General features: G+C 40.3%; 1 long non-coding RNA gene and 1 pseudogene across 1 annotated transcript; one reads left to right on the plus strand and one right to left on the minus strand.

Annotated features, from left to right (window-relative positions):
• Positions 1-4,701: 4,701 nt before the first annotated feature.
• LOC150045604 (uncharacterized) lies at positions 4,702-46,353 on the plus strand. The gene is made up of 3 exons (XR_016532864.1): positions 4,702-4,796; positions 37,841-37,963; positions 46,049-46,353. It is a non-coding gene; the product is annotated as an uncharacterized LOC150045604 (long non-coding RNA).
• On the minus strand, positions 22,278-22,360 carry LOC150045605 (small nucleolar RNA U3; annotated as a pseudogene).
• Positions 46,354-72,089: the final 25,736 nt, after the last annotated feature.

Here is a 72,089-nt window from a genome sequence, read left to right on the forward strand (position 1 = left end):
GTCTAGGGTGAGTTCAGTGCATCTTGAACAGTGTTACCACTTGATTCTCTTGGGATTTTTTTCCTGTTCAGTTAGTTTTTGGAAATTTGTAAGATTATTTTTTGGGGGGGAGAAGAATAGGTTGTTTTTCCTCCTCCTCCTCCTCCTCCTCTTCTTCTTCTCCCTCCTCCTCCTCCTCCCCTTCCTCCTCCTCCTCCTCCTCCTCCTCCTCCTCCTCCTCCTCCTCCTTCTCCTTCTTCTCCTTCTTCTTGTTCTTCTGACACGATCTTGGCAAATAGCCCAGGGCTGGCTTCAAATGCATGATCTTCCTATCTCAGCCTCCTGCATGCTGGGATTGTAGGTGTGAATCATCATGCTAAGCTGTAGGAATTCTTTCAGACCAGATAGGTTTTCCTCCTCTTGTACTACAGCAAAGGTAAAATATCCCTGCATCAGAAATTTCTAGATACTCCAATTCTTAGTCCCTCTGAGGACAAACTATTCAGAGTTCTCTGAATTCCTGAGTACATAGAAATTCCCTTCCATGAACCAATTCTCCTAGCCCAAAATGTCTCCCCATTACTTGAAGTAATAACAGAATCTTTATTTCTTACAATTAAGAGAGATTCTAAGAAAACATCCTTGTGGATACTGTGGACCCTGAGCAGGTTAGAAATCCACAGAGAGAGAAGAAGAAGGACATAGAGAAAGAGGAGGAGAGAAGAGGAGGAGGAGGTAGAGGAAGAGGATGAGGAGGAAAGGAGGGAGAGGGGAAAGGAAAAGTAAGGGAAGGGACGTGGGAGTGCTTCACTAAACTCCATGCCCACAGCTAGTTGCGGACACCCAGTCAGATTCACCTGGCAATGCCAATTTCTGGATCCTGGCTCTGTGGAAGAAGAGCACATTTCTTCTACAAAGCCAGTAGAGGATTGCCCTTTACAAACGGCACCCCTGTTTGCTGAGCACGGTGTTTGGGTACTGGGTGATCTTTTTAACTATTGGTTTTTGGCTGTGGCTCAGGTTCTCCAGGTGAAAGCAGCTCCCTCGCTCGGCTGTCTGGAGTGCTCATGTCTTTGTGCGGTGATGCCAGGGCCCTTGGGCTCAGCTGGTTTATTGATCCAGCACTGCCTGAAGCCACGGTGTTTTGCTGGCCAGGAGAAGAGTCCAAGGCATCACACATTGCAAAGGCTGTGCTTTGCCTACTTATTCACAAATCAGAGGCTAGTGGTTTACAAACACTTTTGGTGCTTGTGGGTGTATTTTGACTCCATGTATAGAATTTCAAATGTTACCTGTGTATCAGCAGGATGTGTATCCTTGGGCATGCCTTGGAAGACATCCACAGGTATGTGCATATGAAAGGAAAGAGGAATTCAAAACAGATCTTGGCGGGGCACCGAAGTGGCTCATGCCTGTAATCCTAGCTGCTTAGGGTGCTGAAGTCTGAAGACCATAGTTTGAAGTCAGTCCAGGCAGAAAAGTGTGTATATTTCTTACGTCTATTTAACCAGCAAAAACCTGGAAGTGGAGCTATGGCTCAAGTGGAGAGTGATAAACTTGAGCAAAAACAAACCAACCCCCCCCCAAAAAAAACCCCAAAATAAACAAGAAAAGAAAAGAAAAACAAAAAACACAAAAGCAAAATCCTGGGACAGCCTTCAGATTCTGAATTCAAACCCCAAGATTGGCACAAACCCAAACAAAACCATTTTTTTTTTTTACTGTGATCACTATATCACTATATATACTATACATTTTTACCCATTTTAAGAGAAAACTTCAGGGATACTAATTACATTCACAATGTTGCAAATCCATAGATAATTAATTCCAATGTTTTGTTATTCCTAACAGAAGCGCTATATCTAATTCAAAAATTAAATGAAAAAAATGTTCCTGTTCTTCCATTCTCAGTCCTGATGTCTATTCTGCAATCTATCTCTATGAATTTACTTACCTGGGTATATCATATAAGTAAAATTATACAATATTTGATTTTTTTGCATTTGGCTGATTTCACTCGTCCATATGGCTATTTTTGGGGGGCCAAGTTTCTAAAGCTTTTGGAAATAATGACAAGATCAGATAATGCATGAAAAATGTGAATTGCAAACTATTTTACTCTATAGAAAACAGCGTGGTATCAGGAGCAAATAGATCTAGGTTCATAAGGAACCATGGCTGTGGGAATTTCTATACCCCAGGCCTGAGCACTGTGCCAAATCTTTCACATCTGTGTTGGTACCAAAGGGGAGAATATTTTGTTGGAGTGGAGAGAGGGTGGGTGGAATCTCATGCCAAGATGATCAATGAAGATATAGGGTCAGGACCACAATTCCAGACTCACCCTGACCCATGTTGTCCATTTCCTTCCTCACTGAGTCACCCAAGTCTTAGCCTACCACAAGACATGACTGGCACATATGTCCCTGAAAAGGCGCGCGCGCGCATGTCTGTGTGTGTGTGTGTGTGTGTGTGTGTGTGTGTGTGTGTGTGTATTATTTTATTTATTGCCAGTCCTGGGGCTTAAACTCAGGGCCTGAGCACTGTCCTTGGGCTTTATTCTCCAGGCTAGAGCTCTACCACTTGAACCACAGCACCACTTCTAGCTTTTTCTATGTATGTGGTACTGAGGAATCAAACTCTTGGTGCGTTTTCTCTCTCTCTCTCTCTCTCTCTCTCTCTCTCATATATATATGTACATATATATACATATATATATGTACATATATATATATGTATATATATAAATTGCCAGTAGAAATTCCTGCCTCTTATCTGCACACTGTCATTATTTCCTTCATGCTTTGTAATTCTTTCCTGATTTTTAAAAAAGGACTCTGAGTGTATTTCCAGGTTAACGCATACATGTGCAGCCATGTGAGTTATACCTAAAGAGATTAACCCATCTCTTGTTATTTGTATTGATTTTTCCATTGCCAACTAAAATTAGTTTCAAGGATACAGCCATTTGCAGGAAAACTCAAAACAGGACTGACAACAGTGGATCCGTTTCCAGGCTTTTCTGAGTAGCTGTCACTCTTAAAAGACAGCTTAGAATTCAGTTATGCAAGGCAATGTTAAAATGTCAGAATTGCATTAAAAATAAATGAGTGAAGATAGCAGTGATTTCAACAGAGTGAATATCAATGTATTTGTGAGAATGCCCCTAGAAATCTCAGAACCATGGATTGATCCATCTTTTCAGCCTCAGTGAAAGCACAGTGGGGAAGCCAAATCCCCAGTGGCTCATGCTGTTAACCCTAGCTACTGAGGGTGCTGCGATCAAAAGGTGATGGTTCAAAGCCAGCCCAGGCAGGAAAGTCTATGAGACTGATCTCCAGCCACAAGTGGAGCTGAGGTGCAAGTAATAAAGTGCCATCCTTGAGTGAAAGGGACAGCAAGCCCAGGCTCTGAGTTCAAGCCCCAATACACTCTCTCTCTCTCTCTCTCTCTCTCTCTCTCTCTCTCTCTCTCTCTCTCTCTCTCTCTCTCTCACACACACACACACACACACACACAGACAGACATGCACACACACATTATGACTATCATAGCAGTGACAATCATGAAGTTCTTAGAGGTAATCATGCCTATGAAGGAATTGTGCTTATTACAGCCATCGTGTAGGAAATGGGGGTAGGGGCGTGGGGGGAGAAAGAGAGAAGAGAGTGAGAGAGAAAATTCTTTTTTTCTGGTGCTAGTCCTTGGGCTTGAACTTAAGCCACAGCTTTACATCTGTCTCCCCACCCCCCCTCCTTTTGGTAGCTTTTTGATGATAACAGTCTCTCATTCTTTCCTGCCCAGGCTGGCATTGAACCATGACCTTTAGACCTCAGCTTCCTGACTAGCGAGGATTGTAGGCATGAGCCACTGGCACCTGTCTTGAGAGAGAAAATTTTAAGAGAGCTGCTCTATTCAGAACACTGGTGGCATGTCCCCTGCAGTGACACCAAACACGGTCTATTCTGTGACAGGGACACCAATTCATGACAATGCTATACCTTTGTTCATCAGCAAAGGTCATCCAACTTAAAATCTACTCTGGTCCTGGCCCGAAGTTTGGCCTAGTGGTAGAGTGCTTGCCTAGCATGCATGAAGACCTGAGTTTGATTCCTCAGTGCCACATACATAGAAAAAGCCGGAAATGGTGCTATGGCTTAAGTGGTAGAGCTCTAGCCTTGAGAAAGTCCAAGGATAGTGCTCAGACCCTGAGTTTAAGCCCCAGAACTGGCAAAATAAATAAATAAATAGCTAAATAAATAAATAAATATCTAGTCTGGTCCCTCTCCTGTCCTGTCTTGTCTCCTACTTTATTATTCTCCTTTGCATTAATCACACTTGCCATACATTTTTCTTATTGTATTTGTTGTCCATCTTCCCTGATAAAAGTGCAAAATTCACAGGGCACAGGGAGTTTGTATGCTGCTGTATGCCTGAGAGACTAGTACAGAGTGAATGAACAACTGTTTCCTAATTCCGCGAACCAGAAATCCACCCCTGATGCAGACTGCCTGAGGTCTTTGTCTTAGTCTTTGCCCCTGGTCCTCTATGGCTGGGGCTCATTTTAGCCTAGTCAGTGTTGCTCTCTCACCCCACCCAATGACAGGGTCCCTCCTCCTCTTCAGATCCCTCTGTGACTCGAGTCACAGTTCCCCCACTCCTGCCCCCAGGGAGCCTGGCCTCTGGGCTGTCACTAGGGCTTTCTAGATGCAGGCTGAGTACACCCTGTGCCCACAAATCCTTTTCTCTGTTGAAATGAGCTCATGGAGTCTTTCTCTCGTCTACTGTGAAGAGACATTTCATTCACCTCTCAGGTACTGTGTTCCAGGATGATAAGATCGCAGGGTCTTCACTGCTTTCCTAGCGAGTAGGTAATCCTGACAGTTGTCACTGCCACAGGGTGTCAGTGTTGAGACGTTGGTGTGGCCCTGGCCTGCTGTTCCCTGTGCAATTCTGGGGAGCTCACTGTCCATGAGCAAAGATACTTGGCTGGCAGGGTTAGGGTTGCCATGTGAGAGCTGGAGGAGGGAGGCTTAGCTCGGCGTGTGTGGGCCGGGCGCCCCATGTTACAGCTCTTTAGGTACCTGGTTTGTTAGCTCACACACACCCACAAAACTTACCAAAGGGTTAAGTTCCTAAGTGCTTTAACAATGCGACTCTGGACTGTATTCAAATGAACCAGCCTTTCCCTCCACCTTTGAGTTCGAATCCTTCTTTTTCCTTGATTTAAAGCTTGCTTCATTCAAGAAGAATGACTTTAGAGAGTAACCTGTCTTATTAGGCCAAGGTACTCATCTTATCCAATTGGATAGGAGTGCTTTTTCTGGTTCTACTACTCACTAGGATTACAAGCATGAGCCAGGAGCACCCAGCTTGATACGGGCACTTTTTACATTACCCTAGACGTCCCGTTCTGCCTGTGCTCTTTTTGTTATTGAATAAGTTAGAGGATAGGACAAAGTTTGCCTTTGGCCTAAAGGACCTGAGGAGATTACATTAACTCTGAGGCCAATGCCAGGGAATGACAAAGAAAGAGAAGGGAACTCATGTAGTCATTAACACTATAAATAATCATGATAATAATTTATTAGATCATTAACTGGCACTTTTAGATGCAAATATAGTAGGCAGACATGAAAGGCAAATAGGACAAGAAATCCAAGATGGAGAGAAGAAAAGCAGGTCAAAGCCCAAAGTCATATGTGGCACAGCTGGGATATAAACTTCGGTGTTTTGGGTCTCTGAGGCTTGGACTCTGTGCTTATTCAGCTCACTTTTACAGGGGAGTGTTTATTTGCTGGTGGGCCTTTCGTATTCCAGATAGAGGAAAGGAGCGGAGGGGAGCTTTCCCAAGGGGGTGATGCTATGGTCGCTGCTGGCAGCTCAGCCCTGCGCCTCCCATAAAGGCGAGAGTGATCTTGGAAAGAGGTGTTCTCTTTTGAAGTCTGATCAAAGCTCTGAGTTTAGGATTACTTAGCAAGGTGCCATTCTTCTTTTTCTGTTCTTCAAACTTTCAATAACACCAGCCCCCCCTCCCCCCCATAATTGGTGGGCATCGTAGTCATGAAATGAACTGAAGTAGAGAAGATTAAAAAGCTGCTACTTTGAAAAGCAGTGAGCCAGTCTCTGCTTTGGTGTTGCCTTCATCTTCTTACGTGATAATTCGGGAACTTTCTGACTTTCACCCTGTAGTAGCTTCCACAGGACTCAGAACAAGGCCCTCGGGTTCTTGCTAACCACTTTGAAGTCATTAAAATGCTTGGGTGAACGTCTAAGTTCCTGCCTGTTGAACAGAGAGGACCCTGGAGAGGGACTCAGGTAGGAAGTACGTGCAGGTCAGACACCAACATGAGACAGGCTTCACCTCAGAAGAACAATGACTGGCTTGCAATGCCTTCGAAGGGGCAGCAAGGTCTCAAATCCTCCTGTATGATGTCATCTTCTGTTCTGGATTCTCCTTTAATCGTTACAGGTAGGAGATACTTGATAATATGCTTGTGTTTTGATGTACCCCAGGGAGGTAGACAAATCTCCACGGTACTTGAACTAAACCAGATTTCTTATCCATTACAGTAGAATTCTTACTTCCCAAAAGAGTTTGATTTTGCTTTCTGAAAGGAAACTAGGACCAAAAAGGATGGCTGAAGTTCTTAATCCTGAAAGCTTCTTCCAGGAGGTTTTCTTCTAAAAAAAAAAATCACAGGGGGAAAACCAAGACGGGTGGGGGGTGTGGGGGGGGAGGGAAACGGGTACCAAGACATGTGAAAGGGTATCAATGTATGTGAATTAATGCACCTTCTATCTGGCAAATATCATGTAACCCTTTTACTAATTACAATAAAAAAATGGTAATAAAAAAAATCACAGCACGTTGACTGGGCCACAGATAGCATGCAGAGATCCTAACAGCCTCCATGTTGACTATGAGATTCCTATCCCTCTTTCTGACTTTACCAGTTCCTACCTTTGGGGATTATCACATTTTGAGGATAATGGTGTGGAGCAAAATCATTTTTCATTGGCTAAGTGGAATTTATTTGAAATGGGCAGTCCATTAATTCTCCCAGTAATGGATAGGTCAGGCTATTCATTTCTGACTGCCAGAGAATGTCTTGCTTTGGTGATAAACTAGGGACAATCAGATATTTATTGTCATTTCTCAAGAACTATTCTTCCAACTTGTCAATGAGCCAATATTAACTTCTTCATCTTGATTTGTACTGTAAGGAAGAGCAGAAACTTACGAGTCTGGTGATAGGAATTAGAATTGAAAGTGTCTGAATTCTCAAAATCACTTTCCATGGCATGCCCCAAGTAGACTAGATGGAACAAGGTAGTTCACTAAAACAAACCCGGACTGTCAGCCTCCCAACTTTTGGCGAAAATTCAAAGGACTGAAACATTTCAAAAGGCAATGGAGTCTACTCCAAAGTCATAAAAATCAATCCTTCCTCTACAGAATAAGAACATTAAGCATCTGCGATGCTTGCTGGAACTCTGGGTTGGGTATATAAGATTAAACCAGGGATCATAAACTCAATTGTCTTCAGGGCCAGTCTGGAGATATTAATTTTGGTGTGAGAGGCTGGAGGTGGGCTGGTGAATTCTTCCTTTCTCTAGAAGGTGCAGTTGCACTGCAGCTCTTTCAGGTTGTAGCCCTGGCCTTGTCAGAACTTTTATTATCTCTTCGGAAGCCATAAATCTTGCACTGTTGGCTTGGATTTTCCACAGGCTATTTTATCTTCAGGACAGTCTCTGCATCTCAAACACCTATTGCCAAGGGGACAATCAACAATCCAAACATTCTCTCAAGGTTAGCCAATGGAGAGGGCCTGGCTTAGTAGTCAATTGATTATTCCTGATGTCAGACACACTCTTTGAAAAGCAATTGGATACAATTGAAAAGCGATGAATAAATCTAAGTGTGTACACAATATGAAATCCAAGGAACCACTCATTGCTAATCCTTGATTAATATGTATAAGGGGTTATGTAATTTGGGGGCAGCTGCCAGGATCTAGACACAATTTCTTATCTAAATGTCACTGTAATTAATAATTACTCTAGGGAGGCAGAGACCTTGAACTTAACACAGACATGGAAGCAACATTGCTAAATCTCAGCCTTTGATTTTGCTACTTTTGGCTTCAAGGTCCTTTTCCATGATAAGAGACTGAAGTCTCTTTTGCTATTGATTGTAAGTCTCTTTTGTAAATAGGCCTGTTGACAAAATATTCTCACTGGCTTTTACAAACCCAGTTAAGTGCATTTGAATACATTTCTCAATTAATTTCAACCACAAGCTCCAAATTCCTAACTTAGAAAATCTTCACAAATCTTAACATCTTCATGCCCGAACATTGCAAGTTCTCTCAACCATTGTGGCCAATGCTTTATGGTTTTCAGGCTCCTGTTCTGGTTAGCATACAGTTCTTGTTCTTAATTAGTTTTAGTTTACATCTTCCTCTTCCTCCTCTGTATTCTCAATGCAGAGCTTACGCACACCAGTGTGTTAGTATTTAGCAGCCTATACAGTATGAATGTGTGTGTGTGTGTGTGTGTGTGTGTGTGTGTGTGTGTGTGTGTGTGAGAGAGAGAGAGAGAGAGAGAGAGAGAGAGAGAGAGAGAGAAAGAAAGAGAAAGAAAGAGGGTGTTTAGTTGTGCAATTGTTCAAAAAACAAGGACAGAACATTGTATTTCCAAACTCAGAACAAAGTACAGCTCTTAGTATGTGATAGGTGTGTAAAGAATAAAAAAATTCTCTAGTCTGATTTTTATCAAATTAATTTTTCTTCATAATTTAAAAACACATTAAAAAGCACTGCTTAATTTAGAAAAAAAAAACCCAAATTCTTCCGGAGACCAAAGATCTAAACTGCTCTGAACAAAGAATGCTGACATACTCATCAAGTGCTTTTCTCCACTTGATTTCCATATTACACACACACACACACACACACACACACACACACACACACACGCCATTCATATATCTCGCTCCATGTATACACACATACATTTCTTACATACTTCTGAATGGCTATGACAGTGACTTGGACAAAAATATGGAAGCCTACATTTATAGCTTTCACCTAAACTACTCAAACTTGGGCATGGGATCTAGGAGCAAAGCAAGAAATACTCCCTTATGCATGTTTCATTTCAGTGTGGTTCTTGTCCAGGGACTGTTATGGATGAGCAGAAGAGGCCTTAGCTATGGCAGATTAAGGCTATTATTGAAAATATTTAAGATGATCCCATTATAAGCACAGATAAAAGGTTCCTGCATACATGAAGATTGCTTCTGTTTGCTACAGGGCTATTAGACCATCTTAGATCAAACATCTTTACAAGCTTGGTTAAGAGATTCCTTAATTCATCACATGCAAAAAAAAAATCCTCTAACAGGAAAATTTGCACTATAGCTTTTAAGTTATTTAGCTCTGTGTGTTTAAAGAATGTAAATTTATGCTGTACACAGTACCCACTGAGATTCTATCAGTAGGTAAAAAATGTGTACCTTCAACATATAGCATAGGTTTATATTGCTAAGGACAGCTTTATTTAGTTATTTATTTATTTTAAACAGTGGCTTGATTTCTGCAATCCTCACATGGAACTGATTAGATTGTGTGTCTATTCTCAGGGTAATCTAGGTCCAGAACCCACATCTTGGCTTGCACTTGCTTGGTCCTTTTGACCAGAAGGCTGGGGTTATCACACTGAATACAAGTAGAAAGCTCTGAATCTGCAACTTACAATTTCAGGATCAGTGCCTTTGTCATACACAGTACTTTTATCATAGTCTCATCAGAAAAGATAACCAAGAAACAATGGTAGAAATGCTGTTTATTTTTTATTGTTTGTTTGATAAAAGAAGGCTTCAAAACGGATAGTTATATCTGGATTATGTATCCTCTCTTCTAAAGGACAGTCTTTTAGTGTGTTACTTTGATCTATCTATACAGTGTGTCATGGTCATGTGATAATAATTACATCCATTGCCTCAAACATTATTATTTCCTTGTTCTGGAACATTTCTTTTTAGCTATTTTGAAGTATGTAATAAACTACTGTTAAATGCATTAACCCTATAATACTGTAAAACATCGGATCTTGTGTCTTCTATCTGTGTGCTTTTAAAAGGCACACATCCTTTCCTCTAGGGGATATAGTTAGTGAAGCTCGAGCAGTTTTCATTACTGGAATGCTTCTTATGGTCTTATTGTTATTAATAATATTTTCAAAAGTCTATCCATAGGGATTATAATTTATCCTGTCCATCTAAGTGTCTAGCGATTCTGGATCCAATCTTCTCTTCCATCCTGCCAGCCCCTTCCCGCTGAGATTCATTTCACAATTTCTACTTCCTGTCTTCTCCCCACCCCTCCCCATACACCATTTTTTTCACACCATTTTTTTCCCCATCCATCTATTCACTGCCTACTAGCCACTGTCACCATTTTGTTTCAGCTTCTGCTATTCACTTTGTGAAGCCATCTGTTTGAAAGGTTTATTTCAAGGAGTTTCATTCCTGTGTGGGCTCTAGTTATCTAAGTCATGGCCATAATAAGCTTGTGTTTCCACATGTGTTTGCATGGGGGATCATATTTTGGGTCTTAAGATTCACACATGCTAACTTGGTTTTGTCATCAATACTGATTCTTCTCTATGCTTCTCTCCTTCCCAGCCTCTGAGAAACACTACTCTTTGGTTGTACATCATCAACTTATTTAGCTTCCTTCCACATGTAACTCAGAACACAAAGCATTTGTCTTCTAGAGTCTCGCAATGTGTCTTTACTATGCCAGCAGAGGGGCTGTTTAGCTGATGATTCTCAACCACTTGAGAAATCATTTATCATGCCAGAAAAGAAACAGATCCATCTTTCCCTGGACTGTTTCTCTACAAAATTGAAAGGTTCTGCCCAGAGCCTTTTTCTTTTTTTGGCATGTAGAGATGAAGTTTCTGGAAGGTCTAAGCTTCTGGAAGTTTGTTGGGTTTTTCTCCTATGTGGAGATGGCACAAAGTTGGGAAGAATTAAGTAGCATCTGGTGCGTGGCAGCCATGCTACGTCAGAGGGCCCTGAAGAGCTAAGGACAGACACGGGCTACTGGCACTAGTTTAGAGACTGGTCTGTCAAACAAGTTGGTAAAAAGATTGTCCTCTGAAGGCCTTACAGATAGGTAGTTCATAAGGAGCCTTGACAAAATATGGAAATCTGTAATTGTGTCCGTGAAAAGAAGCAAAACCTTCTGAATTCTACTACACTGAAGTCATTCCATTTAATTTAAATTCAAGCTATGCAAAGGCCACCTTTTCTCTCTAAGGCCTTTGCCTACAAAGATGAGCTCATAGGCTCAGAGTCTGTTATTGGAACATGTGTTCGGCATCTGTTGGTGATGCCCCCCCCCTGCCCCTTTATCTTAGCATGTCATTAATGGGATGAAGAAAGGGTTGTAACCAGCTAGGGTCACCATCATTATTCATTCTGTAGTGAGTCAGGTTCCATTTAATTTTAGGGTCAAGCCATTTCCTCTGATGAGGTAAATGAACTCTTTCTGGGTTTTCTTTCATATTATCTGGCAAGAGTTAAGTCACAGAAATTATAGTTGAAGTTTTAGGAGAAAAAAAGAAAAGCGCATCGTTGAGGAGTAATGTTTATTTCCAGAGGCATGGAGATCAGGGATGGGTGCTAAATGGAAGTTTTCTCATTGAAGCCAAACAAAGCAAAGACAGCTTTCTTCTCCCCGTGCCACATCTGCTTACTCAGAGGACATTTCTTTCCATTTCTGTTTGATTTGGGTTTATTTCACCTGGCCATGTGTCTTTACCTGGACTGCCCCTTTCTGAATCTGCTCAACTTATTTCAGACCCAGTATCTGCTATTTATTAAAACAATACATAAGGAATTCAGGTTATTCTCTTTGCCTAGAAGATTTCCTTTTTTGTGAAGAGAGATATAATCTTTCGGTAGTTATTCAAAGGGGTTTCAAATCAAGATGTCAATTTATGAGTAAAATGCCTCCTAATCAATGTTACCCTTCCATTGTCCTCCCCACCCCTGCCCACTCCACCCCTCTTCTCAAGTTGCCTGGTTCCATGTTCACACTTGTACACTGAAAATGATGACTGTATTTACCCAAGGGTTTATAGTCCTACCATCAGAACTGAGTTCAAATTCCAGTTCTTAACCTACCTCTTCTTAACCTTGTAGCAATATTTCTTTTTTCCATATATTTTTATTGTAATTAATAGAAGGGTTACATTATATTCACCAGATAGAAAGTACATTACTTCACATACATTGATACCCTTTCTCATGTCTTGGTCCCCATTTCCCTCCCCCCCACCCCACCCCTCATCTTCTTTTCCCCCCTTCCCTATCTTTTTTTTTATTGTAATTAGTAAAAGGGTTACATGATATTTGCCAGATAGAAGGTGCATTAATTCACATACATTGATACCCTTTCACATGTCTTGGCCCTATCTTATTTCAAATAACCAAATACACATATATACAATATATCAGATAACAAGGTAATATACTGTAACAATATGAGATAATCAAGAGACAGCAAATGAGATGAGAGATAACATGGTACACTAGGTCTTGTAGTAATATTTCTTATGTTTTGTTAGATTTTGTGTTTCTCCTATCACTCATTTCAATTAAATCAAATTAGGCATCCCAATCCTTAGAGTGGATCACATTTATCTCCTTACAAAGTTAGTTTTAAAAATAACCATTCTAAGCCTCTGAAACACATGGCTAACATGAATGTGTCCAATGATTGAATGAGTTGAGCCTATGGTGCTTAAGGAAGCACGTGGCAGGCAGGTTGTCAAGAACACTGATTTGAATGATGACCCACCTTTGTCTGATATTTTATTTATTTGCAAAGATTTAGCTGTTGCCACGCTGATGCCATCTATACCATCACCAGCTAATGCTGTCTGGTGCATTCCCCCCGGAAAACACGTACATAGGCTGATACAGGACACAGGGCTCAGGTTTGAGATTCTTGTGATCTGGGGTTGAGATTCTTGTGATCTGGAGTGGATTTCTGAGTACATCATGTCTAGCTGGATACTGAAGGAATCCTTTGGCTTTGAACCTTGGTTTTCTTTCTTTCTTTCTTTTTTTTTTTTGCCAGTCGTGGGACTTGAACTCTGGGCCTGGGTGGTGCCACTGAGCTCTTCAGCTCCAGGCTACCACCCTATCCCTGGAGCCACAGTGCCACTTCTGGTTTTCTGGTGGTTAACTGGAGATAAGAATCTCCCAGACTTTTTAGTGCCTGGGCTGGTTTTGAACCACGATCCTCAGCCAGCCTCCTGAATGGCTAGGATTACAGCTGTGTGCCAACGTACCCAGCTTGAACCTTGGTTTTCTTATCTATGACAAGAAACAAGATGTGCTCCCTGTACTGGTTTACCAACTAAATAAAGTATCTCTCACTGAGGGATCTGTGATAGGTCTTGTCCTAAATTCTTAGCATGTGTTCATGCCATTACATCACCCAACAACCCTCAGTGAAATCACTTATTATCTCTGCTGTGGTGCGGAAGCTCGGAGAGTCTGAGCTCCTGGCAATATGGAGTTAGGACTTGAAGTTCAGTGAGCCTGACACCAAAGCAGGTGCTGGTCACCCACCCAGGGGTTTGCGCTCTCTGTGTGGCTCTGTGAAGGGCTCACAGAGGGGTCCAGACTTGGCACTGCTGAACTGTTTCATGTGTCTGCTTCATTTCCCCAGTGCAACTGGGAATGTCTTCAGAGCAGATGGCAGGCTTTTGCTTTTGATCTTCCCCTCCTCCCCACATATCTCACCCAGCATTGAATTGTAATAGGCATTTCACAAGTTTCCTTTTGATTGAAATATGTCCTCTAGCTCTCTTTCCTCCTCAGGGTTTTTTTTCCCCCCTTTTCTCTTTTCTTTTGGTACTATACCATGGCTTGGATTCAGGGCCTTGGCTTTTTCAGTGAAGGCTGGTATGTTATGACTTGAGCCATAGTTCCACATTTTGGCTCTCTGCTCGTTAATTGGAGATAAGACTCTCATAGATTTTCTTGCTCTGGCTGGCTTTGAACATCCATCCTTAGATCTCAGTCTTCCAAATAGCTAGGTTTGCAGGAGTGAGCCACTGCACTGTGCCTGAGGGCATTCTTTTTTTTTTTTTGAGTGGGAAAAACATGTATATTTATAATTAGCCAGCTGGATGCAGTTTAGATGATTCCAATTTTGTTGGCAACATCTAGAGCATCATAGTCAGGAGCCAGTGGAACATATGCCTTCTTCTCTCCATCAGGCCTGATCAGGGTATTGACCTTAGCCACATCAATGTCATAGAGCCTCTTCACAGCCTGTTTGATTTGATGCTTGTTGGCTTTGACATCCCCAATGAACACAAGCGTGGTGTTGTCTTCTGTCTTCTTCATGGCTGACTCAGTGGTCAGGGGGAACTTGATAATCGCCTTGTGGTCAAGCTTGTTTCTCCTCGGGGCACTCTTGCGTGGATATTTGGGCTGTCTCCGGAGCTGCAGGGTCTTGGGCCGCTGGAAGGTGGGTGAAGTGTATGTCTTCTTCTTTTTGTGGCTGTGGATGTCTTTCAGCACTGCTTTCTTGGCAGGAGCTCCCTTCTTAGCTTTTGGTGCCATCTTGGTGAAAAGGGTTTCCCCTGAGGGCATTCTTAAGCCTTTCATGTTAGTACTTAGTAGTCATTTCTGAATTTAGTTGCCAAAAATAATGATAATATAACAGTGAAAACGACTTTGTAGCTAAAAGCTACCATGTGTGTACTTGGTAGCTGACTTATGTGTGACAGCTGACCATGCCCTGTGGTCATCTCCACTCTTCAATTCCCTTCTGATGCCATCAGATCCAGGGTCAGAAAAGTCTTGGGTGACACATGACCTGACCTGTCTGATTTAGGCCTTTCTATATGTCGTCCATCTTCATGGCTTATTTAGTTGTCTTCTGTTGCAGCCACCACGCTGTTTATGAGGACCGTGGTTGTGTGTGGAAAAAGAAGGAAGGCTTACTTTGGGCATTTTTGTTTACAAAGAATAGAACCATTAAACCCGCTTAACTGTGCTCTTAAAAAGCACATGTATGTGCTTGGAACGTGACTGAACTTGGAGATGAGAAAGGTGGCAAATGTCAGCAAGAGAAGATCTGTTATGATCCCAGAGAGAGAATTCAGATAGACAGAATGAAGGAGAGTTCACTTACCCATCATATTTTGTCTAAAGAGATGTGATTATTCCACAGATGGCACTGTTTTGAGTGTTGGCTGAGAAGGGTAGAGAGTTGGGTCTTATATTTCCACTACAGTGGTGATCAAATGACCCGAGCTTCTTAAGGACACATCGCAGACTTCTGTCTTTCTATAGATGCATGCTGCCACTGTTCTACTTGAGATTTAAATCACCACTGAGTGCAGGGCCCATTCTAGTAGAGGATTATCAAAAGTGACTGGACAACCTGTGGATTTGCAGAGCCATGTCTCCACCTGGTGGGAGGGACTAGAATGACAATAAGTTCACAGCGATGACTTGAGTAGATGAAATCAAATCATTTTAGTTCATTAGGGAAAGGGATTGTGAAGGCATATCACAACTACTGTCTTTATACCTCCTACAGTTGTGCAGTGACTCTGGGCTTCAGTGCCTCTGTGATTAAGTCTTCACAGCTTCTCCTCTCCTTCCGGGACAGGCCTAACTGGGTGATGGGATCCCTGCCACCGGTGAGGCTGAAGGGATCCATATATGAAAATCACAGCTACATACTTTTCTGCTTGGGTTTCAACCCCAAGATGATTGTGCTGTGACTGTTTTCGCTTTCCACCCAGCAATACTGTTTTCTCCCTTTGCTCTTTCTAGCAACCACTGTCTATTTCTAAAACATATGCTTATACACCTGCGTTGGAGCTGTCAATTTTAGACAAGGATATATCTATCTACCCACTAGCTGTGTAGTCTTTCACTCCTTGCTATCCAATGAGTTTTCAAATAAACTCATCAAATCATGATCATTTAAAAAAATCATTCACTTCAATCACCACCACCTCCAAGAGACATAGTATTCTGAAGCTATCTTTCGTTATGATGGTAAGTTGTTAATACATACTACTTTCTTCTTCATGAGAACTAGATTGTTTTCCTGTATGAACTATTATGGTCATTGAGTAACAAGTAACAGTACTGTGACATTTAGGCCTCTTTTCACATTTCAAAAAGTACTGCTATACTTTCTGGAATGTCATAAAAAAATGACAAAATTCTTCCATGCATATAGTTCCTTCATACACACAATTCATACATCAAAAAAACAGTATTGATTACATGTTAAATATTCATTGCAACGAATATCTATTAGCCTTTGTGGCTTTTATGAATCACCTTCTTCTAATCCTCGGTAAAAGCGGGATTAACAATTTATCAGGCTCTTGGTTTAGAAACAGAGAGGTGGTGGGGTGGGGGAGGGGAAGGAGAGATTTATCTCAGAATTACCAAGGTCTCCTTGGTAATTTCTAACCTGGGGTTAGAAATAGGCTGCATTCTCTTTTTACTCCACTAGTTATTTATGGTAACACCCAAAACAAATTAGTTGCTGTCAAAGGACACTTTCTTCTGGGTACAGGATAAGGAAAACCAAGATCAAGTCACAGGAGGCTTGCAAATTCCATCATTCCTGTCATTCATTCTTTTTAGGGTGTATTAACAGCAAAGAGGTTTCACTATGGTATTTCAAACATGCACATATAATGCTTTGTTCAAAATAATGCTCAGTGTTTCTTGGGCTGGTGGGCTGGGCTCCGAGGCGAGTGGGGAGGCTAAGAGGGTAGATGGCGAGAAACACAATCAACATGGTTTCTTTGCATGTATGAAAACAGAACAAGAAAACCGACTGGATTTGTTTTAAGATGGGTGATTGGAATGGAGCTAAGGTTGATTTGGGTACACGGTCTTCTGTTTGTTATCCTCATATGTATAAATGGTCTTCTGTGTTCTTCTGACTGGTATTTCGTTTGTGACTTACAGCAATTTCAAAAGGAAGACAGAGTCAGTGATTAAAAAAAAGTCAGGGGACCATACATGAAGAAGTTCCTTGCCTAAAACCACTGCCTTCATTTTGATGTGTGATTTCTGCAGGCCCCGAAGGAGAAGGAAATAATCACACCAGTAATTTCCTCTCCAATCACCACCATTCCTTTGTCCTCACAGGCTTTCTGTGGTGGGTACAAGGCAGGGGAGCAATGCAGAGGACTAGATGGATTTTCCTCCGGGCATTTTACTAATTCTTGTCCCAGAACTTCAAGGCCGAACACAGAAAGACACATTACTTCCTAATGCAACACGTGTGGTGTCTTCTCTTCTTTTTTCTTCTGGGAGTACTGGAGTCTCACCTCTGGCCTTATGATTGTCAGGCAGATGTTCTTTCTCTGAGCTTTAGCTACTGTCCTTTTCTATACTGATTATTTTGAGAGAAGGCTTTGGTGTGTGTGTGTGTGTGTGTGTGTGTGTGTGTGTGTGTGTGTGTGTGTGTGTGTAGCAGGAGAAGGGGTGAGGGATGACTTAGGGCTTGAACTCAGGGCTTGGGCGCTGTCTCTGAGCTGTTTTGCTCAAGGCTAGCACTCTGCCACTTGTGTCACAGCTCTACTTCCAGATTTTCAGTGATTAATTATTAGAAAAGTCAAAGGCTAGGAGCATATGGTCATATAAAACAGTATTTCATGAAATGAGCTCCAAGAAAAGGAAAGAAGAAACTTTTAAAAGTTGCCGCTCTTGTTCTTTTTAATTTCCTTTTGTTTGTTAGTCTTTGGGAGGGTGAGGGGCACAGAAAAGGTGGAACAGAGGGTGAACAAACACATCAGTGGTACTCACTACACACTACATGGAAATTGAACTGTACATCTCAAGGGTGAGGACAGGAGGGAGAGAGCTAAGGAAGAGCAGACATGCTTCAGAAAGAATTGTACCTACTAGCTGACTTGTGTAACTGTAACCCTCTGTATACCAACTTTACAATAATATATGTATATATTTTAAAGTATCTCACAGTTTCTCCTTTCTGGGCTGGCTTTGAACTGTAATCCTCAGATCTTAGCCTCCTGAGTAGACAATGTTACAGTAATGAGTCACTGGTGCCTGGCAACCATCCATCTCGCTTTTTATCTGGACAGACCCCTAGAAGATCATGTTATTTCTGCATCCTGCCATGGCTGGCATGACAGGTATCTTCCACTGAGATGGAGTCTAGTGAACTGTTTTGGCTAGACTGGTCTGGAATTGTGACTTAAATTCCTCCAGATACATGACTAAGAGTAGTAGAGCGGGATCATATAGCAGATTTATTTTTAGTTTAGTTTTTCTTTCGGTCTTGGGGCTTGACTCTGGGCCAGGGCACTGTCCCTGAGCTCTTTAGCTAGCTCAAGGCTAGTGCCTTACCACTTGAGCCACTGCGTCACTTCTGGTTTTCTAGTGGTTAATTGGAGATAAGAGTCTTATGGACTTTGGTGCCAGGGCTGGCTTTGAACTGAGATCCTCAGACCTCAGCCTCCTGAGTAGCTAGGATTATAGGCCTGAGCCACCAGTGCCCAATGTCTTGTTTTGTTTTGTTTTGTTTTTAATGGAACCTCCTTACTGATTTCCATAGTGGCTATATTAACTTACATTGCCATTAACAGCATATTAAAGTTCTTTTTTCCCTATATTCTCAAAACTCTTGGTCCTTGTTTGTTTTGCTGATTATTGTTTTCATTCTGACTGGGGGAAAACAGAATCTCAATAAAGTTTGTTTGGCATTTCCTTTATGGCTAAGGATCCAAATATATTTTTGAATCCTCATTCTATTCTGAGATCCATGGATTCAATAAATACTGCTCTGATTCAAAAAGCCTCTGTAGTACTAAGTGGAGTGCATGATGTAATAGAGGGGGCAGACTCGTCACGTAATAGCTCAGGATGCATCTTCTCTCCTCATCCCTTCTCTTTACAATTGTTTGTGCCAGCCTAGGGGTTTGAATTCAGCACCCAGATATTGTCTCGCTGCTCTTTTGCTCAAGGCTAGGGCTCTACCACTTTGATTACAGCTCCACTTCTTGTTTTTGAAGTGGTTTATTGGAGTTAAGAGTCCATGGGGAATTTTCTGCTGGGGCTAGCTTTGAACTTTCAGATCTCAGCATCCTGAGTAGCTGGGAGTGAATCACCAGCACCTGACAGAGAATTTTATTTCAAAGGAGGAACAAAATCATTACGCTTAAAATCAGTGAAAAGGCTATTTAAGCATATCTCTACTGTAGCAACATGTAGGCATAATCCAGTGGCTTATTCCAGTTCTTAAGGAAATGATACTTTCTGAAAGGGGTGACATTTATTGAGATGTATTTTACTTATAAACTGCTTTGTTAAATGACAACTCCTTTGTACATACAACTAAGTTTTTTTTTAAATACTGAATTTTACTATTCCTAATGGACAGAAAATTAAGTTGGGAGGCAAAAGGAGTCCTAGCTGAATTATATAGCATCTTGATGACTCTGAGGAAGCGCTGGGAAGGTTTTTAAAGTTCAGTGTCTTCCTCAATGAAATGGGGTCATCTCTCTTCCATAGTGCTTCTCTACGTGGCTCCCCAAAGGAGTTGGTTTCTGAATGGGAAAGGACCATCCTGTTCTCCCTTTCCACCTCATTGTGATACAACCACTTCCAGGGTATCCAGGCCAGGCAATGGAGCCTTTCACAGCATGGTCTGAATCTCAGATCCAGGGGACACTTCATAGTCCCATACAAGTGGGCAGTGACTTTGAATTGCTATGTTCCCTCCTGGAGATGACAATTGTCCCATCCTATCAGCAGCATTTAAAGCCACTGCTAGGGATGGACTTGGCCTGGGATTGGATGGTTTGACCTCAGTGTCCTGCTAGGGTCAGTGCTGATCTGGTCATTGTTCAAGAGAGTTGGTGCTCCTATGATATCCAGGACAATCTTTCAGTCTCTGGAATTGACAGTCTAGATTGAATTAGCTTTGATTCTTCCGTGACTAAATAGATGCCACAGCAGGCTCGCCTCAGGACACAAAGCTTCAGTAATAAGTCTAATGAAGTGCCTTCACTATGTTTCAAGATGCCAATTCTCTGCAAATGGTCACAAAATGTAAAGCTCAGGAAATACTGGAACAAGGCAATCAATTTACAGGCACCATGAGGAGACAAGAAAAGTTTTCCATTGATATTTTCAAGGGTAAGCTTACATTTTGTTTTCTGCCAGTCTTGGTTTGAAAGTGACCCTAAAATACCTGAATGCTTATCCTTCAGCTCCCATGGTGGATTCTAATGGAGCTATTCTAATGCTTAATTTCAAAGTGGTGCAAGTGCCATAACTGTTTTGTAACACATCACAGCTACCTAACAATTTTTGCTATCCATTATTATGAAATATGACTTTTATTTATAATTGAATAGCATTCACTTGCTGAATATTACCCTCCATGCAAGATACTTTTATTGTAGGTTGATAACCAGGTATTGAGAAATAAAAGGAAATGAATGAGGTGCTATGCAGGCCTCACTATAAACTTGCATTTATATAGTGTTATATATTTTACAGAGCCTTTTCATGTCTAGCTTGTCAGAAGAGAGAATTTGTAGTAAAGTTCAAGGACCTGGAACAATGGACAGAAGAAAAAACATTAGGAAGGTAAAAAGGGCAGACAGCATCTTAGAGGTGAAGGAAATTTCAATGTGTGTGTGTGTGTGTGTGTGTGTGTGTGTGTGTGTGTGTGTGTGTGTTGGGGCTTGAAGCTAGGCTCTGAGTACTTTCCTTGAGCTTCTTTTTGTTCAAGGCTAGCACTTTACCACTTGAGCCACAGAGCCAGTTTTTTCTATATATGTGATACGGAGGAAGCCAACCTAGGGCTTCATGCATGCTAGGCAAGCACTCTACCACTAAGCTAGATTCCCAGCCTGGAATCTCAACCTCTGTTGCAACTATTCTCCCTCCTCCATAGAAATCTTCTTTTAGTTTTTATTTTTTCATGCCTAACAGGTCAACGACCAGCTCCTGCTTAAACACATCTGATGCAGAACGGGTGCGAGGCAGGACTGTTAGTGACTGAAAGCTCCATCTGCCCGGCTGTATTTGGTTATATTTAGCCCCAAGATGCCTCTTGTAACTCAATGTGTGCGTTTGCATTTAATGGGAAGACCACAAGTGTGTTCTTGACTCGCATGACAGTTCTTCAAAGTTTAAAGGCTGAAAAAAATATGGCTCCACCATGCAAATGTTCTCCATGTTCAACAGTACAACATTTTCAGCAATGATCATGGTTTGATTTTCAGGCTCCAGACACGGACCTGTGTCAGGACTGACTCTAGTTTCTTGCTGTTGAAGACAAATGAACAAACAAAAGTCAAATTTGCCCTGTGTCCCAATAACACCAGCCTAATTTAGGAGCTTGCTAGAAATATAAATGCAGATTCTCAGGCCTGTGTCCCTACAGGCAACAAGATGATTTGCATGAACGTAAAGTTTGAGAAGTGTTGCTCTAGTTTGTTCATTATCTCTTCAAATAACTGAAACTGTGAAAATCCTACTGGTGTGGTTACAGGAGCATAAAATAGATTTGATTATCCTTGCTCTGTACATTATGAATGTCATACTTACCATTAAATATCCTATCATTGACTTATTTTTGTTTCTTTATATTTCAACAGATGCTTGATGGCTAAGATCTACTAAGATTATGAACAAGAATAAGATCTAATGTATCTTATAGGATGATGCTAAGTGAAATGAACACCAAGACAGGGAAACAAGGTTTATCTTTGTGGTTAGTGTTTTGAAAGTACCATGAGAAGTTATTCTTTTCCTCTTTTCTTTTTTTAATTCTTTTTTCTATACATTTTTATTGTAATTAATAGAAGGGATACATTACATTCACCAGATAGAGGGTGCATTACTTCACATACATTGATACCCTTTCTCATGTCTTGTTTTCCTCCCTTCCCTATCCGATTTCAAATAACCAAATATGCATATATACAATATATCCGATAACAAGATGAAATACTATAACAATACGAGATAACCAAGGGACAGCAAAAGAGATAAGAGATTACATAGTACATTAAGGACAACAATCACTCATTATATGGCTTTTGTTTCTATATCCTGGAGGTCTTTCATTTAGCATCATCCTATATGGCCTTATGTATCTAGGTTTTGTTCTATTGTAAATCTCTGCTAGGAGAGCCCAAGGTTTCTACTGAAATGACAAATGAGGGAAACCATTGAGCCTATGTTCCTTTGAAGGCACTCTATACAATTAGTGGAGTTTCTCTAGTAACATATTATAGAAATGATCCCTGAAAGTATAGTCTTTCCTCTTTTGTTTTATTTTCTCTTATGGCTTATCCCCTATGGTTTATCCCCTGCTGTTACTGTATCTGACTTTGGTACCTGGTGTATTGTGTATATATTATTTGTTTGTTAATTTGACTTAGGGAAGGGAAGGGATGAGACAAAGGGCAATAGTGATATTCACAATATGTTGGAAGTGAACTTTACAACATGGGAGGGGATGGGGGAGGGAAAGTGGGAAGGGGTAACAATGTTCTAGAAGTAATGTACTCATTACCTTACAAATATAACTGTAAACTCTCTATACATCACCCTGACAATAAAATAAAATTTTAAGAAAAATAAGATCTAGATATCTTCATATAAGCTATGGCTACTCAGGCAGCCTTCTCAGGATTTTGCCATTAGCATTCCTCACCTCTCTCTATAGGATTATCCTCATACCACATCATTATTGAACTTCATTCTGCAAGGGCGAGTCAATCTTTCTACTCCGATGGAATAATTTTGACACTGTGTTTCGTCCATTACCATTAGTTATCTCTCTCATCTTTTATCCTCTTGCATGAGCCTGTCTCTAATTTAGACACTGGTCAAAACAGCACTCAAAACAGGGTTCAGGGCTGACAGATTCTGTATATTGTTAAAATAATATACTTCTAGAAATTTCCTACCTAGAATCACAGTAAATGGGGCAAGTGTTTTCTGGATGCAAATGTTTCCTTGGATGCTGTCTTGTTTTATACACCTGGAATACAAGAGAATGAGGCAACCTGCTGCCTATGAGAAGTCCCCTGTCTACTGAGATTCTAGATCTTGGATTCTGAATTGAGGATCACACAAGGCCGCCTCTTGCCAGTATTTCATTCCTTTCAGCATGCTAATTAGGGGATAGAATCTGTGTCTGTGTGCTATAGGCAGGTCTGCTTTGCCACCTAATTAGTGATAAAAGAACCCATGCTAATTCAATCGTGTCTGTCATACTCGAGACTGAAGAATTAGCCAGAACATTGTGAGAATACAAGCTTTCTCTTGATACTATCAGAAAGGACAGCCAATGCTACAAGACTGATTCTTTTGCCTTGAGAGGTCAGTGAGTCAAAGAGCAAATAAATGTGACATATTAAGATGGCACATTGGAAGGAGAAGATAACCTTCTCAGGTATAAGGCACACAGAAAGACCTCAGACCAGCGGTATGTGATGAGACTTTGATTTTTGCATTAGTTGGCAGCTGTCTGGTAATTGATCTATTACTGATTTAAATTAACCAAGTGCATGGACTAACACTCTGAGCCATCACAGTAGATCATGCCTATAACCCTAACTACTCAGGAGACTGGGACGGGGAAGATTGCAGTTCAAGACCAGTCAGGGGACCAAGTTGTGAGATCGATGTCAGCCAATGAAAAGTAGGCATGCTGATATATACCTGATACCTCAGCTGTATGGGAAGCATAAATAGGAAGATTGAGGTCTGGTCTGCTCAAGAAGCAAGATCCTATCTGAAAAATAACTAGAGCAAAAGAAGTTGGAGAAATGGTTCAAGTGGTAGAGCACCTACCTGACAAGTACAAGGCCCTGAGTTCAAACCTCACATTACCTACCTCCAAAAAAACCCCTCAAAATAAAAATTTAAAAAACCCAGCTCTGTATAGGAACATAGAATAAACATGTCTGAAATGGTCAATTAAATAAAATGAGCTTTTGAGCATCTCCTTTAATTTTCAAGACCTTGGGAGTCTGCTTTGACCTATAAACCCCTATACCAGCCTTCTGCATTTCCATACCCCCTGGCACAGCCTTGCCTCCCCCTGGGCTCTGACTCTCAATCCCCAAACCATTCAACTGATGCTTCTCAGGTGCCTTTTACACATCAGGCTTCACAAGGCTTGCATTTGGGCTGCAGAAGTAGGTCAGTAAATCAAGAAGGTAATTAGATTTCTGATGAATGCTAGCAAGAAAGTAAAATTCTAATGAGTGATGAGAGGGCATGCTCCTTGTATAGAACCTATCCAAGAAGCTAAAGGAAGAACAAAATATTCCTAGGAATCTAAGTATTTCAAGACGGAGTCTCTCAGTGCTGTTGCCAGATGCCCCTGCTAAGTCCTTCACATGACTTTGAACCTCAGCGGCATGTCTGCTCTAACTCCCATTCAAGTGACATCCTAATGTCTTGCACTTGGCCTGGATATTTTATTAATGCTATTTGCAAATTCTCTCTTTTCCAGTTCAGGCTTTCGGGTTTAATTCTTGGCCTAAGGACTCTTTTAGAACTCCTCCCTCTCTCAGAAAAACACACCCTGGTTGTCCCTCAGATTAGCTGTGTGTGTCTGGAGCTCCCTGTACTTTCCTCTCTCCTACAGATCAACACGGCACCTTGTCATTTATGTCCCTGTTTCCGCTGTCATGCAGTAGCCCCGTGAGGGCGAAGACTAAATCTCTAGGGCACACTTTCAGCAGAACGTCTACAGGCCCATGCTAGGTTGTGTGCGGGATATGAGAAGTTTCTAATGGCTTCAGATTCTTTTTTGGTGGGGTGGTGGTGGTACTAGAGTTTGTTTTGCTTTTTTTTTGTGTCAGTCATAGGCCTTGAACTTAGGTCCTGGGTGTCATCCCTGAGCTCTTTTGCTCAACCTAGTGCTCTACTACTTTGAGCCATAGCTCCACTTTTGGTTTTCTGATGGTTGATTGGAGATTAGAGTCTCATGGACTTTTCTACTTGGGCTGACTTTGAACCACAATCCTCAGATCTCAGCTTCTTGTGAACGACAGGTGCCCAGCTGATGTTTTGCTTTTTTTTTTTTTTTGCCAGTCCTGGGCTTGGGCTCAGGGCCTGAGCACTGTCCCTGGATTTTTCTCAAGGCTAGGGCTCTACCACTTGAGCCACAGCACCACTTCTGGCTTTTTGCTACATATGTGGTACCGAGGAATCAAACACGGGTCTTCCTGCATGCTAGTCAAGCACTCTACCACTAGGACAAACTCCCGGCCCCAGATGTTTTGCTTTTTAAGCAACATTTGTCAATAAAGCTTTGATGCTACTATTAGAAAAATACCTGTGTGATTGCTGTTTTTATCTTCAATTAACCACTAGAAAGCCAGAAGTGGTGCTGTGACTCAGAGTGGCAGAGCATTCATCTTAAGGTGGGGGAAAAAAAAAAGTTCAGGGACAGTGCCCAGGACCTGAGTTCAAACACCATACCTAACGAAAAAAAAATCAACTGGAAGCAGATTGATCTTGCTAAAACAATTTTTTTTCTTTTTTTCATCTTTTTTTAATTGTAATTAGTAAAAGGGTTATATGATATTTGCCAGATAGAAGGTGCATTAATTCACACATATAGATACCCTTTCACATGTCTTGGTACTCATCACCCCTACACCCCCCCACCCATCTTGGTTTTCCCCCCTTCCCTATCAAATTTCAAATAACCAAATACAAATAAATTCAATATATCAGATAACAAAGTGAGATACTGTAACAATATGAGATAACCAAGGGACAGCAAAGGAGATGAGAGACAACATAGTACATTAAGGACAACAATCATTCGTTATATGGCTTTTGGCTAAAACAATTTTTTAAAATACAAAATATTTAGAACCACAGAGAGGATGTAACCCGAGATACATTATCCCAACAATAAAAATATTATTTAATATCAATAGTTTCCTATGATTTATATTCACTTCTTCACCAAGAAACCTCCTGAGTCTTTCTCAATCACTCTTGTTGGTACAAGGAGAAAGCAAAAATTTCTTATTTTTTTGTCAGTCGTGGGATTTGAACTCTAGGTCTGGGTGCTGTCCCCGAGCTCTTCAGCTCAAGGCTACCACCCTATCCACAGCCTGGGTATTGTCCCTGAGCTCTTCAGCTCAAGTCTACTGCTCTACCCCTTGAACCACAGACCCACTTCCCGTTTTTTAGTTATTAAAAAGAGTCTCACGTTCTGTAGTGCCCAGGCTGGCTTTGAACCTTGATTCTCAGATCTCAAACTCCTAAGTAGCTAGGATTATAGGTGTGAGCCACCGTGCCTGGCAGAAGCAAAAATTTCCAAGGAAATAAATCTGTGTGACAGAGCATATTCAGCTTGGCTGAAAACTCATGAACAAGTGACAACCTTGTGAGGGTGATAGGAGAAATCATGTGATTTGGAGAAAGAAAGGGAGTCTTATTGACTCTTCCCAAATGATTTTTTAGCCAAGGAGTCATTTATATTTTACATTTTTCCTGTTAAAATCCAAATTCCCTTAGGAGTGGTTAGACATTAAGTTTTTGTTCACCTCAAAATTTAAGTGGCCTAGTATTAAATTCTTACCACCACCACCACCATCTCTCTCCCCTCCCTGCAGCCCAGGCCAAGTTAATAACTTATATACTTCTGAATTCTGGAGGGTGAAGGAAAGAACTACAGATAGAAGGAAACACATGAAGAAGAGACGCTGTGACCCCCTAAAGTTAAACTAGTAGATTTCACACTTCCATAAAGGTTCATTTTCCCAGCTGGGAATCCAGGCTAAGCCTGCAAGTAGCTCTGCCACTGTTCATAACAGTTCCCAGACTCAGTACTGCTAAATCCTTTGCTAATTTCCTGATGGCAAAGCACAAAGCATGAGGAAATAAATCCCCTTTTCAATTTCAGCATTCAGGGTGAAATATCCTCAGTCTGTTGATTTTTGAGTATGCAATTGATTCTGGACTGTCATTCATTAGTAATGGGTAAAATGATTTTTAAATATTCAATCACCATACTATGCCCAACTGTGTATTTACACATTTCTTCACAAGAATTACCCAGGGTAATTTTATATTTATCTATTCAAGCCCTGGCCAGTGTGGAGTTTAGTATTCAATTACTCACAGGAAATTTTTATCTGACAGCAGATTAGGATTCAAAGTTCTATGTGTTTGTCAAATACTAAATAATTCAGGGGATTTGAACTAGTTCTGGCTGACTGAGGTGTGTAGTAGCATCACAGAGCCCAACAGGGAAAAAAGTAAAGACATCCATGATTACAAGTGGCTAATAAAGTACCTGATGAAGTAGAGAGATAGATAAGGAGCCTTCCCTCTTTTTGTGGTTAGATGCTTGGAGAAGGGCTTACTTATTACTTGAGATGTCTGTCCTCCCCACAGTTCTGTAGGATTCTCACAAGGCTCCTCTCTAGACATGCAGCCACTCTGTGTGGCTCTCACCCCCAGCTCTTTGGTTTGAGAACTCCCAGCTTTGGTCTTTGCAGGCTGTCAACTTCCATTTCTCAGACTGCAGATTCTGCAGGGCCCTGCTTGACCTCTCTGCTCTACATGGCTGCCTACAAACCCACTTGAGGAAGTCAGGCTGGGAAGTCGCCAGTATCCATTTCTGATCTCACCTCCATCATTGCCTGATAGATAGCATCCTCTCTGTGGTTCTAAATATTTTGTATTTTAAAAAATTGTTTTAACAAGGTCAATCTGCTTCCAGTTGATTTTTTTTGTTAGGTATGGTGTTTGAACTCAGGTCCTGGGCACTGTCCCTGAACTTTTTTTTTTTTCCCCACCTTAAGATGAATGCTCTGCCACTCTGAGTCACAGCACCACTTCTGGCTTTCTGGTGGTTAATTGGAGATAAAAATTTGCTGCCCAGGCTGACTTTGAACCACTATCCTCAGATCTCAGTCTCCTAAATAAGTAGGCTTACAGATGTGAGCAACCAGTGCTGGGCCCAGTTAATTTTTCGTTAAACATTGAACATTGGTTAGTCAGACAGCGTCTTTTCTACACCTCAAGACTAGTGCCCCAAATCAACCACTCTAAACTTCCTGTCTTGTTTATTCTGAAATTATCTTCATATTTCTACTTCTATATATTGATTGGCTTGTTTTTCTTTTACATTTTTTTCAGGGGGAGGGGTTGTGGGGCTTGAACTCTGGGCCTGGGCACTGTCCCTGAGCTCTTCAGCTCAAGGCTACCGCCCTACCCTTGAGCCACAGCCCCGCTTCCCGTTTTCTAGTGATTAATTGGAGATAAGAGTCTCAGGGCTTTGGCTTTGTAGGGCCCAGGACTGGCCTTGAACCTTGATCGGCAGATCTCAGCCTCCTGAGTAACTAGGATTACAGGTGTGAGCCACCACGTTTGGCTTCCTTTGCAGTTTTGGCCTTTGGCTACCTTGCCTATTCTTCTGCCAATATTCTCATGACCACAAACTTTTCTTCCTCATTCCCAATTTCCAATTATGTATATAATAATTTGGGGCTAATTATCAAGTGCTCTATGTTATTATAACTCCATGAATACTGCTTATAATCAAGACAGAATGTAAAGCATGTTAAGACTTCTTTTGAAAATAATGTTCGTGTTTTTCTTCTTGGACTTCAAATCAAACTTGCATAAGCCTCAGGTGACCCAGAAAGCTTTCTAAGAAAATATACTTCTTGGTTTTAACTTGGGTCTACTGAATTTGAACCTCTAGGCTGGAACCTTAGAGAATATATTTTTTAAAAATGCTCTGTGGGTAGCTCTGGTTTACCTGGTCCTCTACAGTTTAAGTACTACGGTCTGCAAGTACATCTCATTTAAGAAGCAATGCCTAGGTCTTGTAGCCAGAATGTAACATTGTCATCATTACTGGCCTGTCAGACGACACCAATCATAATCTGCTGTGGGCTCATCTGTCCCCCAGGATCAAGCCACTGACCTGTGCATTGTTAACAATGGGACTATAATTGGACCTGAATCTGGGGGCCTCCTTAGTGCTATTTGTATTGCTGGGGTCACTGAAGAGGAGACTGAACTTCATGCAGAATTCACTTGATTGTTTATGTGAACTTGTTAGTGGCATTAACTTGCTGTTTGGTTTTGGATAAAGGTAGGCTTGGATATAGTAATTTTATATAAATCATGAATTCCTCCTTTCTTCCCCTTAGCTTCTATAGCCTAATTGGATTTCTGCATATAGAGCAGTATCCAGAGGGTGGGAAATGGCAGGCTGTCATTGTTTAGCCATTCACTGCGAGCTAAGGTATGGCAAAGCAAATGAATTATTTGTCCTTGAAAAAATCTAGGAAGTGTTTTGCGGCGATAGAGATGAAGTTAGAATTATACTAAGATATTCATACCATGTCCTTTGTAGATGACATTGCAAAGTTCCTTGGTAATCACCAAGGTCCGTGGCAGATGTATTATGAACAAAGCATATGCTCAGGTTGGAGACTTTAGTACGGTAAATTTTGGCTAATAACTAGGCAGACTCAAATATATGAGCAGCTGTCTCTAAACAGCAGTGTTCTTCTACTTTCACCTCACCGTGGTGAAAGCAAGCATCATCACCTTAGAATAGAGACGTGAATGATCCCATCGGTTTCAAAGCCAAAGTCTCCTATCTAGCTTCTGCCCGGGTGGGGGCAGAAGTGTCTCCCTCACTTTATTGGTGAAACAGATCTAAGACATTTGATTTGTTAAAGTGCTATAAAACCTCACATATGAATATCACTTCTTCAGAAATAACTTGAAAGTGAATTCTGCTCTCAAAAGTGATTCTTTGAGAAAGCCTATTAGAGCACCTTAGGACATGATAACATTCTCAGAGTCCCAGGGGACAAGGTAAACTGTCCATCACAACCATATCCACATCTGCACTCCCTTAGTGGTCTATTTATTTGAGGACTATTTAATAAGTTCCTTCTACAGGCTGTGTGCTCCTTTACAATGGTGACGTGGGTGAAAGGAGGAACAACCAGGGAATGTGTCCCAGCAGAAGAAAAGAACAGAGGCAGATATCCTGGGGTTGGCAAGTAGTTGTATTATTTGACAAATAACAAAGGAGGATAGAAGTAGGAAAGGAGGTGGCATCGGAGAGACAGGAAGTAGCTAGGCCTTGCTCTGGGACTAATTTGTCATTTAGCAAACCTAAAGATAATGAGCAGGGGAGCAGCATGGTCTGATGTAGAGGGCTCTAGAGGTTTTCTTTGACTGTATAGATATGGTGAGGTCAGGGTTAGAGGACACCTCGAGGGAAGAGTGGAAGCAGGGATGTGTAGCTAGGATCCTTATGCCAGTGTTATAAATACACCAATAAAGCAGAAACAGCAGATCTTCAGAGACAGGTTATATATTATTGATTTACTGCTACAGCTGTGTTATCCTCAGAGAAACTCTGCATTGCTATAATTCAGTTGTGTAAGTTAGTGCTAAAATAAAATGTACCGAGTGCTAAAAAACCAGATTCCCTGCCCTCCTCAAATAGGAAGGCAGAACAGTAAATGAAATCCTCCTTTTATTTATTTATTTTTTTACTGCACACTGGGCACAGATAGTTACTTATTCAGATTGAATGGGAGGGTTGTTATTTATAAGGCAGAGAAGACTTTCAATGTTGGCATGTGTTTTTTTTTAAGAGATCTTTAAAGACAATTCTTAGATGAAGAAGATAATTCTGAGAAAGAAATAATTCTGTTAAAGACAAAATAATCAGCCAGGCGAGGTGGCTCAAGCCTGTAATCCTAGCTGCTCAGGAGGCTAAGATCTGAGGATCAAGGTTCAAAGCCAGCCAGGGCACAAAAGGACCTGAAACACTTATCTCCAATTAACCTCTAGAAAATGGGAAATGGGGGTTGGCTCAAGGGTAGGGTGGTAGCCTTGAGCTGAAGAGCTCAGGGACAGTGTCCAGGCTCAGTTCAACCTCCATGACCCACAAAAATGATAAAGTAAACCTTATACACATGTATTTATTGTGTTAAATTGGCTTTTTTTTTTTGCTCAAGGTCGGAACGCTACCACTTGAGCCATACCTCCAGTTCTGGCTTCTTTTTCTGTTTACTGGAGGTAAGAGTCACAAAGATTTGCCTTCCTGGACTAGTTTAGAACCTCAGTCCTCAGACCTCCACCTCCTGAGTGGCATGTACCACCAGCGCTAGGTTTAGACTCTAGTTGTATAATGCAAATCAGGGACCCAATATTTGGACAGCTGAAATCATTACTGTAGAGACAAGGAAAAGATTTTAAGAATAACTCGAACAACATTTAAAAGTTTATGAAAAGATTAAGATCAGTTGAAGTAAGTCATAAAAAGGTATTAAATAGCATGAAATAAAAATTAACATTGAAGGGTAAGAAATGGCAAAGGGGATTAAAGTAGAAGAAATGAAAAAGGAGATTTTTCACCAGGCACTAGCGGCTCACATCAATAATCCTAGAAACACAGGAGGCTAAGATCTAAGGATCATGGTTCAAAGCTAGCTGAGGCAGTGAAGTCCATGTGAGTCCTACTTCCACTTACCCAGCAAAAACCTGGCAGTAAAGGTAAGGCTTAAGTGGTAGAGTGCCAACTTTGAGAAAAAAAGCTTAGGGTGAGCAATCTTTACCCTGAGTTCAAACCCCAATACAAAGTCAAATCTAAAATAATGTAAATAAGCTAAGGTATTTTGTGAATAATCAAAAGCAGTACCATACTTGAAAGCTTTCTGGATCCCAGTCTTTAGCTCGGAGCCCCTCCTAATAAAAAAACAACATAACATCTTTGGTCATTCACTCAACTAATTCCTGTGTCTTCTTTGTCTTTCCATCCTTGCATCTGGCACATTATAGACACAAGGGCTTAGTATTTGTAGAACAAACAAACAAATGTCGAGGCTTGTTTTCTGTTCTATAAAAAAAAGACAGATTTATGTAAATCAGCTCATTTAATTCTCATAACCTTATGATTTATTTTAATCTACAACTTATCACAGAGTAGCTGACATTAAGAAAAAAAGTTAAATGACTTTGTCCAAGATCACACATTTCATCATCGACTGGTGGCCAAAGTATTTGAGTATCTTTTGTTCACACACTTATGTGCCCTCTCTCTCTCTCTTTCACACACATACACACACTCACAAATTCAATGCCCACTTAAACAAGTAGACATAAGGCTATGGTCTCTATCGGGGTGTATGTGCGTCTTATTTGAACTATACAAACCAGCCTCTAAACAGTACTATAGTCAGCTATTTTCAGATTCAAGACATGAAGGACTGTACACAATCACAGATGGCGTCTCAGAGGCTGATGTAAGTGACAAAGCAGTTGAGCTTTGGTGTTGTACAGGTGCAAGCTGGGCACACAGAGCCCTCTGTGCTTTGTCTGAGAGGCTGCACAGATATTACTAGTGTGTCAATGGGATGTTGCAAGAAAATTGGATTTAGCTGAACCTGAATCAAGATGAAGGATATTTCCTTATATAGCACTGTGAAGATTGATCCTTCTGTGGCCAAGTGGCCATGAGAGCGAATAAGATCACGGTTCAGAAGATAGTATTCAAGGTAGAAGATGCAGAGTCAGAGATGTGAAATGGAATCCTGGCGTTGCTGGTGTTATGATCATGGCAATTTAATTAAACTTTCTGGCCAAAGACTTAGCTTTTCATTTCCAGATGGGGACACCAAAGATCAAATAGGTTAGGGCATATATTTGTCATCCACACACACACACACACACACATACACACACACACACACACACACACATACACACACACACACACACACACAAAGGTAAGTGAAGCAATACTTTGAAAACAAGCTAGGGAAGGAGGGAGGAGTGTTGAAGACTCCAGTGTTTCTCACCTGACACACAGGACCCGGGGAACCTCAGGGAATGTGTGGGATGAACTAAGGAGAATATCACTGGAATAAAATAGGGGTCTCAGGTGATGATTGCTTCATCTATCAAGGTTTTGCCAAATGCACAGGGAGCTTCATGGAGGAATAGGTGGCGTCTTATAATTTCCTCCATCCCCTGAGGTACCTTGCATGGTGAATAATTGCAGACATATCTGTGAATCCCTGACTTTATTTCTCATAGGCTCGAGGCACTTGCCAAGGCCTCCATTTTTCATAGTTCTGGTCTACCCTTTGCCATCTTTTGAGCAATGTGCATTAGGTAAATAGGCAGCCCCTAAAGTGGTCTTATTTTTTTAAAGTCCTACACACACATGCACACACACACACACACACACACACACACACACACACACGAATAAAAAGCATTATGTTGCTTAGAAATGGCTTCAATTTTTTTCTCTCCTCTGCATTTCCTCGCCAACCTCTAAGACGACTTAGGTGGTAGGAGTCTAAGAGGGAAATTATTATTTTTGAAATATTTTATTGTTATAGAGGTTGCAGTTACATGACTCAGGCAATGAGTACATTTTTTATAAAAACCATGTCTCCCCCTTCCTTAAGAGGGAAATTATGTTCCGTCTCTATTTGAATGTCACAGCTGCGCCAGAGGGTCTTGAATTGCCTGTTCTAGCCAATACAACTTTGTCTATGGAGCAAGAACATTACTCTGTGAAATAATGTAGAAGATTTACTTTGCTTATGGACATTGTATCTGTCAGTCAGGCTTTGGAAAGGAGCTGGAGATGAGTCAGTTCAAGGTTAAAGTCTCTGGCAAGAATAGTACACTTTGGGACTGGCTGTCCCAAAAGAAACCTCATCTGTTTTCATCTTATTAGGAATAGTCTTGGGAGGATAAAACATATTTCTCTACAGAGAAGGGGATTTTTTTCATGTTTGTCAAAGCAAAACAGTATGTATTTACTTAATCCAAGAAATACACTGAGCTATAGAGATATTGGAGGAAAATGTGTTATCCTTTGCAAATCAAGTTAACAAAATTAATGTACACTAAATCAGATTAGCCATTTTAAGAAGAAGTCTTTTGTAAAGGTATAAAAAGTTTGGGTTTTAATTCACTAAGTAGAATCCTAATTAACCACATTTTAATCTTAGAGAAAGACTTTGACAAGATACATTCATATGCACACATGCACATCTACATGTTTGCATACAGGTACCTACACACATTGGCAATACTAATGCACATGCATACAATTTAGTTGGCTATGGATCCATTTTTCATAAAACAACAAAATATGCCTTTACATGATTCTTGATAAATGGTATCTTATAAGAGCTTTGCCAGGAAATAACTGGTTTTTATCTCCCAATCATTTATATTACATGCTATAATACTTGAAATTTCAATAGCACTAAAAAGACTGAGGTTATAATTCTAAGTCCTAGGAACTGGGGCAAGAAAATAATAAATCATAAGTTTGTGGATGCACATTTTGATTCTGGCAGAGCTTTCAGGATCAAGTGCTGGTGACAGCCTTTAAATGCTTAAAAATTATCTTTATTAACATTATAGTGATGCTTCTATGTTTATATTGAAGGGTAATCTATGGACACATCATAAACTTCAGTTTATTAAGAAAAATATGGTGTTCATTTTTGATGGAGTATCTGAAAATCTAATGAGCTTCTTGCTACTTTACTCATGTAGAAGGATCTAGACTTAAGAATCAATGACAGCTCATAATTTCACAAAAAAAATAGAGCTCATGATCCAGTACAGAAGAGCAAAACACCTCACCCTGTAATGTACCAGGAGCACAAATTGCTTATAGTGAAAGGAATAGTACCCTCTAGAAAATGATAGAAACTAAAAAAAAGCCCTCAGATACATTGTTCTGAATCATGATATAAAGCTTTTTTATATATTGGTGAGAACTTACATGGCACATTTTAAAGAGAAATGAATTTGCATGCACTAATTATAGTATAATCAAGTTTGAGGTTATCCATTAAGATCTACCACAATCTGGATTTTCTAAAGAAATGGAAAATGAATCATGTTAATTTTGCTGTTTTCAGGATGCTTTCTTCCATGTCTTATTTGGGAAACCAAATAAAAGAAAAATCTACATTTCTCAGGAATGTTGCCTACTTATTCCACCTCTCTGATATGAATATCTATTTTATAAATTTAATTTTATTGTCAAGGTGATGTACAGACGAGTGACAGTTACATAGGTAAATCAAGGAGTACATTCCTTGTTGAACACTGTTATTCCCACACTCATTTTCCTCCCACTTTCCTTCCTTACCCGCACTCTATCACCAAGTTGTTGTTGATTTGCCACATAATGTCTTGTGAGTATGGCTGTTGTATTAGTTCCCCTTCCATCTTTGTATATATAAGATATAGGATATCAAAATAAAAAACAGTGACAACAGGAGATAAACCAAAGAAACAAACAATGAAAGATAAAAGAAACAACTTTACATTTACATTCCAAACAACAACAACGAAAAACCTCTTGTTTCCATATCTTGGAGTTCATTTTGCTTAGCATCATTTTGTAGAGTCATATGTACATAGTTATTGAGCTACAGTGATCCTCTGCTAGGATTATCCAAGACATATACTAGTTATTACAAATGAGGGAAACTATGGAGCCTATGTTTCTTTGGGTCTGGCTTATTCCACTTAGTATGATCCTTCTTAAGTCTTTCCATTTCCTTGTGAATGGAGTGATGTCATTCTTTTTGATGGAAACATAGAATTCTATTATGTAAGACCCAGAAACACAAAAATAATGAAAGAAAGGTTGGGATTGCATTAAACTGTAGAACTTCTTCATGGCAAAGGACATAGCCAGCCAGATAAATAGCCCACAGAGTGCGAGAAGATCTTCACTAGCCATCCAACAAACAAGTGTCTCCTATCTAAAATATACTTAGAACTCAAAAAATTAAATGCCCCCAAAGCAAATCCTCAAAGAAACAGCCACCCCATTAACAAGTGGGCTAAAACAGACTTCTCTGAAGAGGAAATAAAGAAATGCTTAAGGCCTTTGGCCATCAAAGAAATCCAAAGTAAAATAACATTGAGATTCCACCTTGCTCCAGTTAGAATGGCCATTGTTAATAAATCTGAACATATGTTTATAGCGTATATGATTCTGCTCATTGATCTCAGCACATTTCTAAAACACCCTAATGGATTACACGGATTGCTTAACCAAGTCATTATTTCCTCTGACAAGGGGTAATGCAGAGAAGTAAATTCCAACGCATGAATCTGCTACACCTACTAAAAATAATACTCTTGGGCTGGGAATGTGGCTGAATGGAAGAGTGCTTGCCTAGTGTGCATCAAGCCCTGGGTTCAATTTCTCAGTACTACATAAAAAAACCTGGGAGTGGCACTGTGGCTCAAGTGGTAGAGTGCTAGCTTTGAGCAAACAAAGCTCAGGGACAGGGCCCAGGCCCAGAGTTCATGCCCCAGGACTGGTAAAAAAAAAAAAAAAAAGCACTCTTAGTTCAGTAGCACTTTCCAGGTGAACTAAGATGCCCTCAAAACCTGCCTTAGAGGGAGACACTCCCACCTGCCACCGTCAATTGATTGGCATTTGGATGGGCAGGTTGAAATGCATCTGCCCTCTCTGGGAAAAGCACACCATGTTCTTGCATTTTTATTTAAGATAAGGTTGCTCGAATATTTAATTATTTATGAGATAATTGTGAGCAGATGGCAGCCTACAAATTATCCACTTATCCTGTGCGAGAGGAAGTAAGATTTTTGCAAATCTCTCCTCGTGGGACAATCAATGCCAAGACACTTTCCATTTTTCAATTTTATGAATGGCTTCCCTGCAGAATGCCAGCACTGTGCTTATGTGCCATGGGAAGAGGTGGGGATGGGGTGGGGGAAGTGCCAAGTCAAGTGAAATAAGTCAAAGAGATTTGTGAACAGGCACTAATGTGACATTTTAGTGAGGACAAAACAGCTGACTTAAATTTAATAACTGTCACCGACCAAATACTTCCCTCCCTCGTTGAAAAAACAAAAATTTTGTATTGCTCATTCCTCCAAAATGACAAACTCGGGGAGGTGGGTCCCCAGGATTCTGGAAGGCTTTCTTAGAAGCATTTCAAAAAGTACTGTGCAGCTAGGCAGCCATATTTAATTATATGCACTTTAATTCCTTTGTAAAGCTTGGAATGCTTGGAAAACTACTGGGTTAGATGTAAGGCCAACCAGGGGGCAGGCCTGAAGTTTTGCTTCTGCTCAATTGCTATAGCAATTACCTAGGGGTCATACAGAGAGGCTCACTTGAAATTCACATGGCTCGTATGTGTTTATTGACCCTTATTGGAGACAACAAATTAATACAGTCATTACCAGACAAAGTAACATTGCCCATGAAGTAGAGATTGTGTGGCTACATGCCAGGATTGGCACCATGTCTATTAAAATAATGTAATTACTGATCATGTTCAATTCTTCCTTCATTTTTAATATTCATCTGGCGAGTGTTCATCTTTCTGTCCTGTGCTGGCAAATCTATGCACTTAGTCCTTAGCAAGGACTCATTCCTCCATGCATAATACCCTCAATGTCACTCGTTCATTTATCCTTCCAGCAATGTTAGCTTCCCTCTTTTTTTTTTTTGCCAGTCCTGGGCTTAAGCTCAGGGCCTGAGCACTGTCCTTGGACTTTCTCAAGACTAGAGGTCTACCACTTGAGTCTCAGCACCACTTCTAGCTTTTTTCTATGTATGTGGTACCAAGGAATCAAACCCGGGTCTTCATGCATGCTAGGCAAGCACTTTATCCACTAGGCCAAACTCCCGGCCCTTCCCTCTTTTCTTATTTCCACTAATGTTCTTAAAACCTGTCTCCACAGGTTTGTACATGTTGTATACAAGGAGATGGTTATGAGAACAATACGAAGGAATAAAGCCAGACTTCTTGGTCACATTATTCTGAAGGAGTCAAAAACGGAATCTACTGACTATCTGCAAAACATGTATGTGCATGTACATATGTACTTAAGGGAAAAAAATAAACATAACATAAATAAGCTAAGTGAGTATACATAGCTAGGTATGAAGGTCAGGTCTTTGTTTTTAGATGCCAGAATTAGGTCTTCAAGTATTGTACATGTATACACACACACACACACACACCACACAACACACACACACACTCAAAGGCAAATAGCCTGACAAGCCTCCCCCACTCTTTCAAATTATAAGGATTAAGCTGCTAGCTACCACAGTGCGAGCTATCATTACAATTATTTCATTAATTGTACATGATTCTAACAGCAAGTTTATCTGTGCACTGTTAAGTATTTTTGTAATTAAAACTCCATCACACTTGTCAGGGCAAATAATTACTGCTCATTCTCCCTTATGTAAGACCCTTTGTTTTTAATCTTGTTTTCAAATTGAATATTCATTAAAATACAAACTCACAACCTAAAGTGAAGATGGTCCAGCTTTGTTTTGGATCCAGAATTGACTCTTGATTAAAATTTTTGTTGAATTCAAGTGCACTGGATAAACAAAAATAATCCCAGATCCCTGGTGTCCTGTTGATGCTTCTGGATAAAATCTTGTGCTTTACAGTCTTCATTCCTTTGAGTTCTCCTTATGCCAACTAACAGTTGGAGGAAGAAATTGGGGAAATAAGCATCCCCAAACTACTGAAAATCCTAAAAATGGAAAGGGATAACCAGAGAAATGAATGCAAAACATGACTTTTCTAGCTTTTTGGAGATAGATGTGTTGGTAAATTCTATAGGTACAGAGGCCAGAGTGCACTGTAAGGCTAGCCACAGCTCCCGTCCATCACAAAGGCATAATACAGGAATGAAAACACCAGTGTTAAATTACAGTGACCTGGAACGTGTACTACTTGTCTTACTTTAATTAGATTTACAGTTTCCAAACTATTCAAAAGCTGTTTGTGTTTTACTACTGAAATCTAATTTGTCACAAAAAGTAAGGTTTCCCTCCCTCCTTCCCTCCTTCCACCTTCTCTCCTTTCTTCCCTCTTCCCCCACCCTCTCCTTTCTTCCCTCCCTCAGTGTCTGAAGGCTGTGGATTGACAGAAGGAAAAAGCAATACCAACTGGCATTCTTGAAGCGCTGTGGTCAGGGAAAGAAGTGCCTAAGTTCAAACTCATATACTGCCATTAATTAGCCAGAGATTCTGAGTAAATTTATCCTCCCTAGTTTCCTTACTCTTTTTCATCGTATCAGCTCCTTTTTATTTTTCACAGAAATATTCTTGTGCCAGGTATGGGTGGCTTATATCTATAATCCTAGCTAGGCAGGAGGCTGAGAGCTGAGGGAAAAAAGCTCAGGGAGAGCACCCAGGCTCTGAGTTCAAGCCTCATGACTGACCTCAAAAAAGGTTCTTCTTTTGGTTATCCCTTCTTGCAAACAAAACCAATCTCTCTGACTGTGCAGTCATTCCTCCAGCTGATCATATTCACATATATCTCTAGCAAGTTACATTTCTAGGAAAAACTGTCTATATCATTTTCCCCTGTCTTTCTAATCTAGTCTTGTTTTTAATCATTTCACCACCACACTCTTCCATTTTCCTCAAACCCACAGCCAACAGGAAAGCGTTCCAAAGTGGGAGGCTGTTTGTTAGCCCAGAAAAGCACGCTTTGCTCTTGGCAACTTAAAAACTGCAGTGATGTTCATTATATAGTCATTTTGGTGGAATGAGAAAGACAGAGTTCTAAACAAACAATACCACGTTATACATGATATATTTGTATTAATCACGAACCATTGAGTAATACACAGAAGAAAATTTCCCTGGAGAAACAGAGTGGAGAGGACTGAGGCATGTTACACACAGAGACACGCATATATACATAGACACAAACACATATTCATACATGTATTTATGAAAATAGTATAATAAAACCCACCAAATGCTATTTGAGAAAAGGGGGAAGAGGAGGAGGAGGAGGGGAGGAATGAGACTATGACAGAGGGGGTAAATTGGTTGCAAAGACGGAATTATCACAATGAAATCCCCTTATATTTCAAATGTGGGTTAACACAAACCTAAAAAATTAGTTGATGCTCCATCTACGTTAAATTATTTTGGAAGACTTTATTCTTTCGAGGTGATGAGAAAAACAACTCTATGACTTCAAAGGAGCATGTGGTTTCTAGGACAGTAGAGAAATTTGAGATTTATTAAGCAAATACATCTTTGATTTTTAAATGCAGAGAATAGAAGTAGAGAGTCTGCCAAGCCAGTGCTATTTTTCAAAGAAAAATATCTGTTTTCATCTGCAGAAGGTAATGGTAAATGCTACATTTAACCCCCAAGGCATTGAGAAATGTTGTATGGAATTATAACACTCTCTAGTTTCACCTTTATGCTCGCTGAAATGGACATCTACCACGAGTTTTCTTCATTCCCCTTTAGAACGGATGGAGAATTCTTCAAGGGTCTGAGGAACTGTGTCCCAGGGGGATGAACAGACACCTATATATAGATGGATACCTGTTGGTCCAGGGTGGTGATTTGCTTTGGTATCTGTGAGAATGGCAGTTGCTGAGGAAGTGCAAGCTGATATTATGACACGACACTGAGATATCTGATTTCACGCTCAGCATTTGGCATCAGGAGAGTATGATCTGAAGTGTGGGTAGACTTTTTTAGACAAGTGGTTATTTTGACTGTGACTAGGATTCAATGAGCCTTAGGAGGAGGAGAATTTAAGACATTCTATCCCAGTGGTCGTAAGTGAATATGGGAGGGTTTCTGGGAACAGAAATTGTTAGGTGACATCTACCTGGCAAATATCATGTAACCCTTGTATTAATTACAATAATAAATATAAGAAAAAAAAGAAATTGCTAGGTGACAATGTCAGATTTGTTGATGAGGAACCAGGGGACAAAGATCTCTCATAAAAATCATCCAAGTGGGAGAGGGCAGAGCAAAGATCAGAGGTGGGGAAAGATCAAAGAGGGGAGAAAGATTGTTCTGAGTTCAAGTTCTAGCTCTACCTATACAATCTTTAAAAGTGAATAAAGATTCCAGCTTCTGTGCACAATGCCCACATTTTAAAACATCTTGTTGCCACCCAAAGGGCTATCAGGAATATTGTGTAGCCCCGTGCCGACCCAGTGAGAATTTGTATTTAAAGAGTTGCCTCAAAGAGTAGCATCTGTCCATCTAATGGTTTACTTTTAGCTACTCAAAATACTAATCTTTGACTTCTGTCTGAAATCCCCATGATCCTGTTTCTCCTTGGATTCTCTGGAATTCCATCTTTTCTTGCATTATGCTGATGCACAGGAGATTCGGATTGCATTTAAATGAGAGAATGTACCAGACACACAGAAGATGATCCATAGGCTGAGGTTAAGTTGGTAGATTGGCTCTTGTCATTTCCATTCATTCTGCATCCATTTGGAGATGCAGTTACCTGACTCCTCCCTGCTACATCCTTGCAGACAACTGTCCACACAGCTCTTCCAATTCTCTTCCAAGGTCCTTAGACTACTCCTGAAGGATCAAGGAGGAGCCTTCACTCTACTTGTCCCTTTTCCATGGCTTGTCTCTTTCTGGTCACTAAGCAGTAATCTGTTTCCTTCCAGTCATTCTACTTGTATATAAATAACTATATATACATATATATTTACATGAAGCCTTTCAGAGTTCCATTGTCTTGAACTTCAGTAAGCAGACCTAGCACTCAGTTCCCAGATTCTGATTCTGACTACCATGTTTGATTCTGGAAGCTTCAGTCTCGAAAATACTGCCATGAGTCAAACTGAGCCTAAAACTAGGAACCTTATGCTATAGCTGCAGATACTCATTTTAATAATTCCAGTCATATCTGGCACAAGAAGACAAACGCTCCCAGGAGAGGAAATGTACCCCCAGTAGAATTATAATTCCCTAAAGCAGGCATCAGCCAGTCCATGCACATAAAAATCGTCTAATCTTTAGAGATCCTCATTCTGTTCTTCAGTGAGAACAAATTCAGAGAAGCTTAAAGCTCTCATTCACACACACAACCGTGAAAATGCAACATGGCATTTAAAAAGAACAGTAAAGGCGCACGTCTTCTATGCATCTTGACAAGACTCAGAAATGTGAGCTATGCACAACGTGGGATGTTCATGGCAGAAGATATGAAGAGAAGTGAAGAGGGTACAGAACTTCAGCAGCTGGGGAGGGACGAGTCCAGGGTTGTGAGAGCAAGGGCTGAGGGAGAAGAGGTAAGGAGGAAGGAAGGAAGGAAGGAAGGAAGGAAGGAAGGAAGGAAGGAAGGAAGGAAGGAAGGAAGGAAGGAAGGAAGGAAGGAAAAGGGGAGAGAAGAAAGAGAGGAGGGAGAGGAGTTCAGGGAGATAAGGAGATAGAGGGGAAGGAGGGAGATAGGGAGAAAGGGAGAGAGAAAGAGAGAAAGAAGACAGGAAAGAGGAGAGAAAGAGAGAGAGATGGGGGAGAAACAGGGCAGTAGCTGAAGCCTTTGAATATTTTATTAACAATAGAAGTATTTCATGCATGTGTGTGCTTTGCTCATGGTTGTCAAATATCAGATTTAAAGCCAATTTTTTATACTTAATTTAATGAGAGGAGGAGTACAGAATAAAGGCAAGGTTACAAGGAGCTGTAGGAGTTAGTGAGTTTAAATTGGGCTTCATGATTATGGATGTGTGCTGTTATTTCTAGTCTTTTCAGAAAACATATGCAATGAAAATTCCCATGCAGTGCTTTTGCAGACTGTGCCTTCCCTCTCCCCACCTCCTGTGTGTATCGCTCCCTCCTCCTTGTTTTTAATTGTGTTTACACAAAGTAGGCTCTAATTTCTGCCTAGGGGAACACAATTCTCTCCTTCAGCTATATTTTGCAAAATGTAAACTAGTGTGGGAGAGGAAAGTTCAGGTGCTCACCTTGAAATTCCAAACAGTACATCCAACCTCCTAACTCAACTGGAAAAAGGAACAGGGAAAGGACTCCAGAGGCATATTTAGAACCACAAAAGGTCCTCATTCTCTTCTGTCCCAGTCACAAGGCAAGGTTGAGAAGACAGTACTGTGTGTGTCACATATTTGTCAGTGTCAAATGTTATGGTCTTACGGTTCAGATTTTTGTAGGCAGGTAAATGAAAGGAAGCTTAAAATGAAAGGATATACCTTATTGTTTATATATTCATTGGGTCATTGCAATCATTTTTTATGTTTATTTTTTTGTAGGTAATGGGGTTTGAACTCAGGTTCTGGGTGCTGTCCCTGAGCTTTTTCACTGAAGGCTAGCGCTCTACCACTTTCTGCCACAGCTCCACTTCTGGTTTCTTGGTGGTTAATTGGAGAAAAGAGTCACACAGACTTTTCTGCCAGGGCTAGCTTTGAACCAGGATCCTCAGATCTTAGCCTCTTGAGTAGCTAGGATAATAGGTATGAGCTGCTAGAGCGTGGCTTACCATCATCTTATGAGGTCTGCAGTTGAGAAAAAGAGAAGAGACTCAATGTTAAGATCCCAGGAAACGTGTCCACATCCCAGAAAGAAACTTACTTTAAATTCTGCATTCTACTTTCAAATATGCTGTGATCAGAAAGAAATATGGGAGAGGTATCAGAAAGGGCAAGGCTCAGAAATCACTGCTGACTTTTTGCCCTGTAAATTTAATGAGGATGAAAGAGGGGTAGGTCATTATTTGCAGGAACTCTTGGAGTAAGCAGCCTGAGTTTGAAAGATAGGGCTTGGTATGTATTTTGTTAATGACAGCTCATTATTTAAACTAGAAAATTTGAAAAAAAAGTTGAAAAGCACAAGTGTAAGAATAATTGGTAAGCCCATCTTATTAGAGCCCCTATTATACCTATTATAGGTACAGTAAGAGTCATCTGTCATTGAATGAGTTTAAAGATTATAAAGATCAATTTTCCTTTCACATATGAATTCTAAGGACGCTTCAGGTGGATTGAGTAGACAGATGTGTTGTCTTTAATGCGATTACTACATTACCCTCACCTTTACCATCCCAGCCAGCAGGAAGAGAGGAAGAAACTCTGGAACAATTTGTTACCAGACATGTCTCCTATTCATTTCTATTGCCAATACTTGAATTACACGGTGCATCTCAGTTACAGGGAAGGGTAGTGTCTTAGATCATTCAAGTTGCTGTAAGAAAATAGCTTAGCCAGAGTACTTTATAAATAATGAAGTTGTTTCTCACAGTTTTGGAAACTGGAATGGTCAAAATCAAGGCAGCAGCAAAGTCAGTGTGTGGTGAAAGCCTAAGCTAGGCTTCCACGATGGCAACGTCTTGCTGCATTTTCCACATGGATGAAGGGCCCAGGAGCTCCCGCCATTATTTCCTAAATGAACACCAAGCCATTTCTGAGAGCAGATGATTTGATCAGCTCACCTCTTCCTATAATTATGCTAAAAATTAGGTTCTAGACTGACACACAATGCATTGGAAACCATCAACATTCAGACCATAATATAGAATGGTGCTGAATAATGCAAATTATTATTAATTGGTCTTATTTTATATTCCCCCTAGGCTTTAACATGAATAACTATACCTCGATGATTTAAATACAGAATTAGGATAACATTATATCTGCTGTCTTGTAACATGTTTTGTTTTACATTAATCAAGTATATTGGCAATATCGTTCCTCATCACTTTTCTACTACTACATCATCTGGATGTGACCTACTTTGTTCAACGTATTGCCTGTGACTTCGTAGTATTTTCACTAACATAAATGTGAGATGAATGATGTTTCATACATATAGGCATGCAGGGGGTGCATATAATGCCTATAATCCCAGCTACTTGGGAGGCAGTGGTTAGGAGAATCAAAGTTTAAGGTTATCCCAGGCCAAAAAAAAAAAAAAAAAAAAAGAGTCTGTGAAAATCCCAACTCAACAAACAAGTTGAGTGTGGTGATACACATCTGTAATCCCAGCACTGGTGAGATGTTCATAGTGTAGGCCAGTTAAGATCCTGCCTAGAAAGATAACAAAGTAGAAATAGACCAGAGATATGGCTCAAACAATAGAGCACTTGCCTAATGAACACAAGAGTTTAAGCCTTAGTACCACTCTCAAAAATCCAGAAAACAACAACAACAAAAATAGATTGGACAAACTTTCTTTCTTCAGTTCTTTGATCATGGGTCTTGAACTCAGGGCCTGGTCTCTGTCTCTGAGCTCTTTTGTTCAAGGATAGCACTGTACTTCTTTGTGCTATAGCACTACTTCCAGTTTTCTGGAAATGAGAGTCTTATAGACTTTCCTCTCCAGGCTGGATTTGATCCTTAGATCTCAGCCTCCTGAGTAGCTAGGATTACCGGTGTGAACCACTAGTGCCTGGCTTCAAACAAATTTCCTAAAGTCAATAGGTGAGAATTCGATAATATATTTGAGTCCTAGGCAGTTAATATTAATGCATTGACCTATCATCAAGGTATAAGGACCTAGAAATAGGAGGCTCACCTAACTTTTTCTTCTTAGTACAATTATCTCCCTTCCTTCGGAAGTGCATCAGACTGGGGAGCTTTCTGTAGCTGTTTGTCGTCCTGAAATATTTATTTCCTCTTCTGCCCCTCCCAAAGGAAGAATGTACTATCCTATTCCTTGGGGCTTGCCCAACGGCATGGAATTCCTTGTTTGTTAGGCATTGCCATGAGTAGAGCCTTCCTTGGGTAGTGGTTTGAGGGAAATAAGACATGTTAAGACTCAAGCCTGATCAGCAGTTCAGAGTTACCAATTCTAGCTCAGCCCAGCAGCATCAACTACACTTATGTGAAATCAACACCATAATGCGAGGTGTCACTGAGATTAAGTGGCTGGTAATTATGCAAAAATACCTGACTGATCTTCTGGTCACTAGCAGGGTCTGTGAGCTAGGAAAACTGGCCAGTTAGAGGACAGGCCAAGCATCGTGGGCAGGCTGACCCAGCCTTGGCTCTCTGCACCATTCCCCTATTGTTTCTGGGTAAATAACCATCCCTTAATTGTCAGCAGATGAATGAGCCAATTTATCCTAGTTGTGCCCTTTGGGTCTTACATGTTTCTCTATTTTTTCTTCCTCTTTGTTCTAGACCTCAGCTCCAGCCCAGTGCAAGAGGCTAATAGAGTGTGGAACGACTTTTGACTTCTAAAATGTCAAACTATAATGAGAAAAAAGGAACAATGATCAATGGAAGCAGTCACATATGCCCATGGGCTGTCGCCTTTCCCCCTACACCTTCAAAATGTGGTGTGAGGTGATCGTGGGCAAAGCCAGAACACAGGAAATATGACAGCGATGGAGGGGCAAGGATCATTTACTAAAAAACCAAAAGACAACATGAACTGTGGTTGGCTAAAACCCTCCCAAGAAGTTTCTTCTAGAGATTTCTCAAGACTTTACTTTAATGACGGCTTTACAGACCTTTAAAAACACTTTATCCATGTACAGAACACGTGGATAAATGTTTTAGAGATGGTGCTTTCAGTACATGTTCTCACCATGTACTGATGGATTGCTCACCAAGAAATAGCATATAATAGCTGGGTGCTGGTGGCTCACGCCTGCAATCCTTAGCTACTCAGGAGGCTGAGATCTGAGGATTGTGGTTCAAAGCCAGCGAGGCACTAAAGTCCATGAGACTCTGATCACTTAACTAACCACTAGAAAACCGGAAGTGATGCTGTGACTGAAGTGGCAGAGCACTAGCCTTGAGCTGATGAGCTCAGAGACAGTGCCCTAGGCCAGAGTTCAAGCCCTACAACTGACCAAAAAAAAAAAAAAATAGCATGTAATAGGTCAATAGATAGGACTCAAATACCTATAACACATTGCTTATGTACAACTGGCTTACAATCTAGCAAAGAGAGAGATGACACGTAACATCATTTTAAATGTGTTCTGACAGAGCTGTAGGTAAGAAAGTTGCTATACTTCAAACCTGTAATACCCACCAAAGGCCCAAAGGCTCCTAGCCCATCACCACCCTGGGAGGAGGTGGGACTTCCAGAAAGCCGGATCCATTTAAAAGGGAGTCAGGTCGTTGGTGATATGCCCTTGCAAGGGAACCCCAAACCCTTCCTACTTAACAGAGAATGCTGGTCCTTGAAAGGTTTAAAGAATATCATCTCCAGGGCCGGGAGTTTGGCCTAGTGGTTAAAGTGCTTGCCTAGCATGCACGAAGACCCGGGTTCAATTCCTCGGTACCACATACCTAGAAAAAAGCCAGAAGTGGTGCTGAGGCTCAAGTGGTAGAGCTCTAGCCTTGAGAAAGTCCAAGGATAGTGCTCAGGCCCTGAGCTCAAGCCCAGGACTGGCAAAAAAAAAAAAAAGAATATCATCTCCATTGTAGTTAGTGATAAATACCCCCTACACTGCTAAGAATGATGAATTTTGCCCCCTGAAGGTTGTCTTGCCATTCTTAGAGCTGTAATTGCTCCAATTAGTGGATCTCCACTAGCACTGAGAGACCAGTGAGAGAGTGAATCCTTGACTTCTACAACTCATTTCCCTGACAACTTTGTGGTTGACTATGGGCTAGCATACTGACTCAATGAGATTTTCTTGGTCCCCATGCTACTTGACAGTTGTCTGGGTCTACACGCAGGGAACCTAGCTGGAAGGTAGCTTGACTTGCCAATTGTAGGCCCATGCTTAAGAACAGTGCTTTATAACTATGTACACTGCAATATTATTTACCACAGCTAAGATAAGGAATCAACTTAGATGCATGCCCCTCAGTGGATGAATGGATCAAGAAAATGTGGCATATACATACAACAAAATTCTATGCTTCTATCAGAAAGAATGGCATTGCTCCATTTGTAAGGAAATGGAAAGACTTGGAAAAAATTATACTAAGTGAAGTAAGCCAGACCCAAAGAAACACAGGCTCCATGGTTTCCCTCATTGGTAATAGCTAGTATATATCTATTAATCTATGTAAGCTTATCTGATTTGAGGAGGGGAAAGGGAATTATAGAAACTGTGCCAAAGGGTGAACCAGTTCAACAGAGATGCTGGAGATGAACTTTCTGTTTGGGGGTGGGGAGAGGACAGGAGAGGAAAAGGTGGGAGAAAATGAGAGAGGGGGGTAACACTGTTCAAAAAGAAATGTATTACCTGCTTTATGTAACTGTAACCCCTGAGCATGTCACCTTTACAATAAAACCTACATTAAAAAAAGAACAAAAAAAAAATCAGTGCTTTATTTACTATGCTTCTCTACAGCCTGTCTGAAATTCCACAGTTAACTAGGGTGGTTGTAGAAAGTCCTCAGATTCTTTGGGTTCCATCTACATAGAGAGGAAAAGATAAAACACTGGTAATTATGGGGAGGGAACAAATAACAAAAATCGAACCACAGTCTTGGGCTGTTCAATGTGGAATCTATCATTACGAGCAACACGTACCTGTGAACAGGTGCTGTTAAAATTGCAAAAGAAATGTGTTCTTGAGAAACTTGCCAGATTTGAAAAGCTTAACACATTAGAGATAAAAATCAAATCATGTAAGGAAGAGTATAATTAAATGCTAAGTGTGTGGAAAAGACTATAAAAAAGTGTTTCACAGTTCTCCAACATGATCTACCTTGTGCCAAAGGGTCCATACAAAATGGCAACCAAATGCCATTATGGCTTATCTCATATTGTTACTATATCTGACTTTGTCACCTGGCATATTGCATATACATTTATTTGCTTATTTGAAATAGGAAAGGGAAGGGGAGAAAAGATGATTGAAAGAGGGTAGGGGGAGGGAAATGGTGTCAAAAACATGAGAACGAGTATCGATGTGTGAGAAGTAACGCACCTACTACCTGATAAATGTAACTATAACCCCTCTATACATTATCCCAACAGTAAAAAAGAGAAAAAAGGCAACCAAAATAAACCAACACCCCCTAAAAATGGAAAACTTGCTTGATTGAATCCCTTCATTTTTAACTCAAAATGCCATCCTTCACTCAGGCTTATTTTACTTTTCTCTCTATGTCTCTGTCTCTTTGTCTCAGTCTGTCTCTGACTCTCTCTGTCTCAGTCTCTGTCTGTCTCTCTTGTTCTCTCTCTCTCACTCAAAGGATGACAAATGTAAAAAGCCAAAGAGGAAAAGTGGGAAAGCCACCTCCCTTGTTTTAGAGCTTGACAAGATGTGTGTGCTCTTCCACTTTGAGCTCTGTAGGTGCTCGGAGCAGCGGTGGCATCTATCTTTAACATGCTAGATGCACCAGGCATTCTATAGGGGGTGAATGCTTCCTTTGTTTCACCTTTCTTTTCTTTTTAAATAGTGTTTGTCCAGGCTCTCTGGATTGCTTTTATCTGAGCAGCAGGCTGCTCTCTGCGGGGCAGCCTCTGCTGTGGGCTTCACAGCAAGCCTGTCATCTGGGAGCTTGCCATGATCCTTTCCCCAGGCTCTCCAGGGACTCTGCAGTGGGAGTGCTTGTCCTCTGTGGTGGCATGCCACATGGTGTCACCCTGGGGAAGCTCTGAAATGCCTGTTCCTGTGAGCCAGTGGTTGTCTTGTTTGCCGCTGGGATCATACAGAGAAACTTTAGGAATAAAGCAGGGCAGAACTCACCTCCTCGGTTCTGCCTCACTGGCTCAGTGGCCCAGTCTGGCTATCGATCTTTAAGATCTCCTGGGTGGTTCTAATAGGCAGCTGAGGTTGAGCCATGCAGAGAGATGGTATGTGAAGACTGTATTCGTGGGAGTTAAAATGCGGGCAAGGTGAACATAGAACTTAAAAAAAGAATCATGTGCCAGAATGCGCACAACCAAAGGTCCATTTCATAGTCACTGAAACCGCTGGGTGGGGACTCAACTTAGGACTTTGAAGTTAAAGATGAGCTTTCTCATAGCCAAATGATTGGGGGTAGAGATTTGCTGTGGGTTTAAAAAAAAAAACTAATAAAAGGAGGGATAATAAAATGATGAGACTGGTTTGTTCCGCTTCATTCTCTACCCATCTGCTAAAACTGTCTTGAGAAATGCAGGTCAGATTACATTATACCGTTCAATAAGACCTTTCAATGCCTTCCCATTATAATATGAAGTTCACCTCCCTCTCACACTCCTCAGATCTCAGCTTTCTCTCTCCCCTCTCTCTCTCTTTTTCTCTCTTCCTTTTTTCGCTCCTTCCTTCCTTCCTTCCTTCCTTCCTTCCTTCCTTCCTTCCTCCCTCCCTCCCTCCCTCCCTTCCTTCTTCCCTCCCTCCCTCTATCCCTTCCTTCCTCCCTCCCTGCCCCCTCCTTCCCCTCCTTCCCTGCCCCCCCCCCATCTCTCTGTCTCTAAGGATGTCTCTAAGCCCTGTTGAACCCAGGGCTTTCTGGATGACAGACAAATATTATACCATTGAACTATACGTTGAGCCCTTTAAAATTTTAATTTTTACCAAGCTTTCTGGTAGACCTACCCTACCTAGCAATGCTATTTCTTCCCTTGACACTGAACCCACTTCTTACCGCTCTGCTTTCATATCTAGATAACCATGTCAGTCCTGGGGCTTGAATTCAGGGGCTGGGCATTGTCTCTGAGCTTTCCCTTTTTTCTTTCTTTCTTTCTTTCTTTCTTTTTTTTCTACTCAAGGCTAACACTCTCCGATTTGAGCCACATCTCCATTTCTAGATTTTTGGTGCTTCATTGGAGATAAGTCTCATGGACTTTGCTACCCAGGCTGGCTTTGAATCATGATCCTCAGATTTCAGCCTCCTGAGTAGCTAGGATTACAATTGTGAGCCACTGGTGCCTGAGCTTTTCTATTTTTAAAAAATTACCACATACATTTCCAACTGTGGGCCTTTGAACTTGATTATGCCTTCATCTGGAAAGCTCATTCTTTCAAGCACCCAAGAGTCCCTACTATTCAGGTTTGAGTGTCAATGTGTAATCTTCAGAGAAGCTCGCTCTTCCTTTTTCTATACTAGACCTCTTCTAGCATGTAGCTCTCTCCATAGTATCCACTAGAACCTGAATTAACTTGTTCATTGCCACATTGTTTTGTTTATCACCTTCTAGCCACCCCAGAAGGGTTGCACATCCCAGAACAGGTTCAGGGGACTCACTATCATAACCCTAATATATGTGACAGTTTGCATTTGGTACCTCGGAGGGACGCAGTAATTACCACTAGAAATTACTAAAGAAAGCAGGAGGGAAGGGAAAATGGAGGGAAAAAAGGAAGTGAGAGATGGACAATCTAAGATACATAATATATGTGAGCTATGTAATAAATTAATCATAATGTATGCCAATATAATCAATGAATTACATATAACAAAATATATGCTACAACCATTACAAGTTAGCATATATTAGAAAAAATTAAAATAAAACATAGATAACCTATAGCATATATAATAAATCCAAAGGAGATATTAATAATCTCCCATTCCTAGCTTTTCAAATGTTCATTCAATCCTTGGCATGTATACCCCACCTTGCTCCTTTAAGTCTGTGTGAGACTGAGGAATACACAGCATTTGTACAGGTTTTAATGGCTTGTTTTCTAACAAAAATCCCCAACAATTTTAGTGGCATTTGGAGCAGGCGCCTTCCTGAGCAGAAGCAAGGACCCCTGTGAGGAGACGGGCCGTATCCTAGAAATTGTCAGCAAGCTTCAGGCAAATTAAAATGTCAGATGTGGTTGTAGGAACTAAATCAACAAATAGATTACTGAAACATCCCAGTAAAGCACGTGAGGGTTTTTCTTTTCTTTTAACCTATCCACAATATATGTAAGCTTTCTGGAGCCAGATTTTGAGGGAAAAGGAAATCTTTTGTGTGGCATTTATGCCACTGGGATACATAACAAGCATCATCTATCAAGTGCATAAATACATGCCAGCTCTTGGCCAGCTTCTTCATAGGCTATTCCAGGCTTAGAGTGTGCGGTTATAAAATCTGCAGGAAAGGAGTTGGAGAAGGAAGATCCCTTGCAATCCAGGCTGCAGAAGCCAAGGGCAGAGAGTCTCTAATCTCTCCCTAGAAGGGATTTTGAGCTCTACTTACAAGGAAGAATAGACTTGATTTAAAAAAAAGAGGCCCATAAAAGAAACAGTGCAACAATCACAATTGCATGGCGCTACCTGTAAATTCACTCACATCCTTCCTCTCCTAAGGGCCATCTTGAATGACACAAGTGAGTTTCCCAGAACAGGAGCATTCTATTTGAGTCAGACAGCAAGTCACCACCTGGGATTCGACACTGTAGGTTCTTTACTCAAATTTCCAAAAGAAGACGCCGAAGAAACTTTCAAATTCAATAGCCAACTCACTGGGTACAATCTGGAGTCTACTTCCAAAGCTTGGAATTCATCAATATTTAAAGAAATGTAGATGTAGTTCTACCTGAGAATCTTAAGGGTTCCACACACACAGATGGTTTGGTAGGTCCTAATGGTGATAAATTTAAAAAAAAACTCATTGATTTGCCTAGAAAACAGGATCATATTCTAGACCAGGTGGGGACAATGAAATGCCAGGCTCCCTGTGTAGGAGAATTATCTTCTTTGCTGGGATGTTTCTCTACCTGCTCAATTTCCTGGCAGGATCTTTCCTCCTACTGAGAAAGGGGGAAGAGTAGGGATTGTAGCCATCTTTATATTCCATTTGCTGCCTTCTGTTCTTGCATCTATGTTTTTGCATGGTGGACTGGGAATGCACATGGATGAACTAATGGGTGTGATTTTAGGTTTCTTGGGAAGGACGATCCACCAAGTACAGACTGCTACCAGCCTGTTTACTGTGAGCGCTGATATGGTACCAACAGTTACTATTCTATTGGGTTTGCTTGCAATTTAATTGATCAAGTAAGCTGAAAATCTCCTTGTGGAAGAAATGGGGAGGATTGAAGGGAAGAATGATGGAAGGAGAGATGGCTGATAAAGAAGATGCTGCCCTGGGAAAGAAGGGAAAAAGAATTGAGATTCTGAGACAACAAATGGATTCAGAAAGGAGAAAGAAGAGGACGATCCAGAGAAGCAGCTTTCAGGGCCCCAGGAAGTCCAGATGATGTTCTGTTTTTTCTCCTTGATGGTATTACAGATAATTTTATTTTTTAAAGTACATGGGCCTATAGATAAATGCCCAAAGGGCAATTAAAAACAGGATAAAAATTTATGTTCTTCGACTTCATTTCCCTTCAGAAGTAAACACCCCCCACCTCAAATTCAAATTCTCTCTTTCCTATCAACCTATTCAGTCCAAAAGATTATCCAATATTATTTCTTTGCTTAAAGTTCAATTGGTTTTTCTCTCCATCATTGTTCACATTGAGCTGTTTACCCACGTTCCTGCTATCCAATGAAATTCCATTCCCATAATGTAAGATCAGCTTTCAGCTTTCCCCATGAAACATCATCTTTGACGTTTATCATGTTTTTGGATCTTGTATCTGGATAATAGTGAATTTCCATTCAATCAACAGCTTCTCTTCCTGAAAGAGTTTGTTATCTGGATTTTTGTCAACATTCAGCTCCTATCAAAAGCTTGATGAAGGCCAATGTCTAAGAGATTATTTATTAGCTCCTTCTCATTTTCTGAAATTCACTTCTTATCTATCCATTCATAGGCAAGCCATCTAGCCTTTTGGATTTCTCTTCTCTGAATGAGGGTAGTTTATCACAAAACTGCCCAACTTGGCTATTGAGAAGGTTATATGAGCTAACCTATATACAATGCCTGGAGATCTGGAATAGATTTACATTCTTCTCCATGCTCTTAGCTTTCACTGAGTTGAAAGCTGTATTTGAAAAGGAAAAGTGAAGTTTTACAAAAGAGACTGCCAGAGACTACCATTATTCAAATGCCCCTTCTGAAAGAATGACAAGGAAACATTTTTCTGATTTCAAGAGTGAAAAAAGGTCTTTCCTGTGATTCCTCTTCTAACAAGTAAGACACAGGAACAAGGACTTCTCTATCCCTGTGTTAAAAGCTAAGATGGAAAGTGTTGAATTTTATGTTCAAAGATGAAGTCTGCTGATACCATCTTTTCCCCTTCTGTTACATGCTTTTTATCACCTCATTTTTTAATGATTCAAATCTACATATAAGTACTTTCTAGAATTTCTAGAGAACACATACCTAAGTAAATGAATAAAGGAAACATCTTACCAAGCTTCTGTTTGAAGCCAACTAGAATATTTGTGCCCATATATACATATGTGTCTATATGCAGATGTGTGTCTATGTATATATAAATATGCATATATGTATGTATGAGAGAGAGAGTGAGAGAAAATAAGCAAGGGCTTGTTAAGGTCACATAGCGTTACTTCCTGATTCTGCTCACCCTCCCCTGCCATCCCAACTCTTTAACATTTTTTTGAGACAGAGTCTTCATCGAGTTGCACAGGCTGACTTCAAACTTCCTCACGATCCTCCTTCTTCACTCTCTTGAGTGGCTGGGATACAGGTGTTTACTACCATGCCTAGATTCCTGCAGTTGATTTATTTCCATGCCCTCTGTTATTTTCTGTGGCCAACACAAGCCCTTTCAGAAAATTCTTTATGTTGTTCGTGAATAAATGAATGTTATCTCATTGGCAGAAGCCTTTGGGGGGCAATAAATATCCTTGTTCCCTAGATTCAGGGTCAGTGATAATATTTGGTGAGAAGAGCTATACCATGTACTCCAGTTTCTTGCAATGGGAAATTCAGTGCTCACCAGTTTTTTTGTGTTCCCAAACTCCCTGTGGCCTGACTTGGGGCAGTTTATGTGATGCATCAGATATCTTATAAATAAGCAAAGATGGTATATCTGGAAAAGAACCTTGAGAGGTTGCTTTTCTGGTAGTTCTAATGATTGGTTATAGAATCTGCTTTTAAAGCTCTGTCTCTTTTGAGTCTGGCTTACTTCACTTAATATGATTTTTTCTAATTCTTTCCATTTCCTCAATGGTTTCCCTCATTCGTCATAATCAGTAGAAACCTTGGGCTCTACTAGCAGAGATCTGCAATAGAGCAAAATCTTGATACATAAGGACATATAATGTGAAGCTAATTGAAAGGACCTCCAGGATATTGAAACAAAAGCCATATAATGAATGATTGTTGTCCTTAATGTACTATGTTGTCTCTCATCTCCTTTGCTGTCCCTTGGTTATCTCATATTGGTATAGTATCTCACTTTGTTATCTGATATATTGAATTTATTTGTATTTGGATATTTGAAAGTTGATAGGGAAGGGGGGAAAACTAAGACGGGTGGGGGGTGTGGGGGGGGAGGGAAACGGGTACCAAGACATGTGAAAGGGTATCAATGTATGTGAATTAATGCACCTTCTATCTGGCAAATATCATGTAACCCTTTTACTAATTACAATAAAAAAATATAAATAAAAAAAAAATAAAGCTCTGTCTCCTAGATCAGATCATTTTACCAGGCTTTCCCTGTTTGCAATTCAAAAACGAATTCTTAGTTTCTCCTGCCCCCAGCTCTAATATGCATCATGCTAATTTTACTTTTATAGTGTCTTTATGGCACAAGACTGGAAACAACCCAAGTGGATAAGCTCACTATTATTCTGCCACTGATGGACAGCTGTTACTAGAAATCTGGGTGTGTAAATACCTCTTAAAGTCTCTGCTTTATTTATTTATTTTGGAAGATACAAAGAATATGAACCATATAATAACAGCATGTTTTAGCTTTTTTTTGGGCCAGTCCTGGGGCTTGAATTCAAGGCCTGAGCACTGTCCTTGGGCTTTCTCAAGGCTAGAGTTCTCCCACTTGAGTCACAGCACCACTTTCAGCTTTTTTCTATGCATGTGGTACTGAGGAATTGAACTCGGGTTTCCGTGCATGGTAGGCAAGCACTCTACCACTAGGCCAAACTCTTGGCTCAACAGTATTTTTTTGAGAGGAACTATTTTTCATATTGGAGAGTTTAATATTTGGTAAGAAACTATTTCTGAAACACCCCTCTTCTATTGCTTATTAACTTTGTACAACTTAATCACTAAGAATCTCATTTTTTTTCAGTCAGAAAACAGATCTTACACCTTCACAGAGTTACTGCCAGGATCAAATAAAGTGGTATAATGTGAAGCTCTTAACATAGTGATTGACATACATTTAAATGATGTATTCGTTTCTGAAAATTTCCCCTCATTTCCTCATTTCATTTCCCATCACTGTATCTTTCAATTTCCTGACTCAGTTCTCCCAAATAGAGCTGGCAAGAAAAATGAGTTACTTATGGATTCATGGATCATTTATTCTAAGCACCAGTCTCCATTTAAAAGTTTTAGCTAGTATTGTTTCTCCAGCTTGAAAACTCTCCAAATTCACATACCAGTTTCTTATCGTTTCCGAGGAGCTATGCTGATTTAAACAATACAGAATAACAGCTGACACCCAGCTGAAATACTGACTCACTAGTTCTTTAGAACATAGGGATCAGACCAAAGAAGGGATCTTTACACAAAAACCAGTCCTATCCCTCCTCTGATCTGTTCTGGCACTGGGAGTACAAAGCCCATTATCACTTGAGCACTGAGCCAAGACAGGCACGGGAGGGGTGAGGCCACCCTGGCTCTCTAGTCATCCAGAGTGAGAATTTGTGTCAGACTCTGATCCCACCCACACATCTAACTAAGAACACTCAGGTGCCCTGTCAGCATCGTCTTTCATCACTTGTAAACTCAAAGAGGTAAATTAGATAGGGGAATTGAATCTTATTATCTCACAAACTCCTTCAAACTCCAAAGTGTTTGGGAGCCTCTGTTTTCCTCGGCAATTTGAGGTGCTGTGTGATGCTTTCCACACCTTTTTTTTTTTTTTAAATCAAAGCTAAGGAGACATTTCCCAGCAGGAAAGACATTTTCTTCCCCCCGCCCTGCCCCCCAACACACATCTACTTGCAATCAAAATGTTTGAAGATTATTGTGTTCTGACATGGTAACACACAATCAAACACCAGATGCTCAGCATTGGAAGCTCACAAAAGCAGATGAATAATTTGATCTCTTCCATTTGATAAACTCTGTTTATGAAGAAGCTGACAGAGATAGCTTGTCTGTGGCTCAGCCTGGGGTCCCTTGGCATAGAACCATTCATGGATTCCAAGATTAGTATGAGTAGCAGCCACATTTTCTTTCTTTCTTTTTTCTTTTCCTTTTGGCAGTCATGGGGCTTAAACTCAGGACCTGGGAGCAGTGTTCCTGAGATACTCTGTGCTCTACTACTTGAGTCACGCACCATTTCTGTTTTTTTCTGTAGTTTACTGGTGATGAGTCTCATGGAGTTTCCTTCCTGCTTGCTTTGAACCGTGATCCTCAGATCTCAGCCTCTTGAGTAGCCACTGGTGCCTGGCTAGCAGCCACATTTGAGGAGGGAAACTGAATGTGCTGGGCACAAGAGTGGCGAGAGCTTGATTACCAGCAGGCTTTGAAGCACTTAACAAAAACCCACAGAATGAGAACAAATAGAAACCATGTTACTAAGGAATCTTTCAAGGTACTTACAGGTATTTTTCTCAGCTCTTTGGAATGGAATTAAACAAGACTGGACCTGTTTTATAGAAGGCAAAGTAAGAAAAAGAAAAAAAAATAGGAAAAGAAAACCCTGCCATAATGCCACTGTGTATTTACAGAGAAACAAAATATCATCAAATCACTTCCAACTATATGAAAATTATGTCTTCCTTCTGTTACAAAATGCAATGGAAGGAAGGATTTTTGTTGTTGTTGTTGTTGCTGGTAGTGGTAAAATATATTGTAAACTAAATCCTATGGGTTGTTTTTTCCTGCAACTTAAGATTTGGGTAAAATAGACATTGTGTCTTTATTTAAATTGCTAGCCTCATCTTTTGAACTCTGTGAAGGTATTAAGTGAAAACTGATTCCCTCTGATGCAGTCAAACCATGCCCCATTTCTGTCTCCCCCTCTCTCTTCTTGGAGGTGCTCTCATCTTCCATATACTCAGGAGCTTTCCAGGGTTGATGGAGACCCACTGTCAATCAACAAACAGTATCCTACATTTGTAACTCTCCTCTATGGAATTCATGCCTTTCACCTCTGCAAGTTCTTTCTGCCATTTGAAAGGAGGACCTTATCTGTGGGAACAAGATCCCCAAATGGGGCCTCAGATCATAGGATTTCTGGCATAAGCACTTCATTTTTTTCTAGAGAAATATTTACCATCAGAACTAGCCTCGAGTGATGCCATTTGGTGATCATTCTGCTTAGAACACAGGCATTTTACATGATCCACACAGCATTGTCTTTTCTGTTAACTTGGTTATTCCTGGGAGCTGGGTTCAAACAGGCTCATATCCGAACAAATGAGATCGGGTATGCTGTGTCTAGGAACTGGACTTTGTGAACTTCTCCCATCAACTTCCATCTCTCCTGATCATCAATCAGCTTTATCACACTATTTGCAGTCTGTCTTAACAACCTCCAGTAAGCTCAGGTACTGAGCCATGCACCACTAAGAAAACCTCAGCAGAACAGCTACAAGATTCTGTAGCCTATGGAGAGATAAGCAGCTGAAGTCTGACTCAGTTTATTTGAAAAGAACTTTTGGGAGACACACAATTGCTGTGATTCTGTTCACACCAGGAACATGCAGCAACTACTAATGACAAGTCACCTAATGGTTTTCCTTTCGATGTGTGTGTCTGCACCTCTGAAGTCATATAATTGTTTTGAGCTAAAGAGAGTATGGGGGGGAGGGTGTGTGGAGGCCCTGTGGGTTTCAAAGGAGGAGGAAAAACTGATTTGGGATGGAGAGATCGTGCCACATTGTCTCCCAATGAATGACTTTGGAGGGAAAGGCAAGATGGAGATGGGGCATGAAATTGTCTACATGGAGATGAGCTGGTTTTTACCTAATTCATGGACTACAAGGAGATGCCTAGTCACTCTGTGATTCCATTTCTTCATTCTAAAAGGGGTCTTTCTCATAAAGTTAAGTTGAAGTAGAAACATTGTCTGAGTGGGAGAAGTCAGGACAGCGAAAGCCAGAGCTGAGACGGTCACCATCTTTCTCTTCTCTGCCTACAAGTCTTGAAGAAGACCTTCACTCATTAGTAGAACTAGACTTAGTGTAACTCAATGTTCTTTGAAAATCTCCTAAATAAGAAACATTCTCAAATGTGGTTTGATGTTTCATCAATGTGAAATAATAGTGATATACTCTGGAGAAAGGCTTTCTTTCCTAAACTGGCTCAGAGTCAACTTGTACATTGTTTGTTTGTTTGCTTATTTAGTTATTTTATTCTGCACAGAGATATCTATTTAGCTATAGAATGGCACCCCAGGTAGATGTGGAATGGCTAGTAATCGGACAATTGAACATAAAAGCATTTTGGACTTCTACAGAACACATGAAAATGGAATCACATTTTTCTTTCAAATCAACTTTATCACAAAGTCGATTTTCACCGGTTTTTCTTACACTGTCCAAGTGTGGCAAGAAAAGTGAACTTTTTCTGGTCAATGTGTTGAAAATGGAGTTTAAAACACAGTCCTAATCAATTTTACAGAGAATAGACAGAACACAAGGTAGATGTTATCTCTAGAGCTGGTAAATCCTAAATTTTCCTCACAGCCATTGCTGTTAGCTATGGTCTTGCCGTGATCAAGTACACATACAGTGAAATGGTCACTAAACACTGCTTTAACTGGTTAAACTGACCAATGGAAAATACCTCTACACCAAAAGATAGTACAAAGTAAAACTTGAAGACCACTCATGATTTTATGATTATTGTACCATGTATCTCTTTTGTAGAACATTTATACTAAACTGAAGGACTATGTGAGTTCGTTTCCTTACTCTCTTTGAAAGGAATTTGGGGTGATATACAAAGCTCAGACACTAGTGGATCTAGTTTGGAATCTTGGCACTGATTTACTCAGTGGATAAACTGGAACAGAATAGGTTTTTGTCTTTTGCAACTTGAGATAAGATTCTCCTTTATCAATCAAGGTTATTTTGATGTACAGGAAGGATAACTTTGTAAATATCCTTTGTTCAAAAGGGTATTCTTCATAAACTGCAGAATTCAGTGAATGATATAGTCTGTTGATCAACCTAACAAACCAGTAAGTGTGGGAAAGTAATGAAGAAGAACAAGGGAAATAGATTTGTGAAAAGTCAGTGTTTAATGGGTGTTTTAGAGATTTTTGCCTAGCATATTTATTTCCCCTCTGACAATGTAAATGATCATTCCATTCAATTTCTGAATAAGAAAGCCAAGGTTCAGAAAATTCAAGCAACTTGCCTATGGTCTCTCAACTAATAAACACTGAAATTAGTGTGTTTTTTTCATTATATAACCTGATTTTTTACATAAGTTATTTTCCTGTTTTCAAACACAGTTCTATGGACTAGAGACTGATATATGCATTCTGCGCTCATTTGTTTGTTATATAAAAATTTATTCTCACTGGGTATCAGTGACTCATGTCTGTAATTCTAGCTGCTCAGGAGGTTGAGATCTGAGTATTGTGGTTCAAAGCCAGCCTGGGGATGAAAGTCTGTGAGACTCTTATCTCTATTCAACCACCAGAAAACTGGAAGTAGGGATGTGGCTCAGTGGTAGAGTGCTAACCTTTAGCTGAGGAGTTCAGAGACAGTGCCCAGAGTTCAAGCCCCACAACCAACTCCTCCCCTCCCAAAGAATTTCTTCTCATTAACCCTGATAAGATACTATTCTTGATTTTGCCCAGAAAACAGAAACGAACAAAACACTTGTCCTGTGTTTATGAAACACAAGCTAGTATCTATAGCTAATTCTTGACTTCCTTCAAAACACTGGAAACAGACTTACCATAAGGGGGGTTCTTAGACCCAGGGATTATGTTCTCTAATTTGCTTCAGTTTCTCAATCACTAAATCCTAGGGGAAATCTTTATTGCTTTGTGGTTGAAAAACAGTAAATCAACATACGGTCCTTTCTTGGTAAACGAATTATTGGGAATACAGACAGAACACTTGGACATGATTAGTTAAACAGGACTCTAAACATTCACACAGTGAGACCAAACGAGGATATTCTTAGGTGAGGCTCACAAGAGGCTCAACAGCTGTGTACATTTGATCATATAAAAATGATGCTTATCTAAATGAACTCCAAGAAATGAAAACAAGTGTTTTTTTTTTCTTGTACTGTTTGTGTTCTTTCCTTTCCTTTGTTTTATTAATTTTTGTTGCTGTTTTTGGTATCTGTACCCTTTGCTTGTCTGTTATTTATATGATTTAGGAGGGGATAGGAAAGCACAGAAATGATGGGATAAAGAGTGAACTAATTCAGCAGTGATACTAGACACTGTTGGAAATGAATTATCAATTTGACAGGGGGAGGGGGTCTGGAGTGGAAAAACTGGGAGAAAATGAGGAAGGGAGTAACACTGTTAAAAAAAGAAGTGTTCCTTGGGCCGGGAGTTTGGCCTAGTGGTTAAAGTGCTTGCCTAGCATGCATGAAGACCCGGGTTCGATTCCTTGGCACCACATACATAGAAAAAAGCCAGAAATGGTGCTGAGGATCAAGTGGTAGAGCTCTAGCCTTGAGAAAGTCCAAGGACAGTGCTCAGGCCCTGAGCTCAAGTCCAGGACTGGCAAAAAAAAAAACCAAAACAAAACAGAAGTGTCCTCTAGCTAGCAAGTTAAATAGAAAACCCCAGAGATTGGTGGAAGATGGCTGCGTTCAGTGTGAGTTTTTCTGAGCTCTTGGCAAGATACCAGTTCTAGCATTGTAGGGGAAAGTTCATACCCAATGATCAATCCCGGAAAAAGAGCAACAAACTAATCCCAAACCCAGTAGAAGGAAGCAAACTGTTAAAATCAAAGCAGAAACTATAGAAAGAATCAACAAAACAAGGAGTTGGTTCTTTGAAAAAATTAACAAAATTGACAGACCCTTAGCAAATCTTACCAAAAAAAGAAGGGCGCATACCCAAATAAAATCACAGAAGAGAATGGTAATATCAAGACAGAAATTACCAAGATTCAGAGCATCATAAGGGAATACTTTTCAAACCTTTATGCCAACAAATTTGAGAATCTAGAAGAGATGGATGAATTTCTAGCCAATATTAACATACCCACACTGAACCAAGAAGACCTAATTCAACTAAACAGACCTATTTCAAGCACTGAAATAGAAATGGCAATAAGAGACCTCCCATCCAAGAAAATCCCAGGGCCAGATGGATTCACAGCTGAATTCTATCAGGTCTTCAAAGCAGAGCTCACACCAATACTCTTCAAGCTCTTCAACAAAATTGAAAACAAAGGCACTTTGCCAACTCATTCTACAAAGCCATGATAACCCTCATCCTAAAACCAAACAGAGATTCATCAAAGAAAGAGAACTATAGACCTATTTCTTTGATGAACATCGATGCAAAACTTCTCAACAAAATACTGGCCAACCGTCTACAACAACTCATCTAAAAAATTATACACTATGATCAAACAGGATTCATCACAGGGAGGCAAAGCTGGTTCAACATACTCAATATAATTCAACATATCATCAGGAGCAAGGACAAGAATCACATGATTGTCTCAATAGATGCAGAAAAGGCATTTGACAAGATCCAACACCCTTTCATGTTAAAAGCTCTGGAGAAACTAGGAATCCATGGAATATTCCTCAGTATAATAAAGGCTGTGCATGACGAACCCACAGCTAGCATTATACTTAATGGTGAAAAGCTAAAGCCATTTCCTGTAAAATCAGGAATGAGAAAAGGATGCCCACTCTCTCCACTCCTCTTTAACAGAGTATTAGAATTCCTAGCCAGTGCAATAAGGCAAGAAGCAAGCATAAAGGGGACCCAAGTAGGGAAAGAGGAAGTGAAACTTTCCCTCTTTGCAGATGACATGATTCTGTATTTAAAGAACCCTATAAACTCCACTCCCAAGCTGCTTGAGCTGATTCAAAACTTTGGCAAGATAGCAGGGTATAAAATTAACCCTCAAAAATCAACTGCCTTCCTATATGCCAACAATGAGAGGAACGAGGCAATAATCAGGAAAGAAACTCCTTTCACAATAGCCTCAAAGAAAATAAAGTACCTAGGAATTAACCTAACTAAGAATGTAAAGGACCTTTTTGCTGAAAACTTTAAAACCCTGAAAAAGGAAATTAAAGCAGAACTGAGGAAATGAAAAAAACCTCCGATGCTCCTGGATTGGAAGAATTAACATCGTGAAAATGGCAATCTTGCCAAGGGCTATCTACAAATTCAACACAGTACTCATCAATATCCCAATGTCATTCTTTAAAGAAATAGAAGAGGCAATTCAAAATTTTATATGGAATAATAAAAGACCCTGTATAGCAAAATTAATTATCAGCAGAAAGAACAGCACAGGAGGAATTTCAATATCAAACTTTAGACTCTATTACAGAGCTATAGTGACCAAAACAACTTGGTACTGGCACAAGAACAGGCCTGAAGACCAATGGAATAGAATTGAGGACCCAGATATTAACCCACAGACCTATGGCCATCTAATCTTCGATAAGGGAGCCAAAAAATAGAATGGAAGAAAGACAGCCTCTTCAACAAGTGGGGCTGACAGAACTAAAGTTGGATCCTTCTTTGTCACCCTGCACCAGGATTTACTCCAAATTGATCAAAGACCTTGAGGTAAAAGCAGATACACTGAAAATGTTACAAGTAGGAATAAGAGACACAGTAGGTCTCCTTGGCACAGGTAGAAACGTTTTTAATAAGGACCCAGAAACACAACAAATCAGAGAAAGTCTGGATAAGTGGGACTGCATTAAAATGCAGAGCTTCTGTAGGGCAAAGGACATAGCTAGCAAATTAAATAGAAAGCCTACAGAGTGGGAGAAGATTTCACTAACCATACAACGGACAAAGGCCTCATATCTAAAATATATCAACAGCTCCAAAAATTGAATCGCTCCAAAACTCATATCCAAAGAAACAACCATCCATTAAAAGATGGGCCAAAGACTTAAAGAGAGTCTTCCCTGAAGAAGAAATACACACGAAGAAATGCTTGACATCTCTGGTCATAAAAGAAATGCAAATCAAAATAACTATAAGATTCCACCTCACTCCAGTTAGAATGGCCATGATCAAGAGATCTAATAACAGGGGCTGGGAGTTTGGCCTAGTGGTAGACTGCTTGCCTAGCATGCATAAAGACCCAGGTTTGATTCCTCGGCACCACATACATAGAAAAAAGCCAGAAGTAGTGCTGTAGCTCAAGGATAGAGCTCTAGCCTTGAGGAAAAAGTCCAAGGACAGTGCTCAGGCCTTAAGTTCAAATCCCACGACTGGCAAAAAAAAAAAAAAATTCTTTGGCCGGGAGTTTGGCCTAGTGGTAGAGTGCTTGCCTAGTATGCATGAAGACCCGGGTTTGATTCCGTGGTACCACATACCTAGAAAAAGCTGGAAGTGGTGCTAAGGCTCAAGTGGTAGAGCTCTAGCCTTGAGAAAAATCCAAGGACAGTGCTCAGACCCTGAGCTCAAGCCCAGGACTGACAAAAAAAAAAAAAGAAATCTAATAACAACAGATGCTGGTAGAGATGTGGCCAGGAGGGATCACAACTACACTGTTGGTGGGAGTGCAAACTTGTTCAACCACTATGGAAAGCAGTATGGCAGTGCCTCAAAAGACTAAACATAGAACTCCCCTATGACCCAGCAATTCCACTACTTGGCATTTACCCAACCATCCAGAAACAAGGACATACTAAACCCACTAGCACAACAATGTTCATTGCAGCACTATTCACCATAGCAAAGATATGGAACCAACCCAGATGCCCCTCAGTTGATGAGTGGATCAACAAGATGTGGTATTTATACACAATGGAATTCTATGCTGCTGTCAGAAAGAATGACATCGCCCCATTTGTTAGGAAATGGAAAGACTTAGAAAAAATCATATTAAGTGAAGTAAGCCAGACTCAAAGGAACATAGGCTCAATGGTTTCTCTCAATTGTCATAGTCAGTAGAAACCCTGAGCTCTCCTAGCAGAAATTTACAATAGAGCAAAACCTAGATACATAAGGCCATATAGGATGACGCTAAATGAAAGGACCTCGAAGATGTAGAAACAAAAGACATATAATGAGTGATTGTTGTCCTTAACATACTATGTTATCTCTCATCTCTTTAGCTGTCCCTTGGTTATCTCATATTGTCACAGTATTTTACCTTATTATCTGATATATTGTATATATGTTTATTTGCTTATTTGAAATAGGATAGGGAAGGGAGGAAAACAAGATGAGGAGCAGGGGTGGGGGTAGGGAAATAGGGCTCAAAACATGAGAAAGGGTATCAATGTTTGTGAAGTAATGCACCTTCTATCTGGTCAATATAATGTAACCCTTCTATTAATTATAATAAAAATTATATGAAAGAAGAAAACCCCAGAGTGGGAGAATATTTTCACAGCCATACAACAGACAAGGGTCTCATATCTAAAGTATACCTACAGCTCAGAAAATTAAATCTCTCAAACACAAATCCTCAAAGAAACAACCGTCCTGTTAAAAGGAGACTTCTCTGAAGATAGGCCAATAGACACATGAAGAAATGCTCAACTTCTTTGGCTGTAAAAGAAATGCAAACCAAAACAACTTTGAGATTCCACCTCACTGCAGTTAGAATGGCCAGGATCAGTTAGAATGGTCCCTATGATCCAGCAATCCCACTTCTTGGCATTTACCCAAATATCCAGAAACAAGGGCATACTAAATCAATGTAGCATTATTTACCACAGTTAAGATATTGAACCAACCCAGATGCCCCACAGGAGATGAATGGATCAAGAAGATGTGGTAATGGCATTCTATGTTGCCATCAGAAAAAAAATGACATCGCTCCATTTTAAGGCTATGGAAAGACCTGGAAAAATTATATTAAGTGAAGTAAGCCATACCCAAAGAAACATAGGCTCCATGTTTTCCCTCATTTGTAATAATTAGTACACATCTAGGACTCTCCTCAGAGAATCACAAAAGCTCAAAAGCTATGTACATAAGGTCATATAGGATGAGAGTAAATGAAATAAACTTTAGGATATGGGAACAAGAGGTTTACCCTTGTGATTATTGTTCTTAATGTAGTATGTTATTTCTTTTCTCTTTTATTCCCTTTATGGTTAATCTCATGTGGTTACTGTATCTGACTTTGTTACCTGGTATATTGTATATACATTTGTTTATTTGAAATAGGGAAGGGGGGAAAACAAGATGATTGGAGAGGGTGGGAAGGGCGAAACAGTGACAAAAACATGAGAAGGGGTATCAAAGTGCGAGAAGTAATTTACCTACTACCTGATGAGTGTAACTGTAACCCCTCTACACATTACCCTGACAAAAAAAATGCCCTCATTGCCTTACTTATGTAACTGTATTGTGTATATCATCTTTACAATAAAAAAGAATACAGATAAAGTTGCTAAGAATGTTTTAGGTGTGAGATCAGAAGGGTATGTGTTCAAGTTCCACTGAACTAATCATAGGAACTTGAAAAGCTACTTCTTATTTCAACTTCCTTATTAGTAAGGATATGTGTCACTGTAAAATAGGAACAAGATACAACCACACCCTCGTTAAGAGGATTAAGTGAATGTGTGAAAATGCATGTGCCTGTGGTACAGAATGTATGCCAAGCACTAATCTCAAGGCCTGGCAATTGGCAAGCCATCCCTAAGTGGTAGCAATCATTCTGGTTATTTTGTCTACAATCTCAGGATTAAAGGAGTTACAAATCATGACATGAATGTCAGATTTGATTGCAGAAAGGAGCGGATGCAGATACCCTGCTTACTACATTGGGCTGTGTCCAGAAATATCTTAGGTACTTTCATTGGACTATTTCATTATCTTTAAATTTCTGGCAAAAGAATGTCTGTGTTGTTCTCCTAAGAAAAAGTATCAGGGGAAAAATTAGCTAATTAAAAATGTAGATGACTTGACATCTAGAAAATTAAATAATTCTACTGCCTTTGCCCTTACATTTGTTCTGTTTTTATTTCTCCCACCAGCAACTTTATTTTAATTACAGTTGCATATGTTCATTAAATGGCTACTGTACACTGGACACGGTTCTAAGTGAGTTTTATTAATTAACTGATTCTTTCTAAAGTCAATGGAAGGACAACAACCATTAGATATCTCTGGGCTTTCCAACAATCAAAGTAATACAAACAACACTCAGGGAGACTATCACTTTACAAGACCCTAAGAACTATTTAATAGGTAAGGACAGACAGACAGACACACACACACACACCCACACACATACACAACACACACACATTTATCTAACCCATCTGAGAATATAAGTCGTTGAGCTAAGGTTAGACCACAAGAAACCTGGCTTTGAAATGCATAATTCTAACACTGATAACATAAGCTTCCAATAACAGCTTTCTGTCTGTTGTTAAGAACAATATGGAAACTCTTCTATTAATTACAATAAAAATATATGGAAAAAAAGAAAAAAGAAAAAAAAGGACAATGAAATATGGACCTGTCCAATGAAGAAATCAGCTAGGTCGACTGACTGTTAGCTACAGCAGACTGTGACTGATTAGACCTTTTCATTGGTGTATCATCACACAAGAAGATAATTATCCCGGGGATTAAGTTTGTAAGCTCTGTGGCTTGGACCTGATAGAATCCTAGAATATAGCCCAGACCAAGGGCACTAAAGTCCTTGGTTTCCTTACCTGTAGATCAGGAGATTGGGCAGATGATCGTGTGGGTTCTCCTAGCTCTAAAAGTCAGCAGTGTATGTAATGCCAGGAAGAATTCCACTTAATTATTTTTTTATGTAATTTTTACTTTTCACAAGATTGATGGCAATTTTCTTTTTCCAAGAGTAAGAAAAACAATCTAATGAACAAGTATAATTACACACATAATCCCATGTATTATCTATGAATTCCACTTATTTGTTATAGGTAGCTATTGATTAAATAAGCAAATCCCTCTCCCAGGGAAGAAATCTGGCTTATTGGCTTTTGGTTTGTTTTCCTTCAGTTCTCTGGTCCTGATCAAGCAATAGCTAGCTATTCGTGTCTAAATGAAAAGAATTGGGAATATAGAGAGGCAAGTACTGATGGTCCTGAATGGTGTGTGTGTGTGTGTGTGTGTGTGTGTGTGTGTGTGTGTGTGTGTGTGTGTGCGCGTGTAATGTCTGCATGAGTCTGCAGGGGAATCAGGTGCCTCCAAGCATGAAATCCTTCCTTCTGGAAAGGACAACTCCTTTCAGTGGAGCTTTTCATCTTCAACAACCAGGGAGTCCAGTTGTCAGGACCTTCAGCTGGCTACTCACAATCCTTCCCTGGGATTTTTCTGCTGAGGAAGGAGCAGAATCTCTTTAATGATAAGGCATGATATACAAGAGTCCAAAAGGCACATTCTCCAAACTGTAAAGGGATCTAGTTTAAGAGACTAGAATGATCTTTAGAATGAAGCATATGCTCTGGTAAATTTGAGTCTCTGAGTCCCATTTGCTTCAAAGAGATCAAGTTCATTTCTCTCTTCTATTTGTTTGAATAATTTCCTGGACCACCACCACCACCACCAACAACAACAACAACAATAACAACAAACCAACCCTCTCTTTTTATCTAAGGTAGCTGCAATTTGGATTTCTGTAACTTGAAAACAATATTATTGCAAGTAACGAGAAGAGTTCACTTCACTAGTAATGGAATTCAAATCAATTAGACTCTGAACCTAGAATCCATGAGCCATCTAAAGAAGGGAATAAAATTATATTGGCTGTTGGCTTCTTTCCTGTTGTACAAATGCATGACTTTCATCAGATTCTCAAAGGGGGGTGGGAACTAAAAGAGGATAAGAACAGTTCCACCAGGGAGCTTCCAGGCAGAGCTTCCAGCCTCCTCTAGGAGTTCAGTGAGCAGCCACTGAAAGAACAACAAAGAAGCCCCACTGAGCTGTAGATACAGCAGGTTCCCGAAGGACACAAAGATGAATGGCTTAGTCTCAAGCAGAGTGAATCCTCTGGGCTAGAGAAACATCGAAAATGAAAATGAGGGGCGTTATTTTTTTTTTCACCGAGGGCACACAGTGTGTGACCTTTTGGCAAGCAGAAGCTGATGATTAATTTATGCTAAGAAGGCTGAGTAAAGCAGTCAAGGCTGCAACTCCAAAGGCTGGATTCGTACCACCCTCCTGTAGGCCTTGGCAATGGATGGGAACTCAGGCTGTAGCATCAGCCAATTGGTATTAATATTACAGAACCTTCTTCCCTCATGTATCAAACTGAAAATGCAGCCGTGTCTACCTCATAGAGCAGAAATGATCACACCGAGGAGGCAGAGTAAGGGCTCAGTGAGTGGCAGTCACAGTTTTTACCATAATGATGGGGCAGGGGAGGTGGTGCTGACTAGTTACCAGGTAGAGATGAGGATCAGGGTTCCAGGTTAGAGAGGGCTGAGTCAACCAAGGCAGAGAGGCCAGGGCTTGCATCGAGATCACCAAGACTCCACATAGAGCCCCGAGCATCCGTAAGATGACACTGACTTGGCAAATTGGATTGCCTTGAACACCAGTGCCTGAGTGTAGTAGGCAGGGGTAGTCATTGAATGCCTTACGGAAAGGAATAACCTGATTGGAGCCAGGTTTTTAGGCGGAGATCTGGCATTAATGTGGAAGACCAACAGCCCAGGCAAGAATGAGAGGAGAGGAAGGGCACTGATCCTAGATCTAAGCTCTGGAGGGAGACGGATCTGGCCTCCTTTGTTCTTTCCTTTACTATATTTGTAATACACTATTTATATTTTTTATTTATACATGGATTAAAATTTCATTAAGATTTATTCTTTAAAATGAGCATGGTAAGAATACTTACCTATGAGATTGTTGTGAGGAATAAATGCAATCATGCTTTCAGCTGGAGTGCCGAGCTGGAGCTCGGAGAGCAATAAGGAGGTTATCGATCCAAAGGCTTCTGTTTCTGCAGCCCAGCCTCCCCTTATTTCAAATGTAGGAGATAAAGTTTGTCTATTAAAGATCCCTAGACAAAGCTTCAGAACTCACTGGGTCTAGAAATAAGACCCCCAACAGTTCTTACTCCACTTCTGCCCACCGCTCCCCTCCTACAGGATGTCTGAAGCAGTACCTCACTTATGTGTTGCCTCTGTGGTTTCTGTAATTCTGCAGCCTGGTAGACTCACAGCACATGGATGCCCAGGCCTGGATATAAGTATAGCCAGCATCACATCACTATTTCCTATTGTGTCCCCAATTTGAGTAGCCATCAGACTGCTCCATGACAAAGGCTAAATGATGGGACCTCTTGCTTGAGATGAGCAAAATCTTTGTGATATTTGCAGCATATCACAAAGTTGGGGGTGGGGGGAAGCATTTAGAATAGAATTAGAATTGTAAGCTTAAAAAAATGAGAACTTGTTTCTTCCTTTTTGGAAATCTGGCTTTATGATGGCTGGTTTTCATCTGAAAATGCTAGAAAGAATTGAGGAGAAAAGGATAATTAAAAATGGTTATTAGAATTTTGAATCACAGCATTTATCTGGTTGTTAACCTCTTTATGTTGCTCCGAAGGCCAGTTTTTCTTTCTTCTCTGCTTTCCATTTCCTCTCTTAAAAATACTCTTTCCTCCTCACCCATCTGCTTTCCACAAATCCTTTAGACGTGGGCAAGACACAGGCTGCCATGCCAAGAAGGAAACAGCATCTATGACAATTGCCCAATGGTTGCTAATTCTTCAGCAGTTCATGTTCATGATACTGCCTTTGATCTCAATGATGATAAACATTTATCTGGTTCTCACCATAATCTGGGTATTATTCCAAAACCTTTATATCTATCTATTAACTAATTTGAGACTAGCAGTCTATGGATTAAGGAATAGTATTAGGTTTTGTAGATGAGGAAACTGCAGCTGTGAACAGAGGCAGAATGAATTAGTCCGCGTCTTACACCTGCTAAGATTAGGATTTGAATTTAGGCAACCTAGAAACCACTCCAGTGGTATGGTGACAATACCCATTTGTATTCATGTAGCTTTATGTTGCTGTCCTATTATCACCCAAATTAAGAGTGATGGTTGAACTCTATACTATTTCACCTTCACAGGATATGAAAACAAACCAGCACATCATACAAACATTAAAGAATAGTCTCAGTTTTGCCTGGTATGGTGACTACAAGGGAAATACAATACAATGACTGCGCCTGTCTGAGTAAGCACAAGTAGGAGGATAGCAGTCCAGGTTAGCCTGGGCATAAATGAGACTTTACTTTGAAACATTAGCTATTATGTAGTAATATGTAATGGTTAATCTTGGAAATTAATATCCTATAAAGAATACCATCATATTTCCAAAATATAGGTTTCAAAGAGTATTTTTAACTCAGGCTTATTATTTGCTTACTTGCCCAAACCACTGTCATTTCTAATTATTCTGCTCAATAAAAAATGTTAATCAAGACTGGCTCCAGGTTATAATCTGAAGACTTGTGAAATGCAAACACACCATGTCTGTGAAAGCGAAAAAATTGCAAGCTTCAAATTAGAAAAGAATAAGGAAAAAAAGCAATTGAAGGACTAAAAATATGCATTATTTTCAGCTCAAATTTTTCCCTTCTTGATGGGAGGATGTCACAAAAGCCGGTTTGTATATGAGCTGCCAATCTTGTGGAGAATAATTTTACTATTCTAATGTGGAGTTATTTGTTCATAGTCAATAAGGTAATAATGTCAACTTGCTTTGCTGAGTTTAAAGCATGACCTCACATTCAGCATTATTGGTCATTATCAAGGGAAGTGGATCTTAGTGTACAGCTTCTTAGGCATCAGGACTTTCACATTCCAAGAACAATTTTGGGGGCATGGGTGAGAGATGTGTCCCACTTAGGACCCACAGGAGGTGATTTGGCTGGGGTAATGGCAGGATGGGCTTCATAGGAAAGATGGTGACTGGAGAGACTGGAGAAAAACCAGTCCAGGAGGATGGAGAAGCCACAAAAATGTCAGGAAAGCGTCGTGACAGAGAACACACAATCTCTGGACACAGCAACTTACTAATGGACTATTTGGAAATCCATAAGTAAGGTGGAACGTACAACCTAGGAAAGTGGCTAAAGCATGATGGGAGATGGGAGAACTCCCTCAGACTTGAGTCTGA

This window comes from Megascapheus bottae, chromosome 27 (assembly GCF_031878675.1).
Source record: "Megascapheus bottae isolate mThoBot1 chromosome 27, mThoBot2.hap1, whole genome shotgun sequence".
Lineage (NCBI taxonomy): Eukaryota > Metazoa > Chordata > Mammalia > Rodentia > Geomyidae > Megascapheus > Megascapheus bottae.